This window comes from Arachis ipaensis, chromosome B6, assembly GCF_059453495.1.
Source record: "Arachis ipaensis isolate K30076 ecotype BB chromosome B6, ASM5945349v1, whole genome shotgun sequence".
Lineage (NCBI taxonomy): Eukaryota > Viridiplantae > Streptophyta > Magnoliopsida > Fabales > Fabaceae > Arachis > Arachis ipaensis.
Genome location: NC_142441.1, coordinates 124,105,547 through 124,171,073, shown reverse-complemented (window position 1 = coordinate 124,171,073; position 65,527 = coordinate 124,105,547). Strand labels below are relative to the sequence as shown.

General features: G+C 36.3%; 3 protein-coding genes and 1 pseudogene across 3 annotated transcripts; 2 read left to right on the top strand and 2 right to left on the bottom strand.

The window, feature by feature from the left end:
• Positions 1-31,021: 31,021 nt before the first annotated feature.
• On the bottom strand, positions 31,022-38,539 carry LOC107647254 (4-hydroxybenzoate polyprenyltransferase, mitochondrial-like; annotated as a pseudogene).
• A 1,039-nt stretch (positions 38,540-39,578) lies between these two features.
• Positions 39,579-43,690, top strand: LOC107604822 (large ribosomal subunit protein eL6z). The gene is made up of 7 exons (XM_088491829.1): positions 39,579-40,039; positions 40,712-40,788; positions 40,885-40,982; positions 41,922-42,371; positions 42,569-42,675; positions 43,065-43,246; positions 43,340-43,690. The coding sequence occupies exons 4-7, from the start codon at positions 42,112-42,114 to the stop codon at positions 43,493-43,495; spliced, it is 705 nt and encodes a 234-aa protein (XP_088347955.1). The 5' UTR covers positions 39,579-40,039; positions 40,712-40,788; positions 40,885-40,982; positions 41,922-42,111; the 3' UTR covers positions 43,496-43,690.
• A 530-nt stretch (positions 43,691-44,220) lies between these two features.
• LOC107604824 (shikimate kinase 1, chloroplastic) lies at positions 44,221-45,783 on the bottom strand. The gene is made up of 7 exons (XM_088491830.1): positions 45,669-45,783; positions 45,476-45,563; positions 45,226-45,308; positions 45,007-45,136; positions 44,848-44,926; positions 44,646-44,710; positions 44,221-44,507 (listed from the first exon to the last, which is right to left on the bottom strand). The coding sequence occupies exons 1-7, from the start codon at positions 45,737-45,739 to the stop codon at positions 44,457-44,459; spliced, it is 567 nt and encodes a 188-aa protein (XP_088347956.1). The 5' UTR covers positions 45,740-45,783; the 3' UTR covers positions 44,221-44,456.
• A 2,704-nt stretch (positions 45,784-48,487) lies between these two features.
• LOC107604825 (developmentally-regulated G protein 3) lies at positions 48,488-53,993 on the top strand. The gene is made up of 10 exons (XM_016306524.3): positions 48,488-48,723; positions 49,458-49,511; positions 50,227-50,400; positions 51,018-51,089; positions 51,452-51,511; positions 52,110-52,219; positions 52,448-52,747; positions 52,914-53,105; positions 53,374-53,425; positions 53,542-53,993. Exons 1-10 carry the CDS (start codon positions 48,682-48,684, stop codon positions 53,590-53,592), a joined length of 1,107 nt encoding a protein of 368 aa, XP_016162010.1. The 5' UTR covers positions 48,488-48,681; the 3' UTR covers positions 53,593-53,993.
• Positions 53,994-65,527: the final 11,534 nt, after the last annotated feature.

Sequence of the window (65,527 nt, the reverse complement as noted above, 5' to 3'; positions counted from 1 at the left end):
ATTATGTTGTCTTCGTAGGTGGGACACAACTCCAGGACCTGTCCAGATAAGAATCATGTTGCACATGGGGAAGATGCAGATGTACAAGAAGCACCTCAAGCAGGTCAGCCAGCAACAGGAGGAGTTGTGCCAGCCAGGGGCTTACAAGACATGTCAGACTCAGAGCAGGAGATGTATTGGGAGGAAACCATGGATGTAGTTGAAGAGGAGCTCACACAAGGCCATCCACACTCTGAAGCTGATGAAGAGGTAGCACATTTTTCAATAATTGCTGTTTACACTAACTTCAGATGTATTAATTAGAGTTAATTTATTGTAGGCCAACATGAACACATCCAGCTCAACTAGTCATGCTGAAACAAGGAGAGCTGCTAGATCCAACCTTGTAAGGAAAGCACCAAGATCTACCAAGAGTGCTGCAACAACTCCTAAAACTCCCTCCAACACTGCTGCGGCTGCTGCAGCATCTACTAGCACGGAAAGAATCAGGGTAAAGATGCCTATTATGAGACCCCCCTTAGCCCAATCGCATCTGAGGCTTACAGCTACAGCTCCAACAGCCCAACACCATGTTAGGCCCACAGCTCCAGGCCCACAAGCCACTCCAAGGCCCAACCCACCATTTAGGCCCTCACAAATAAGGCCCCCTGCATGGTACACAAAATTGCGATCATCAACAATGGCGCCAAAAACTTGGTGCTCTCAAACATGACTCACACTTTGTCACAACTTCGCACAACTAACCAGCAAGTGCACTGGGTCGTCCAAGTAATAAACCTTACGTGAGTAAGGATCGATCCCACAGAGATTGTCGGCTTGAAGCAAGCTATGGTCACCTTGTAAATCTCAGTCAGGTGGATTTAAATGGTTATGGTGAATTGACAATAAAAACATAATTAAAATATAAACTAGGATAGAGATACTTATGTTCATTGGTGAGAATTTTAGATAAGCGTATAGAGATGCTTTTGTTCCTCCTGAACCTCTGCTTTCCTGTTGTCTTCATCCAATCATTCCTACTCCCTTCCATGGAAAGCTGTATGTAGGGCATCACCGTTGTCAATGGCTACATCCATCCTCTCTGTGAAAATGGTCCAATGCGCTGTCACTGCATGGCTAATCATCTGTCGGTTCTCGATCATACTGGAATAGGATTTACTATCCTTTTGCGTCTGTCACTATGCCCAGCACTCGCGAGTTTGAAGCTCGTCACAGCCATCCCTTCCCAGATCCTACTCGGAATACCACAGACAAGGTTTAGACTTTCCGGATCTCGGGAATGGCCATCCATGGGTTCTAACTTATACCACGAAGACTCTAATATCTCGGACTCGGTCCCCTGTATTAGATATCTAAGAGATACTCATTCTATCTCATCTTCATGTAGAACGGAAGTGGTTATCAGGCACGCGTTCATAGGTGAGAATGGTGATGAGTGTCACATAATCATCACATTCATCATGTTCTTGGGTGCGAATGAATATCTTAGAATAGGAATAAGCTTGAATTGAATAGATAAACAATAGTACTTTGCATTAATTCATGAGGAACGGCGGAGCTCCACACCTTAATCTATGGTGTGTAGAAACTCTACCGTTGAAAATACATAAGAGCAAGGTCCAGGCATGGCCGAGAGGCCAGCCCCCATGATCTAAGAACTAAACGTCCCCAGATGTCTAATACGATAGTAAAAAGTCCTATTTATGCTAAACTAGTTACTAGGGTTTACAGAGATAAGTAAATGATGCAGAAATCTACTTATGGGGCCCACTTAGTGTGTGCTTGGGCTGAGCATTGAAGCTTTCACGTGGAGAGGTCTTTCTTGGAGTTGAACGCCAGTTTATAACCTGTTTCTGGCGTTTAACTCCACTTTGCAACCTGTTTCTGGCATTTAACTCTAGAATGCAACATGGAACTGGCGTTGAATGCCAGTTTGCATCATCTAAACTCGAGCAAAGTATAGACTATTATATATTTCTGGAAAGCCCTGGATGTCTACTTTCCAACGCAATTGAGAGAGCGCCATTTGGAGTTCTGTAACTCTAGAAAATCCACTTTGAGTGCAGGGAGGTCAGAATCCAACAACATCTACAGTCCTTCTTCAACCTCTGAATCTGATTTTTGCTCAAGTCCCTCAATTTCAGCCAGAAAATACCTGAAATCACAGAAAAATACACAAACTCATAGTAAAGTCCAGAAATGTGAATTTTATTTAAAAACTAATAAAAATATACTAAAAACTAACTAAATCGTATTAAAAACTATGCAAAAATAATGCCAAAAAGCGTATAAATTATCCGCTCATCACAGCACCTGCTACAAATGCTGCTACTGGTTTAGGAGTTCCAGACTCCACAAGGACTCCACTTGTGTCAAATGAAACCATGAATGGAGCATCTAAGGCAACCACTTCTAGGTTCTCAAAGTTCATGCCAAATCAATCAGCTTGAAGGAGACTTGGCTATATAATTAGTTCATCTTTTGGGTTATAACTTGATATTTAGTTGCCCTTTGTTGGACAATTTGAGTATTTTGGGTTGTATGTTGATATTTAATATGGTTGGTTATTGACCTTTGTTGGATAATTTGAGTATTTTGGTGTCTGGTATGAAGATTGATTAGCATGTATATAGTATTTTGGTTGGAACAGTTAGTGCTAATGCTTAATGTTATGCAGACCAGTTGTTTCGGTTTTAATCTTGTGCTTTTACCAATTTTGATTTCTTAGGTCTATTTGAACTTATTTAACATATCTGAGTTGCCTTTTTAGTTAGTTGCACTTCACTCCATTCATGCTTTTCTTAGTGATGCAATTGAATTCAAGACACAGATCCAATTCATTAACAAGTAAATAAATAGCCACAGCAATGTCAACATAAATTCTACGCAACAATAACACATTACATTCGTCAATAAACCCTGTCCTGCATGCATCCGTTGTCCTATCTAACCAAACAAATCAAACTCATACTCAAACTCAGTACAAGTCCACCCAAAATGAAACACAGAAGTAATTCAACTCTCTCCATCTGCTCTATCAACATCTTTCGATCTCTCTGTGTCATCTCACTCTCAACACTGGTAAACCTCCCTTTCAAGACTCCACATGCATTGCATACTACTGTGCCATTCTTAGAGCATTCTTCCACCCCAGCAGATTCCTCATTCGTTTCGTCCATCCATTGAAAATAACGGCACCCAGTGTTCTTCATTTTCCCAACACAAAAACCATTCATCAAGGTCAATTGTCAACGGGAGGAACAAATGAAGTAGAAAATTCATACATACCTTCCACAGAGGACACCTGAAGAACCATCTTCCTGGGTTCCTCCTCGTCTTCGACTTCAACGCGCCACCACCTGAAGACGGCAGAAGCATGTGCCATCATATGGCTTGCTCACATGTTCTTCGAGCCCTTCAGATCTACTATTTTCCATAGACTGTGTCCTTCGATTACAATTGGACATGACTGAGCTTCCACCATGCATGGCAATGGTTAGGGTTTTGCTTTCTGCTCAAATTGGGGAAAACGTTCTCGCTCAATTCTATATAAGGGAGAAAAGGGATTGAGATCCTAATACGAAGGCCACGTTGGATTTCCGTTTGCCACATCACCAAGCTCCGTTAAACGGAGAAGGGTTCTCCTCACGGTTGGTCAGTTTTGTAGCGTTTTTAAATTTTTCGAGGGTATGATTGTCGTTATCAAATATTAGGGTTATTTTTGTCAGCGTTTTACAAATTCGGAGGCATAATTGGTAATTTACTCTTAAAATAATTAAATTGTATTGAATGAGTTAAAATAATTAAATTAAAAAATATTCTCCGGAACATGCCACGTCAGCTGTATTATTAAATGCAGAAATTTAATTTTTATATAATAGAATAGATAGAATAGATAGATAGATTCTTTTCATGATATTCTTAATTTATACATACACTTGGGATAATTATTTAAGTCTATTAGATCTACTCGTAATTAGGATTTGTTATTTGTCATTTGTGATTTTGTCATGTTAACTTAAATGCCTTGGCTTAGAAATGATAATGGGTATTGCCTCCGTCTTCGTCCAAGACTCCTCTCTAAAAATTCGTCTCATATTGATTTTAATAGTTATCCATTCTAATGGATAGAGGCGAGTCGAATATCTACCCTTAGTCTTTGCTAAATTTAATTTATATAATTCTTCTCTTTTAAATAATTAATTTTTGAGTAATATTTAAAATTAGTTCTTAACAAACTTTTAGTTAAATAGTTTAATTTTTAACAAATTTTAATAATTAAATTAGTTTTTAATTTTTTTTATATTTTATTTTGTTAGAGAAATTAATACTCACGTCAAATTTTGGTATAAAATTAGATAAATCAATCTCTATTATTATTATTTAATCAAGATATAATAGTAACTTTTATTATTTTTTTTTTAAAAATGCTCAAGTTCAAAACTTATCAGAGACAATTTAAAATAGGTTACTCTTGTTAAAATGTGGTACTTTGACTCCTCTTTTTTGCATCAACTTGTTGTAATTTATGGGCTTATCGTATGAGTTTTTGTCTTGCAAACGAATATTAGATGGCTACGGATTTGATGAACAAGAATAAGAGTTGTGTGGTTGAATTTTTCATCATTCAAGTTGCATGACACAGCCCCATCGAAACACTGACTCAAATAAATATAGATGGTTTGGAGAAATGCTCTGACTTTAGCCGCCTGTGGTGGCATCATCAGGGTATATTAGTGCTTGCTTTTAGCGCAGATTTGGGAGTTTGCTCAACAACAATGACGGGCTATTTTCTTTGGGTTATCCCTAGTGCGTCAACAAGGCTATGGCTACTCAAGATTCTCATATTGTTGCACCCATTGTATCGCCTTTTCGAGCTTTAATAAAACAACATTGGATGGTAGTTCTAAAGCATATGTTTAGAGAAGGCAATAGTGATGTAAATGAGTAGTTCTTGCTCATTTTGTTTTGTCCAAATTTTTCGTTAATGAGATTTCTATTTTGTTTTCAACTGATATAAGGAGAGTCTTTTTTCCAATAACAGCATAAAAAATAGTCTTTATAATTTTTTAATTGGATCGGTTGTTTGATACAAGCGAATAATTTGCTATACAGACTAATTTGTCTTTTTTTTTTGTGACTAAATAGAAAAGAAAAAAAAAGGCAAAACCAAATTAATTGGCTAGGTTCTTATCTAAATCTATTATATGTTGAAACTCACTCCATAGTTGACTCCAATTTGAGTGGATGTCGGCGCTATAAGCAGCTGCTTTAGCCATACAATCTGCAACACTATTTGCATTTCTCTGAATTAAAAGAATAGAGACTCTCCAATTCCAATTCATAAGTATATAATTTGACAAATCTCATTCCGGAATATCCTTATCAAGTATTCTTTGGTTTACCAATAAAAGGGCTTCTAAAATGTTTCATAAATAACCTCACGAAATCTACTATGATAATCGCCATATAGCCTTTGTTTTGACAATCAGCACTCCACATGTCAATAGTTATAGCAATGCGGCTTGAATTTTTTTCCAACAATTTTAGAAGTTTTACCTCTTCAGCTTCATACATCTTCTCAACATCACTTCTCAATGTATTTCTTGTATAAAATTTGAACAAAGGTTGAGTCTCAGCCATAAACTCATGAAAACCCACTTGCTCAGCCATAAACATAGGGTCTTCGTCCCTAATAGCCCATTTTGTGAGTGCTCGTCGTGCTCCCTCTTGACTAAATGTGAAGTTTCCAACTAAAAGTGAATCCATTGGCCTTCCTGTTCCTGTAGAGCCTGATGATTGCTGCACTGTTTTTAATATTGATTGCTTTGGTCCCCTAACAGAATGAATCGGGCAAATTCTAATGTGATCATGCAAGTGCTTAGTTTCTTGCTTCGTGTCACCTCCAATCTTTCTTTCGCAATATTTACATATTGCCTTCCACTTTTCATCTATTTGCTCCCTCCTAAAATGTTTCTAAGCCTCAGAAGTTAATCCTTTTTTGTTAGGACTGTTTTGCTTGGCTAACTTGTCCTCTCTATTGTGTTTCTTCTTGTCCTTCCTCTTGTGTTCCTTGAACATGTGCTTTAATTGCTTGACCCTCATCATTTTGAGTTGGTTCTGTCTCATTATTATTTTCAATAGGAGTCGAGCTAAAGCTATACATCCTATACAGTAAGATTTAATACAGAAACACTAAATTAAAAATCAATACATAAACAATAAATTAAAACAAGCCAAAATAAATTAAACCCAACAGCTCAGAATCAACTCAGAATTATTAATAAATTAAATTATAAAATCAAAAATAAATTAACAAAAAACAAGGATATATCAAAAACATAAATAGCAAAAGAACAATTGAAGAAGACAAGACTCAAGTTAAATGAACAAAAAACCAAAACCAGCAAAACAGTATCAAGGGATATATCGTACCCTCATTGTAAGATTAATAAAAATTTATAAATAATAATAATCTGTACAATATAGCTAAGGACTGATAGATAGAATCTAACAAGAAAATTGATGAAATAATAATTAAACAAGTGGCATAGTAGAATGAAGTTTGTGATAATGATGATGAATAGCTACCACAAACAAGAAGATGATGAAGAATCATGAACTGTGCTACTGTGGTGGTGCTTCGTGTGTGGTGGAAATTAGAAAATTAACAAACTTAACAAAATTAGAAATAAATTAACAAAATTAGAACAAGCAAACTCAAATTAACAAAATTAGTAAACAAACCCAGCAACTCAGAACTACATAATCAGAGTTTTCAACTCAAATTGAATCACAAAATCAACTCAAAACAAGCCAAAATAAATTAAACCCAGCAGCTCAGAGTCAACTCAGAATTATTAATAAATTAAATTACAAAATCAGAAATAAATTAACAAAACCAGTACAAGTAAAAATAAATTAACAAAATCAATACAAGAAAAAAATTAAATTAACAAAATCAGAAATAAATTAACAAAACCAGTACAAGCAAAAATAAATTAACAAAATCAGAACAAGCAAACTCAAATTAACAAGATCAGTAAACAAACACAGCAACTCAGAACTACATAATCAGAGTTTTCAACTCAAATTAAATCACATAATCAACTGAAAACAAGCAAAATAACTACATGCAGAAAACCAAAAATTAACAAAATCCTAACTAAATCCAGCAACTTAGAATCACAGAAATTATAATTAACAAAATCAAACCCTAGCTATTTCATAATTATAAACCCTATATATCTAATTGCTTCAGATACATAGAAGGAAAGAAAATCTAACCTGAATTCAAGTTGATGGGAAGGAGGAAGAGGACTGGAAGAGGGACAATCGGTGGTTGTTGCAGCGTCAGCAGCGACGCTCTCCAGTAGATGACGAGCAGCGAAGAGATGGTGGAGCAGTGGGATGCAACGCAGTGAGTAGCGAAGAGATGGAAGCAAACACACAGACGCAGGAGTGGAGAGGGGAAGGACACCGCGCCTGAAGAGAGAGAACGATGCGGTGGCGAGTGGCGCAGGAGTGGCCAGTGGCAGGAGTGGCGACCAACGAGGATGAATGAGATAGTAGAATAGAGTAGACAGCGCAGCAAAGTGACAAGTGAACAATGACTAAATAAGATAGTAGTAGACGGCGCAACAATCTGAGAAGGGAAGAATGAGATACTGAATAATAGGGTTAGGGTTTTTAATTGGGTGAAATTACTAAAACATCCCCTATATTAGTAATAAAGTAAGGGTATTTAAGTAAGTTCAAAAATTTGGAGAATTATCGGGGATGGGGCGGGGATCCCCGCTCGGGTCCCTGCGCTTGTCTTGGGAGAATTTCGCTCCCCATCCCCATCCCCATCCCCACGGGAAAAATTTCCCATCATCAAGGCCCCATTCGGGGCGGTCCTCGTGGGGATCCCCGCTTCTTGGGGATTTTTGACACCCCTACTACTATCCCAAGCTAGAAGTAAACCTCTCCAAATCGCATACAATTCAGTGAAAAGAACACTGCATACTTTGACTTTTCCAATGCAACCTTTCAACCAACATCCATCAGAATTGTGAATTATACAACCAAAACCAGCATAGCCAAAAGGAGCAAAACAACTAGCATCACAATCCAATTTAACAGAATGAACTGGAGGTGGAACCCAATGCAAACAAAGCGAAGGAGGAGACAAAGATTGATGCATAGCAAAAATAGTGTGGAACTCCCTTACTGACCTACGAATCAAACTCACCACTTTACTAGCACTCCAAGAGTCATTTGTATTAAATAAGTCATGATTCCTGCTTCTCCAAATCCACTAGATGGTCGAAAAGAAAAGAAAAACATCTCCACTCCTTGCACCTCTGTAAAGCCAATCACGTAAATTCGAGTTATCTGAATACAGGCCTAAAAGGTTCCAAACCTCCTTGGCACTAGGGCACTCCCGAAGACAATGAAGAATGGATTTAGAACCATTCTGACACCGATAACAAGTGCTAGATATAGCTAAGCCACGACCTAAACGAAACCCTACCGTAGGAATAGCGTTATGAAGACTGAGCCAAATCAAGAACTTGTACATCTCAGGAATATGCAGTCACCATACCCACAATCAATTATCACGCTTATTCCAGTCAAACTTTCTTTTGGCTAGCTGATGTGTGAGCACCTTTCCTATCCTTTCCTAGTAAATTTGTATTCAACTTGTTGAGTTTAATCAAGAATTAATTATCTTTTAGCCACTATAGATGTTACTTTGAGTCGTGTGCAATTCTGTTTATTTTAGATAGCATTTGGCTGGATTTGATGGAGTTTCCGCAGAAAAAGAGAATAAGACGAATGATGCTGTCAACCCTGACCTCTCTACACTCAAACCTGAATAACTCGAGCTTCAGAGGTCCAATGGACATGATTCTAGTGGCGTTGGAAAGCTAACTTTCAGAGCTTTCCAACGATATATAATAGTTCACACTTCTCTCCCACCAATTCAGCCAAGGCTGCGCCTAACTTGAGATTTCTAATCTCAAGTTAGGCGCAAGACAACAACAACAACACACAACCATAGGCGTGACTCACCAAGTAAGGCACAATAAACCCCCAAGTTAGGCGTAAGGCAGAATCAAAACACGCAATTGATACTTATTCTTCAAGTAAGGCGCACAAATTCTCCAAGTAAGGCGCAGAATCATTCCAGTGAACTCAAAACCATGCGGCCAACCTCAAGTAAGGTGCAAGGTATCCTTCAAGTAAGGCGCAATGTCAAGCCAAGTTAGGCGTGCCTTCCTACGAAGCAAGTGGTCCCCATTCATTAATTGAAGATGCGCGGATTGCTATAATTAATTCTGATTTAAACTTTATTTTTATTTTAAAATAGGAAAAGATATTATTTTAGTTTTAGAAAATAGATTTTAAATTAATTAGGATTATATATAAAAGGGAAAAGAAACTTCTCTTCTATTCCATCTGATCCCAAAATTCACAGTTTACCAGAATCCTAGTTTTCACTCTAAACCATGAGCAACTAAACCTCCACTGTTAAGGTTAGGAGCTCTGTCTATTGTATGTATTGATTCTATTATTTTTCTATTTTAATTCATGCATTTATTCATATAATTCAAGAATTATTTTCGTTCTTTATTTTATGAAATTGGGTGGAACAGAAGTATGACCCTCTTTCTAATTGAGTTCTTGTATAACTTGGAAAAGCTTTTTACTTGAACAACAGCTTGAAAATATATTCTCCTAAATTTCTAATTATCTGTATTTAACGGGATACGTGACATATAATCTTCTTATATTTGGGTAATTAGGATTTCTGTGGCATAGAACTAGAATTGAACTTCACCCTCTAATTGGAATTAATTGACCAAGGAATTGGTGGTTGATGAAAGTTAGAGGAGACTAATAAGGTCCAAGAAATTAGGGTTTAGTCACATATGGTTTGCCATGAAATACATCTTGCATGATTAAAATAGTTAGTAAGTCAATCAGGAAAATAGATAACTCTGAAGCCTTAACTGTTTCTCCATATATTATTCTCAACTTATTTAGTGTCTGTCTTCTGATATTCTGAGTTTACTGTTTAATGCTTTTTGAACTCTCAACACCATTTTCTATTTGTCTAACTATGTAAATCACTTAACCATTGTTGTTTAGTCCATCAATCCTCGTGGGATCGACCCTCATTCACTTGAGGTACTACTTGGTAGGACTCGGTGCACTTGCCGGTTAGTTTGTGGTTGTAAATTCCGCACAAAGTTTTTGGCGCCGTTGCCGGAAATTGATAGTGATTAACAACTATTAGTTGTTTGATTGCTTAGATTAGGCGTTTTAGTTTTAATTTCATTTAAATTTTGCTTTACTATTTTCGAAAAAAAATAAATAAATAAATAGCACTAATATTTTTCTTAATTTCTGAAATTAAGTTTGGTGTTCCCTAGTTAGCCTATTTTAATTTTTCTTATTTAATTTGCCTAATAATTTCAAAATTTTTAGTCTTAAGTTGAATAGTAATTTTCAAAATTTAGTGTTTGTTTTATTCAATATTTTTATCTCTTTAAACAGGTTACCTCACTGGGAATTCTCTGCACTCTGACGTAGAGAGTTCCATCCTTTCTTGTCTTCTGTCTGTTTATGTGCAGGAACAGAGACAAGGAATCTCTCTTAGACTTTGATCCTGAACCTGAAAGGACTTTCAGGCGGCGTTTGCAACAAGCAAGACTTTACAAGGCTGCAGAATCCACTATGGATCCTAATAATGCTGCTAATGCCAATATGGCAAATCCGAATGGGAATAAACAACCTAGGAGAGTGCTTGGCTCTTACACTGCTCCTACTGCAGATCTTTATGGAAAAAGCATTATGGTGCCTCCTATAGTTGCAAACAACTTTGAGTTGAAGCCACAATTGGTCACCCTGGTGCAACAAAACTGCCAATATCATGGTCTTCCCCAAGAAGACCCAAATCAATTTATTTCTAATTTTTTGCAGATTTGTGATACTGTGAAGACAAATGGAGTGAACCCTGAGGTGTACAAACTCATGCTCTTCCCGTTTGCTCTGAGGAATAGAGCAAAACTATGGCTAGATTCTCAACCCAAGGAGAGTTTGGATACTTGGGACAAGGTTGTTATTGGGATTCTTACTAAATTTTTTCCACTAAAGAAGCTGATTAAGCTTAGGGTGGAGGTTCAAACTTTCAGGCAGAAGGATGGTGAGACTCTTTATGAAGCTTGGAAGAGATACAAGCTACTGACTAGGCAATGCCCTCCGGACATGTTCTCCAAATGGACCCAACTAGATATCTTTTATGAAGGCTTGGGTGAAATGTCTAAGATGTGCTTAGATAATTCTGTGGATGGTTCATTGCACATAAAGAAGACACCGGAGGAGACTATTGAGCTTATTGAGTTGGTTGCTAGCAACCAATATTTATACTCATCTAACAGGAATCCTGTAAATTCTGAGACTCCTCAGAAGAAAGGTGTTATGGAAGTAGAAGCTCTTAATACTATCCTTGCTTAGAATAAAATTTTGAGTCAGCAGATGAATTTAATTACTCAACAGTTGAGTGGAATGCAAGTTTCAGCTGTCAACACCCAGAATACACCTCAAGAGGTCCCTTACAGCATGACAGGTAATTTTATACAAAATGAAAATTATGATTATGCTCAATCTACTTCTGAACAGGTAAATTACATGGGGAGTGGTCCTAGAAACCCTAATAATGATCCATACTCTAAGACATACAATCAGGGGTGGAGAAATTACCCAAATTTTGGGTGGAGGGACCAACCTTATAGATCTCAGATTTTCAACAATGATTCTCAGGGCGGTTTCCAACAGAACAATCATAATAACCGCCAATTTCAGTCTCATCAACAACAACCACTTCAGCAGGAAAATTCTCAACCCCAACAATATTCTAATTGGGAGATGATGAAAAATTTTATGCAGAAAACCAGAACTTTAATTAGAAACTTGGAGGTGCAAATGGGCTAATTGAGCAAGCAAATACCTGAGAGGTCCTTGAATACTTTTCCTGGTGATACAGTGGTGAATCCAAGAGAGGAATGCAAGGCTATTACCTTGATAAGTGGACAATTAGCAAGTATGGAAGAACAAGTTAATGAGGAGCCAATTGAAAAAGAAGCTCCAGAGGAGAAGAAGGAAGAAGTAGAGCACACCCCTCTAAAGCGTGCGGACAACCCATTCCCAGACTCTCTTGACACTTATTCTACATTGCCAAAGGCTCCTGAGTACAAGCCTAAAATGCCATATCCTCAGAGACTTCAAAAGGGACCAAGGACAAGCAGTTTTCAAAGTTCTTGGAAGTCTTCAGAAAGTTGCAAATCGATATTCCTTTTGCTGAGGTTTTGGAGCAAATGCCTCTCTATGTCAAATTCATGAAGAAGTTATTGTCAAAGAAGAAGCCTTTAAAGGGAGATGAGACTGTGGTCCTGACTAAGGAATGTAGTACCATAATTCAGAATAACTTACTAAAGAAGATGCTAGATCCAGGGAGCTTTCAAATTCCATGCACCATTAGGAGCACAACCTTTGAGAAAGCGTTATGTGATCTGGGAGCAAGCATCAATTTAATGCCCTTGTTTGTGATGAAGAAGCTGCAAATCCAAGAGACACAACCCACAAGGATGGCATTACAGATGGCAGACAAATCTATAAAGCCTGTATACAGATTAGTGGAGAATATCTTGGTCAAAGTGTGTAAGTTCTTCCTCCCAGCAGATTTTGTGATTCTTGACACAGAGGAGGATGAGAATGCCTCCATAATTCTCGAAAGACCATTCCTAGCCACTGGAAGAGCTCTGATTGATGTGGAAGAAGGTGAATTAGTGCTTTGAGTGCATAATGAGCAACTACTCTTTCATGTCTTCAAAGATATACATTCAGCAGGTGAAGAAGAGAGGTGCATGCAGACTGAGCTTATTGATCCAAACCTTCAAGAACCCCCTGATGATGCACAGCAGAATCTGTAGCTCAAACCTCCTTTGGTGATAATCAATAAAATTCCTCCTGACATCAAACCTAAGTTTGGTGTCGGGAATGCATCATCCACCAAAGAGGAGGTTCCCAAAAGGAAGAAAGTACCCAGGGATGGAGAAACAAAAAGATTCTCACTGAAGGCTTCTCCCCAGGAATGAAGGTGGTGTTGACTAGCAATCCAGTGTTCACTTATACAGTAAACAGAATCCTCTCTCTGGAGCATATTGAGCTACTTTATGGGGACACAGGGAGAAGATTCACAGTGAGGGGTGAAGAGCTGAGCCCCTATGATCCTCCTCCTTAGAGGAGCTGACCGTCAAGCTAGTGACGGTAAAAAAGCGCTTGTCGGGAGGCAACCCGATGTTTTCGTATCCTTAGTCTATTTTCTGTAGTAGTGGTTTTATTATTTGTTTGATTTTTGTTGAGTTTTACTATTTTTCCTTTGTTTTACGTGTGCTTTGATCATGCAGAGTAATTGGAATAGAAACAGGTACCTGAAGACAGAGTTTCGAACACCCTGGAGAAGCTGAGCTTGGATTGGGTGGCGCCTAACTTCACCCTTAAAGTTAGGCGCTAGTGATGCATATAAAGTGGAATTTTTCTCAGGAGGGGTGACGCCTAACTTGAGGTTTCTCAAGTTAGGCGCCACATGAGGCATTGAGAATGCATTCCTTTCGGGAGCCTTGAAGTTAGGCGCACCAAAAGTTGAAGTTAGGCGCCAGAAGGAGCATGCCATTTGGGACAGCTCACGCCTAACTTCCCAGCAATAAAGTTAAGCGCCAGGACAGATTTCCAAGCAAAGTTAGGTGCCATTGGCACCAAATTTTCTTTGCTTGAGGACAAGCAAACTTTTAAGTTTGGTGTTGTGTCACTTCGCTTGTGGTTTTTCTGTTTATTTTAATGGCACCAAAGGGAGATGAATCATCTTCACGGAGGAGCACAACCTGAAGAATGAGACGGCCACTAGGATAACTGAGGTGGTTGAGTTCCTTTCATTCTATATTTTCTCCCATTCTTATTATGTTATGTTCCTGTTTTCTATTGTTTTGTCTTAGTTCCTGCATGATCCTTTGTTATTTCAATTCTTAACTTCTAGTTTGATTTGCTATTTTAATTCTGTTATTTTATTTTAGTTCTAAAAAGTGTCTCATGTATCGCTTACTGAGCTTGAATTCAAAAGAAAAAGAAAAAGATTTATTACATGAGAAATAGAGTTTATAACAAAGAATAGTCTTATTTACTTAAATGTGGTGGTATTATCTGTGGTTCTGAATGCATGACAGCATATCTGAATTTGAATCAAAGGATATTGATGTATAAAGAATAAGAATTTAGAGAACTATTACGAATTTTCTGAAGTTAGTGAAAGCTTAATCCTTGAAGCAAAAGAAACAGCATGAGAAAAATAAAAGCAAGGTCCAAGGCTCTGAGCATCAATAACTAGGGAGGTCAGTCATGATTAAAAGCTCAAAGAGTTGTTTCCCTAGTCATCTGCTTGTGGAGTGAATGTGTCAAGTAATCCTTGACAGAGCACTAAGAGTCGAGATCAAATGCATTTAACAGAGTATGCCAAAGGCTTTGAGCACCATTGTCTGGGAGTAACTGAAAAAAAAATTTTAGAATTTACAGAGAGTTCCCCAGTTAAGTGCTTGTGGTGTTTATGTGTCAAGTGAAGCTTGAGACAAAAGATTTAAAGTCACGGCTAGGCTCAAGGTGTAAAGCACCAAAGAAAAGAGAATAAAAAGGGAATTGCTTTGTTCAAGGATTAAACTGAAGTATATAAGAGTAGAGAATTCATAATATTATCCGGATTCTAATTCTGAATGACAATGACATCCTTCTGATTCAAAGGAGAGTGAGATGCCAAAACTATTCAGGATTGCAGTTGTAAACCCCACTATAAGAAGAGACATGAGCTTAATCAAACTTTCATTCTCATGCAAATTCACATCCTAAGCCTATATTAGTTTGGTTGCTTGAGGACAAGCAACAATTCAAGTTTGGTGTTGTGATGCGTGAGCATCTTTCCTATCTTTTCCTAGTAAATTTACATTCAACTTGTTGAGTTTAATCAAGAATTAATTATCTTTTAGCCACTATGGATGTTACTTTAAGTCGTGTGCAATTCTGTTTATTTTAGGTATCATTTGGTTGGATTTGATGGAGTTTCCGCAGAAAAAGAGAAGAAGGTGAATGATGCTGTCAACCCTGACCTCTCTGTACTCAAACCTGAATAACTCGAGCTACAGAGGTCCAATGGACGTGATTCCAATGGAGTTGGAAAGATAACTTTCAGAGCTTTCCAACGATATATAATAATCCACACTTCTCTCCCACCAATTCAGCCAAGGCTGCTCCTAACTTGAGATTTCTCAAGTTAGGCGCAAGACAACAACAACAACACGCAACCATAGGCGTGACTCACCAAGCAAGGCGCAATGAACCCCCAAGTTAGGTGTAAGGCAGAATCACAACACGCAATTGATACTTATTCTTCAAGTAAGGCACACGAATTCTCCAAGTAAGGCGCAGAATCTTTCCAGTGAACTCAAAACCAAGGTTCTGAAAACCGAACCGATCATCGAACCGCTCTAGCTATTGGTTCACTGGTTCATAGGTTCAACCGATTTAACTGTGGTTGAACCGAAAAAACCATTTTATAATAAAATAATAAATAAAATATAAATAAACACATTAAAATATAATTATAGTCTAATATAAACCTTAAAATATTATCCAAATTAAAGTACTACATAAATCAGAATGTTATGATCTTATTCAAGTACAAACTCAAAAGTCAAATAACAAAATAAGACAACCAAACATAAAATGCCAACATCCAAACTTATCATCAATCATCAAAATCCACTATAAATCACAATGTTATTGATACTAATGCTGCATGCCATTAATTCTGGATGGAGTCATAAATTAAGGAATGGAATAATATATATCATCCAGCTTTCAGTTTGCTTATTGATTCCATAATATATATCTGTTCACTAGTTTTGTAATTTATCATCCACAAAAGGGAAATTACAATCTAGTGAATCCACAAAGACCTCAAACTTGTCAAGTTTCAAAAATTTAACAACAGCAATTCAATCTCCAGCAGCACATCACTAGGCAAAGAAATCACAAAATCCTACATAACTGAAATAAAAAATCATGAAGACAGTCAACATTTAAGCATAATTAAATCGTAAAACAGTAAAACAAATACAAACACACACAAAACAGCAGCAATTTCAGTTTTCAACAGCACATCACTATGCAAAGAAATCACAAAACACAACATCAGCACAACAACAGCAGAGCAGAATATATGCTGAATTAACTAACTTAACAATCTAAGCACAATTAAGCCCAAAGCATAGTTTTAATTGACTTAATTAAACACAAAAATGCTCAGCAATGAACAACAGAGAGCCAAAAAAGTATAGCACGGCAGCGAAGAAGACACAAACCAGGGTACAACACAGCATAGCAATAGTGAGCAAAGCCATTCAATAATCAATATAATTTGATAATTTATGAACTAAAAAAACAAACACGAACAGCAGGCACTAGTAGTGAGCTATGTGATACAAGTATTCCTTTAGGCAATGAGTACAATCAAGAAACTTTAACAAAATTTAACAGCAGAAAAAAATAAAAGCATGTACAAACCAGTATCAATTTATCATCAATCAGTAGGAGGATTGGCGTTGGGGGAATAGAAGGGCCTTCGAGCACCACGAAATAGGAGGATTGAAGAACGATCACGACGAACCAGGCGGCGACAGTGCGACCAACGGGGGCGCGATGGAGGCTAGGGTTTGTGTTTTGGGGAGAAATAATGAGAGTATGTATGAGACTGAGGAATCAGGAATGGGGCTCGAGACAGGGGCAAGGGCTTCAGGTCACTCAGGACGACCTGCGCGACGGCAAAGAGTGGTGGCGGTGGCTGCGATTTCCACGGCTGACTTCGATGGAAAGGGCTGCGCGAATCTCCAAGCTGGCTCCATGAACTTGCGACGGTGAGTGACTTCGATGGAGGTGTTGTGACGGCGGCGGTGGCTCGAGGTAGAGACTGCATGCGTGGCTACTGAGTGCGAGAGGCGAGAGTGGATGGCTGTAGGATGGAGGCTCGAGAGTGGAGGGCTGCAGGGGAGTGAACTGAAGAGTGAGGAGACCGAAGACTGAAGGCTAGGGTTGGTTTCTGGATCAAAACGCAGCATTTTTGACAAAATTTAAAAAACTGGCCCGGTCACGGTTCGGTTTGACCGACCGGTTCCCGGCCGGTTCGGCGATTTAATTTCGGTTCTTAAATTTGGCGATTTTGCCTTCTGTCCGAATCGTATTTGTTAACGGTTTGACCGGTTCGATCGGCCGGTTCGAATCGGTTTTCAGAACATTGCTCAAAACCATGCGGCCAACCTCAAGTAAGGCGCAAAGTATCCTTCAAGTAAGGCGCAATGTCAAGCCAAGTTAGGTGTGCCTTCCTACGAAGCAAGTAGTCCCCATTCATCAATTGAAGACGCATGGATTGCTTTAATTAATTCTGATTTAAACTTTATTTTATTTTAAAATAGGAAAAGATACTATTTTAGTTTTAGAAAATAGATTTTAAATTAATTAGGATTAGATATAAAATGGAAAAGCAACTTCTCTTCTATTCCATCTGATCCCAAAATTTACAGTTTACCAGAATCCTAGTTTTCACTCTGTCTATTGTATGGATTGATTCTATTATTTTTCTATTTTAATTCATGCATTGATTCATATGATTCATATGTTTTCGTTCTTTATTTTATGAAATTAGGTGGAACGGAAGTATGACCCTCTTTCTAATTGAGTTCTTGTATAACTTGGAAAAGCTCTTTACTTGAACAACAGCTTGAAAACATATTCTCCTAAATTTCTAATTATTTGAATTTAACGGGATACGTGACATATAATCCTCTTATATTTGGGTAATTAGAATTTCTGTGGCATAGAACTAGAATTGAACTTTACCCTCTAATTGGAATTAATTGACCAAGGAATTGGTGGTTGATGAGAGTTAGAGGAGACTAATAAGGTCTAAGAAATTAGGGTTTAGTCACATATGGTTTGCCATGAAATACATCTTGCATGATTAAAATAGTTAGTAAGAAAAGTCAATCAGGAAAATAGATAACTCTGAAGCTTTAACTGTTTCTCCATATATTATTCTCAACTTATTTAGTGCATGTCTTTTGATATTCTGAGTTTACTGTTTAATGCTTTTTGAACTCTCAACACCATTTTCTGTTTGTCTAACTATGTAAATCACTTAACCATTGTTGCTTAGTCCATCAATCCTCGTGGGATCGACCCTTATTCACTTGAGGTACTACTTGGTACGACCCAGTGCACTTGCCGGTTAGTTTGTGGTTGTAAATTTCGCACCACTAGCCAATTGTATCCACTTCTAGATGAGTAGAGTCTAGAAGATGTCATACCTCATGACCAACCGAACTCTCTCCAGCATTTAAATTCGGATTATAAGCATTCAAACGCTGTTTGACATCTTCTGGAATGTTAGAGAAAACATCATGGAGATTCCATTGACCATCTTTCCAAACATCTCTAATAGTTAAATCAGAGTTAGATATATGTACAAAAGGGACATCTTGAGCAATTGGGCCCTTAATACTCCAATTGTCAAACTAAAAAGATTGATCAAGTGACCCAAGGCACCAAGAGAAGGAATCCTTAAGAGCACCAAAAGCATTTGAGATACTCTTCCAAATATGAGAAGCATTGCAAGGGACAGGGCCATCTAAAACTCCCTCATTCCTCAGATTCTTCACCCTCAATAGGGCAACCCAAGGCTTGTCCTGACAATGAAAAAGTTTCCAAATCAATTTATCAAGTAAATATATATTAACACACACAGGATCTCTAACACCCAGACCACCAAAATTCTTTAGAGAGACCACGGTCCTCCAATTAACAAGAGAAAGACCTCTGCCATCAACTTGACCCTTCCAAAAGAACTATCTTATCATAGAAGACAATTTATCGTAAACCCAATTTGGAAAAAAAGATACATGAATATGATAGACAGGAATGGATGCTGCAACAAAATTGATCAAGCAAAGTCTCCCTTCTTTATTTAGAAGTCTTCCTTTCCAATTAGCTCATTTTTCTCCCACCTTTTCAATCACCAAATGAAAAAAAGTCCTACTGGTACGGGAATGATTAAGGTTAACTCCAAGATATCTTCCTAAGTCCAAAGCAAAACGTATTGAAGAAACACTAGTAAAAATATCTCTTCTACGAACAGTCACATTTTTAGAACAAAAAGCTTTAGACTTTTCAAGATTTACTTTTATGTCTGCAAAAAATGTTGAGAGAATACATGACCATTTGGACCTTACTATTTGTAGTCTAACAGAAAAGTAAGAGATCATCTGCAAACATCAAATGAGAAAATTTTGGGAGACCCCTAGTGACAGAAACTGGTTTCCACACACCCTCAACCATCTTATGAGATATCTAGCAAAAAAGTCTTTCCATACAAAGCATAAATAAATAAGGAGACATTGGATCACCTTGTCTAAGTCCCCTTCTAGGAGCAAAACTATCCAATCTATTCCCATTCCACATAATAGAAAGAGATGATGCACGAACACAATTCATAATCAAATTAACAGTGATGATAGGAAAACCAAAAGCAATGAAAGTACTCTCCAAAAACCTCCAATCCACCCTATCATAAACTTTTTCAAGATCAATTTTAAAAGCAAGAGTACCTTTCTTGGATTTTGTGTGCTTCATGAAATTCAGAATTTCTTGGGCCACAATAATATTATCAGGAGCACCACGACCCGGAATAAAACCTCCTTGTAAAGGACTAACAATATCTGGAAGAAAGGGCCAAAGTCGATTAGTCAATACTTTGGTGATAATTTTATAAACAACATTACACAAGCTAATAGGCTTGAAATTCTTCAAAAAGATAAGGTTATCAATTTTAGGAATAAGCACAATCAGAGTTTCCATGATGCTAGAATTTAAGTACTCTCCTAAAAAAGCTCTCCGGACAATATTCCAAATCTCATTGTCTACTATCTCCCAATATTCTTTTAAAAAATAAGCTTGAATGCCATCTAGACTAGGAGCCTTAAAAGGGCTCATACTGAATACTACTGACTTGACTTCCGCAAAAGAACAGGGTCAATTAACTTAGCACAAGTCTCAGTGCTTAGAGTGGGCATCGAAACATCTCCTAAACAATTAACCTTAACCTCTTCTGTTGTACCAAAGAGATTCTTGTAAAAAAAGAGGGCTTCTTCCTGGAGAATATCTAGATTAGTAGACCAAGACCCATATCTAACATATAATCCATGTACTCTATTATGGTTTCTACGCACCAAAATCTGAAGATGAAAGAATTTAGTATTTTTATCCCCATACTTGACCCATTGCCTCTAGATTTTTGGTACCAAAAAAATTCCTCTTGCAATAAAAGCCTATTGTAATCTTCCCTCAATTCAGCTTCTTTAATTCTCAGAGACAACACATCAGTAACCTCCAAACGCCGTTGAATCTGATCAATCTGATATTCCAGCTTACTTTTTCGCACAAAAATATTTCCAAAAACCTTTGAGTTAAAGTCCAAAGAAACCTGTTGAACCATATTAAACCTTTCAGTAACATCTCCAAACCCTTGATTTCAAGCCTTACTAATAACATGTTTATAAGAAAGGTGTGTTGCCCACGCAACCTGGAACCTAAAAGGACAAGAATCTTTCACTCTGGGGCCACCATGACAACGAACTAAAATAGGACAATTATCAGAATGAAGCCTGCTAAGAATTTCACAATAACCCTCAGGAAACATTGTCATCCACGCCTCATTAACTAGTGCTCTATCTAACTTTTTAGCCAAATCCCTGCCAGCCTGAACAGTTCTATACCAAATATATCTCCTACTAGACACTTTAAGACCAAAGAATTCACAGTCATCTAGAGTAGTAGCTAATAGACTAGCTCTGTGAGAAGAAAAATAAGCACCCGTACTCTCATCTGGCGCCACAATCTCATTAAAATCACCAACGGCCAGCTATGGTCCATTATGGTCTGAATTAATAGAATGCAAATGATCCTAAAACATACTTCTTTTTTCGAATTGAGGACTCCCATACACTGCACTACAAAGCCAAACTAAGTTACCCATACTCACTTTCACTGTAATACATTGGTCAGTTTGGTTAGTAACCACACAAGAAGCATTAGTAATAAAAGAGAGAAACCAAATGCCACCCCTGTGTCCTACTACTTTCTCAACACCAACACAATGAAAACCCAAATTATCCCAAAAATTCTTCATATTATTAAACACAGTATGAGTCTCAAAGAGAAAGAAGAAAGATGGTTTATATATTCTCACCAAATTTTTACAATGCACACGAGCCATCTTGTTAGACGCACCCCTCACATTCTAGGCTATGATATTGAAACTATCCATAAAAAAACAGCAAAAAGGGAGCTCCAATAACAAACCCGAGACTTAACATGGTGTCCCTGTCTTCGATGATCCTGCCTTTAATAGACTCTCAAATTGCAACACAATTTTCTCCGTCAAAACTTGCGCCACACCCGCCGCCGATGCTCCATCCTTATCTGCCGGCAACTTCTGCGAAGAGTTTGGGCGAAGACGCTTCCGCACAGTGCCATTTGTTGTCTCACCTTACTGTTGATGATCTACATTGTGACGGGTCTCCGAAGAAGCCACACTAACCGATTTTCCAATATTAATACCCCTTCTTAATTTTACTTTGGATTCGATAGCTTGTGTTGTACGTTGATGATTAGGCCTTGTCCAAGTATTGGTAGCATTGTTAGGAGTCTTCTTTGCTTTTGGTTGGACCTGATAGGTGCTAGGAGAAGGCTTTTGACCCATTTTATACTTTCCTTTCCTAATCACTTGAGTCCAACCTTCCAAATCCTCATGTTGAGCACGGTCTACATGAACAGCATTCAAATCACTCTCCACCAAATCCGGAACAGCAACAGTTACGGTCTCACCTCCAAGATTCTAGCCAAAATGGAAACTTGTCGTTTTCACATGCACCGGATTTTTTGAATTTAACCTTTCTGGCTGCTTTGCTACATCGTGGACCCCCTTGGCATTATTTCCTCCTCCCGCGTTGCTGTCAGTCTTGCACACCTTCATATCATGACCAAACTTGAGATAGGAGCCACAAATAAGGTGAAAACTTTCATATTCAACCTCATATTCAACCTCATATTTAACACCTTCAACAAGAATCTTCTTAGTCACGGGCAATCCTAAATATATCTGAACACAGGCACGAGCATATCATCCTCTTTCAGCTGATTTTGTTGCCAAATCAACCTTAACAGGGATGCCAACTGCAGCCGCAACACGGAGCATTGCATCTTCTTGGTAGCACTAAATTCGTAATCCAGTAATTCTAATACACACTAAAGTTGCTCTAAAACAGTTTTCACTTGATCTGAACTCTTGATCCCAAGACTTCACTGCCACATAATTTCCCTCAATCATCCATAGACCTCCTAAGAGAACCTTTTCTCGCTCCTCAGCCACATCAAACTTCACAGGGAAATAGTCAAACCCCACGTCCAACAAATCAAAACCTCCCTTAATCCGCCATACCATTCGGAGTTTATGAGACAATCCAGTGTAGCTATAATGTTTACCTAGCACCTTAATCACTATAGCATCCTTATAAAGTTCTGCCAAACAATTCTTAGCTTCTTTGGTAAACGTTATACTCGGTAGTAAGAGATCTCCTTGCTTCTCAGATACTACTGCAATGTTATCTCCTGACAAAGTTTCAACGAGTGAAAAAGCTTTAGCAATCTTAGAACTCACAACTTTGTCCCTGAAAGAAACCTTCAAAGGCTTAAAAATCCATCCCGAAATATGATCCTCCTTTTTCCCTGATGCAAGCCCTCCCCCACTCTCCCCCTTATCTCTTCCACCGACATTATCGGCTGCCTCGCCGTGTTTCACCCTCAAAGTCTCTTCCCCACTCACTCCACCGCTCATCTTCGATTTTTAAAATTGTACAAAGTACGAAGTACGCACTCTCACTAAACCCTGTTTCCTTTTACTAATTTATCTAATTCAATAGAAAATAATTAAGTGATTAAAATTTACATGTATACGTGTAATCAAGTACAGTCAACTTGGTATAAGTCTAACAAAAAAACACATGCATGCGTGGCCGCTTTTTCTTTTTCACATTTTTCAATACAAAAATTTATACTGGCATAGAAGATTTTATACATAACACAAATTTATCAATATATCATAGAAATTTTTACACATAGCATATACATTTTTATCCATAGAATAAAAATTTTTAGAGTAAAAGACAAATAGGTCCTTAACCTTTTAAAACGCTGAAATTTTTGTCTCTCAAGATTGAAAAACACATTTTGATCCCCCACCATGTAAATTCCGTGACAATTATGTCCTTCCGTGGAATTGGTGCTCAAAACGGTAATGGAGATTGTTGAGGTGGACGGGTGGAGAGTGATGTGTCTGTTACGGTTGCTGAAGTGGATGGGAAACAGATTGTTGGAGGACAAATTGGTCCTTAATGGCCAAAACGACGCCGTATGCTAGATTGAGCTTAACAACCCTCTTCAAACCTTAACAACACCTCAAGTCCCAAAAAGAAAACATTTTTTTTCACCATTGATGGCACTGCGATACTCTTCTTCAACCTTTTCAACCACGCTAACACTCTCTTCACTGAGAACCAAACCCCCATAACCTTTTCCTCTTTTCTCCTTCACAAAGCTCCCATTTTTAACCGAACCAAACTCCATTTCCATCACATGGAGAACCAGAACAACCCTCTCTCTAACAATTCCACGTGTTGCTGCGCCACCAACAAAGGTTGAAACCGAAGAAAGCAACGAAATTGATGAAGGTGCCGATGAAGAGAGCTTGTCCACGAAGTTCACATGGAAGGATCACTAGTACCCAGTTTCTCTGGTGGAGGATCTGAACCCTCGGTACCCAACGCCCTTTCAGCTTCTGGGTCGTGAGATCGTGGTTTGGTTCGATAATTCTAAGTCCCAGTGGGTTGCTTTTGACGATAAGTGCCCCCATCGTCTCGCTCATTTATCTGTAAAAATACTCTCTTTGTTCTTATTCTATTTTATTGTATTGGCTGAATATTAAAAAAAATCAAATATTTTCAAGTAGTAAGTAGTTTAAGCACTTTCACTTATGTGGCAATACATAACTTAAGGATTGTATAAGATATTTTTAAACCTGTGATCTCACCATCCATAATTGAAGTCTGAGGCTGGGTTTGGTAAAACTTTTTGAAGATGTGCTTCTGCTTTTTAAAAGCACATGTACCTCATTTTGTGCTTGGTAAATTAAAAAGTCCAAGTGCTTGCGGCTTTTAAAAGTTAGGGGTGCTTTTGAAAGCACCTAAGAGGGAGTTTTTTAAAGTTGGCTTGTGCTTATCAAAATTAAAAAAAATCTAATATAATAAATATTCAAAATTATCATTATTAATTATTAACACCAGATTTCATTTATTTTCCCACACATATTTTCCACCATTATATTGCCATTGAAATAGTCATATATTTCTAATTTCTCAACCTAACCTTCATAAATTCTAACACAATCTTCATATATTTTTTATTTTTCAATCTAATCTTCACAATTTTAACACAAATACATCTCTATCATGTATTAGGCATTAACTTCTATATATTTATATTATTTTGTGCGTTGTTTTTGTATTTTTTAGTAGATGTTTATTTTTCTCTGTTCTTTAAAACGTGAAGGAGACCTGATTTATGAAAACCAATCATAAAATTTTCGTACACCAACTTCATGAACATTAGTCAAAATTATAATAACAACATATATATACATATGTAAATATAGATATATAATTTTACTTGAGATATGTGTCCCAGTTTATGTGATTTGTAAAAGTGAGTCAATATATAGTAATGGATGTATCAGTACTAACATTGGATTACATACAAGTTTTATTATTAACTAATGATAACTCTATTTATATTAATATAGAGAGTAAATCAAATAAATATTTAAATTATTGGTCTCTAAAATTTGAAAAAAAAATTATTCTTCGTTATAAATATGTTTATTATAATTTTTTTAATTTTTAAAAACTGTTTTACCAAACACAATTGCAATGCTTGTGCTTATTAAAAGCTGTTTTTAACGTGATTTTACCAAACACAAGTGCTGCGGCTTTTAAAAAGCTGTCTTTTAAAAGACAGCTTTTATAAGCTACTTTCAAAAAATAAAAGTTTTACCAAACCAAGCCTGAGTAATATATAAGCTTATGTGCATATGCTGTTTTTGGGAGAAGGATTTGGGTTTCATGTTTCTTATTTATTTGTTTGTTTATTTACTGACTTGAAGATTGAAATTGGATTGCAAGACAAGGAGAATGTTTGAGGAAAAGGGGTGTTTTCAATTTTTGGGGATTAAAATTGGGTGTTTTTGGTTTTTGGATTTTGACACGGCGTCGTTTTTGGGTGTTATGGCCATTAAGGACCAAATTGTCTTCCAATAATTTGCTCCCCATCCACTTCAACAACTGTAACGGACACATCACTCTCTACCCATCCACCTCAACAATCTCCGTTATCGTTTCGAGCACCAATTTTACGGAAGGACATAATTATCACGAAATTTACATGGTGAGGGATCGAAATGTATTTTTCAATCTTGAGGGACGAAAATATCCGCATTTTAAAAGGTCAAGGACCTATTTGTCTTTTATTCAAATTTTTATACGTAGCACATAAATTTTTGTTATAAATATATTTTGTTGAATGGGTGAGTCAATTATAGTTTTTTAAGATTTTTGTGTGCTTGGCATAAAAAACTGTGAGGTGCACCAAATTTTTATGTTGTATGTATTTTGTTAGTTGGGTGCTAATATTTTTGACGTATAGTCCTTAAAAAATTACTATGCCACATATCAAAATTCATGGGTTGTGCATATTTTTGTTAGTTGGGTGTCAGTATTATGGACATTGTTAGTTGGGTGTCAGTATTATAGACATACAATCCTTTAAAAAGTTGTGCTGTGCACCAACATTTTAGTGCTATATTTTAGTGCTATGCATCAAAATTTATGTGCACTAAACCTCTAACTTTTTGAACATATATAAGAAATTAAAAGAAAAAGATGAAGACGACAATAATGACAACGATGTTGTTGAAGAAGATCAAGAGAAGGAGAAGAACAAGAATAAGAAAAGAAGACGATGGCAATGACAATATTGTTGAAGAAGAAGCGTGCAGAAGAGGAAGCATAATGACGAAGAAGTGATGACGACGTCATTGAAAAAAGATGCACGCATATTTGACTTAGTTGAAACTTGGCCAATAAAACATTTGACAATGACGATGACAACATTGTTATGAGAGCATGTTTATATACCGAAACAATAAAACTAGATATTACAAATCAAAACTCAAACTCAAACTCGAGATAGATCAACTATTAGAAGGAGGGATTTATCTAAACCGGATCGATCATCAAATCGTTCTAGTTACTGATTTATTAGTCTAACTGGTTTAATTGTGGTTCAACCAAAAAATTATTTTATAATAAAATAATAAATAAATTATAAACACAACCCTAAAAAGAAAATGCAATGCAATCAAAAGTCCATTTGGAAAGTAACAATATATATATATATATATACTTTTGAATTATAAAAAGTTATATTACATGTGCTTGATATCATTTTTAAAAAATGCATTTAACTTCTCAAAAAATTAACTGAGAACTTTTGAAGAAGTAGAAAAATATGATTTTTTTCTTAGAAGTTATTTTATCATTTCCATTAAAATAAAAGAGATCATTATGCTACCTTCATTCTTGACTGTGAAAAATATTTCCAGATTTTGCTGGAAATATTGACCATATTCCATCTGCAAGAAATATTGGCCTTCCACTACCATTTTTATGTAATGTTTCATTTGTTGAAATTACTGACCCTCTACCATTATTTATGTTTCTTCCAGGAATTTTTTTTTCATCATCTACCATTCTATTTTTATTATTAAATTTGTACATAACATTGTGTATGGTATAAAATCTCACTGATTAAATTATGTAAAATTAACATTTAATATTGAAAGGTATTTGTTATCATCATTCTCTATGTAAAAAAAATTGTATTTTTTGAGTCATTTATCCAAATGCTATAATTTTAAAATAAGTACTTTTATAATTAAAAATCCAAACACAAAATAACTTATTTATAAGCTGCTATTAATAAAAATCCTTATATTTAAAGTCCTTTTTCAAAAGAGTTTATTTAAGAAGTTTTTTCAAACTGGGCCAAGAAGAGGATGTTGTTTATATCAACTTTTCTCTCATCATGGTTGCATCACTTTTATCTACTCTTTAGCTGATATATCATGTAAAACTTGCAAATTTTCCTAATAATATAACCATTCCTTACAAGTAGAAAAGTTGCTACAACTATTTTTGTTATAACACACTTCAGAATACAGTTTAGCAGTCATCTCTTACGTTTTCCATTTGAACATAAGTCCCATGTTCAAGTAGCATTAAATCAGAGCCATGCAGCCATAACCAAGAGCCCTTTAATCTGGAAATTTAGAATTGATTTCCATGAATACATCACTTGCATCATGAATGGCAAGTATTATGGAACCAACTCTGAAGAAACTACTAGCATAATCATAAGTTATTAACATCTATATTTTGATTATCTAACACTCAAACCAACAGAACTCAATTTATGTTAGCATAAAAAATTAACAAGCTTTAACAAAAATTAACAAGATTTAACTAAGATTAACAAAATTTTCAACACAATTTTAACAAAGCCATCACAAAATGATAGACTTCCACTGCAGATGGTAGTGCAAGTCCTGTACTGCGAGCAACTACAGTTGAAGAATGCAGTGTCAGGGAGTTCAAGAGATGGCCTACTGTCACAGAGAATAAGCAGTGGCATTCCAATTACTGCCATGTCCCTAAGAGATAACTATGCTTCTCTGCGAGGAGAGAACCGGGAGCTGAACCTAGAGATTTCGAGGATGAGGATGAGGCTAAGTGAGTTAGAAAAGGAGCAGATGTTTATGAAACAAGGCATGATTGATAAAGGAGGAAATGGAAGAACATTCTTGACCTCCCTCTCCAAAGGGATAGGGAGAATTGGAATTCTCAGCAGTCAAGGTGGCGGAAACCACCAAAAAGTCGAGTAGGAAGTCTAGGGGTTCAGAGGGAAAAACTGGTAGGAGTAGGAAATATTTTGCATAGATATTCTTCTTCTGCATAGTTGGCCTTTTACAGCAACATGTGTTCGAACCTTTCAGTTCAGGTGATCACAAAGTGTAAATAAGTTGGTCACAAATTTTTCTCTGCCTTTCATAATCAGTCTTGGCAGTTGAACTTGAATGTCCCAACATTTTCTCTTCTTCTCCTCATTCTCACTAATAGTGTGTTTGTGAGTTGAGATTTTGAAGAGAAAGAGAGATAGAGGAACTTGATATAACTCCATTCTATCCTTCAAACCATTTCCTTCCCTTCCTTTCCCTCAACAGACAACCACACCTGAAGAGTATGTTTAGTTGTAAGTAAAAATGGGGTGAAATTTTCAAGGATGAAGTCCATGTGCAATTTCACATATCAAATTCATCCATGAAAATTTCTACTCCAGTTTTACCTGCAATCAAATATATCCTAAGTATGATTTCAGCTACTAAACTAGTGTCCTACAAAGATAAATCACCAACAGGAAGCTTCATAATCCACCAAATTAAAAATGCAAGATGCTTAGAATGATCTGATCTTAGGATCATAGACTTACTCCTTAGATTGGATGAAACAACAATGCATCATGTACAGCCAAATATTCAACATTGGCACACCGTTGGTTTAAGATTTCAAACTACTAAAATTGCAACATGAATACCAAGCAACCATGTACCTTCTAATGGCATTCAACCTTGTCTCTCGTCTGTTGAATTTTTGGTTTTTCGATGACTAATTTTTCCTTCATGAAAAAAGCCCTGCTAACACAATAATAATAATTAGAAGTTATTTACCTTGTAACGATAAGGTAATTGATAAAATTGTGAAAGAATAAGAAAAGAAAAGAATGCGAAATTTTATTGATTATTGATTGATTGAATTGTACTGAAGTGTATTGTAAACTATGAAGGTAAAACTAAATATATATAGAGCATTGTCCTATGAAAGATAAAAGCAAATAAAGATAAGATAAGAACAATTAAAGATAAGATAAAGATAAGATAATAAAGACTAAAATTAAAATTGAATTTTTGTATTCTGTTGGGCTGAATTTGTGGGCCACGATACTTCTTTATTGTTGTCATGGGCTAAAGTAGAAGAGTAGTTTAATACGCCCCCGCAAGCTGGTGGATGGAAGATGTCAATAATCCACAGCTTGGATAAGTTCCGATGAAATTGTTGAGAAAAGCGCGTCTGACGTGGTGACGCGGAGAAAGATGCGTGCGGCAGAGCTTGAGCTGCCTACTGCAAAAATATAAAAGGAGATGCTGTGCTTGAGCAGCGATCTTTAAACAATTGCGTGCGGCGGAGCTTTGAGCTGCCGACAACAAAAATACATAAAAGGAGATGCTGTGCTTGAGCAGCGATCTTTAACCAATTGCGTGCGGCGGAGCTTGAGCTGCCGACGGCAAAAATACATAAAAGGAGATGCTGTGCTTGAGCAGCGATCTTTAAACAATTGCGTGCGGCGGAGCTTGAGCTGCCGACGGCAAAAATACATAAAAGGAGATGCTGTGCTTGAGGGAGAGAGAGCAAGCAGCGATCTTCATAAAAAAAAAAAGAATGAAAAAATAAAAAATAAAAAAATAAAAAAATAAAAAATAAGCGTGTAAAACGCAACAAGATTGATCTTTAGAGGGCGCCTATGGCGCAATAAGAGTGGTCTTCAAATGGCGCGTAGAGCGCAATAAGAGTGCAGATGAAACTGCTAGAACAGATGCAGATTGAACTGCTAGAACAGATGCAGATTGAACTGCTGAAACAGAATACTGACGAAACTCCCGGAAGAAGTTGCTGATGAAATGCTAAGAAGGCGCAGACGGAATTGTTGGTAAAGAACCGGGATAATCAAAAGTGTGGTAGAATTTTCACTTGGATGCATGTAACTAAATCTACGATTATTTATTGTGGGAGGAAGTTGAAAAAAAAAGCATGGTGATTTCTCACCGAAGAGATGATAACTTATATATCCTCCTCAAGGAGGATACCATGGCTCTGATACCATGATAAAATTGTGAAAGAATAAGAAAAGAAAAGAATGCGAAATTTTATTGATTGTTGATTGATTGAATTGTACTGAAGTGTATTGTAAACTATGAAGGTAAAACTAAATATATATAGAGCATTGTCCTATGAAAGATAAAAGCAAATAAAGATAAGATAAGAACAATTAAAGATAAGATAAAGATAAGATAATAAAGACTAAAATTAAAATTGAATTTTTGTATTCTGTTGGGCTGAATTTGTGGGCCACGATACTTCTTTATTGTTGTCATGGGCTAAAGTAGAAGAGTAGTTTAATAGTAATCAAGTACTTCAACTAGTTAACCATTGATCAACTGTCATTAAGCATTTCCCTTCGAGTCCAATATAAGTGTTAGCTATTCCAATTCAACCATTTCCCAACATTCAGTCGCAAAAAAAAAAAAAAAAAAAATCCCAACATTACTTGGCTAATATTGGATTTGTTGAAAAGTAATGATGATAGTGTATTGGAGGAAAGCTGCTCCATTCCTTGGGCACACTCCAGATAGTTCTTCAGAATCACAACACTTGGTTCAAAAGAAATAATAAAACAAACATTAACTTTTTCTTGGAGGCAAAAATTGTTATATGTGGTAAGGAAGTAAAATCATACAGTATCCTAAGGCGATGACTGATGACTCATGACAATTGGTATAACTCATGCAAATTTGGTAAGTTATTCCAAGATAAAAGAATAAACTACTCAACCAGACAAATTACCCCTATGATACAAGTTTTCCAGCTAGGATTCCACCAAATATGATAGCTCCGAACCACTTGTTTGAATTAAATCTGGATGCAAGCAAAAGGTACAAAAGTCAGTTCATTAAGTTCAACATTGAGAGGTTAGAAGTGTAGAACTAAACGTTTTATGGTAAACTAATGAACAGGTGGATGCATCATAAGTTTCTGAAACCATCAATATAACATTGGAAGAGTAATCAATAGAGAAATTGAACAATCACTGAATTTTGGGGGATTTCTATCTGTTGAGGTCTGAGGACATATAAATATATCATCAAGTGCTTGCAGTAAAGCCATATGAATTATTAGTCTTTGGAAAGTGAAAATGAAATTTAATACATGGATTTATGCAACAATCCCTTTTCTGGGTGAACTTTAAACAAAAACTTCCAAAACATACTTGCAATTGCAATCAGCACGTGATGAGAGGTCAACTGTCCATATTTGCCAGCCTAGTTGTCCAGATGCAGCTGCCAGAAATGCATAATATGGCCAGCCTGCTCCACAAATATGAATCAGAAGGTTGAACAGGAAAACAACCATTGAAATCCAAATATAGTTCTAAAAACTCGAAACAGAGAGAACATAAAATGGGTCATAACTCATAAAACATACCAATTTCAGCATTATAGCCACTGAGGGCAAGACCACCAAGGCATGCAATGCCAAACCCAGTAATCCACTCCTTTGTAAAATCACCAAAGTGCAAAGCAGTTGACTTAACTCCCACTTTCAGGTCATCTTCTTTATCCTGAATGCAAGGTTATCAATATACGCATAGACCAAGAACTTTGTTTACAATGCTTTAATTATATAATTTGTATTGGAAGGTAGCAAGTAGTCTATCATTGTATGGTTTGTTTCATAACACACTGAACTATTGGAGTCAAGATAATCACCCCACACCGGGATATATCATGCAGCAATTAAATAGCAGGACAGAGGAGAAAAACCTTCAGGAAGTAATGTTGATTTTACCTGGTGAGCATAGATTGTATCATAAACAAGTGTCCAAAAAACTCCAGAGGCATAAAGTGGCAGCACTATTCTTGGATCTAGACTTCGTCTAATTGCTGCCCATCCTAACAAAGCGCCCTAAGTAAAGGTCAACCCGCCTGGGGCTAACAAAAAATTTACGAGTGCCATAAAAAGCATAATGAGATTGTATGTCAAAGATAACAATAAAATCTTTCAGAAGAGACTAAAATTGAAGAAATTAATTACCCAAAATGTAAACCTCTTCATGAGGGGATAAGAAAAGACAAGCAACAAGGATGAGGCACCCAGAACACGGCTGCAAAAAGTTCACAAATCACAACATTCAACATTTTGACAATACTCAAATTTTCACACTTGATGTAGTCATGTAGATGTAATAATGATCACAGGCTCAGCTATTCAAAGTTAACACTAACCTATAATAATTCAGTTGCAGAAGAATCCCAAGACCCAAAGTTAACTGAATACCAAGAAAACAAAGTCCCTGAAATGGTGTCAAAAGACCACTTGCCATAGGCCTTGACTTTGTTCGTTCTACCTGCATCATACAATTATGTATAGTAAAAAAGTAAAAAATGCTTAATGGGTTCTGAAAAATGCCCAAGGTAGGTATGAAAATCAAATAAAATCTCATGTTCAATTGAAGTGTTTGAATGTATTGTATTATCAAATGTACAGGGAATCAGCCTCTTTATAGAGGAATTACAGAAATAGAAATAACTAGAAAATAGGAAAGAAAGGAAAAATACTAGCCTAAAATAAAGGAAAGATTTCTAATCATAAAATCCCTAAAATTAAGCTAAACCCAAAAAGGAAAAGATTTATAATTAATTCTATTTACATAAAAGATTCAGGAAAGAAATTAAGAATCTGATTTTGATTTGATTTAGTCAACACTCCCCCTCAAGCTGGCTTGAAGATATCATTCATTGACAGCTTGCTTATTATGCTATCAAAAGTCTTCTTGGGTAATCCTTTAGTTAGAATATCTGCTAATTGTTCCGTGGTTGGAACATATGAAATGCAAATCTGTCCTCTCTCAATCTTTTCCCTGATAAAATGCTTGTCAACTTCAACATGTTTAGTTCTATCATGCAACACTGGATTATGAGAAATGGAAATTGCAGATTTGTTGTCACAATACAACCTCATTGGTGGAGAAATGGAAACTTTTAGTTCTTGTAGGATTTTCTCTACCCATATTGCTTCACATATTCCATGAGCCACTGCTCTAAACTCAGCTTCTGCACTACTTTGTGCCACAACACTCTGTTTTTTACTCCTCCAACTGACCAGGTTTCCGCCAACAAAAGTACAATACCCAGATGTTGACCTTCTATCCATGACATTCCCAGCCCAATCTGCATCTGTATAAGCTTCTACTTGAAGATGTCCATGCATTTTATAGAGTAACCCTTTCCCAGGCGACCCTTTTAAGTACCTTAGGATTCTAAAGACAGCATCCATGTGTTCTTGACCAGGTGAATGCATAAACTGGCTTACCATGCTCACAGCAAAGGCTATATCTGGGCGTGTATGGGATAAATAGATTAGCCTCCCTACCAACCGCTGATATCTCCCTTTGTCCATTACATTTTCTGGTTCAGCTGGCTTCAATTTTAAGTTAGGCTCTATAGGTGTTTCAGCAGCTTTACAACCAAGTAATCCCGTCTCTTTTAAAAGATCTAGGATGTACTTTCGTTGGTTCATAAAAATGCCTTCCTTAGACCTTGCAAATTCAATTCCAAGGAAGTATTTTAATGAGCCAAGTTCTTTGATTTCAAATGCTTTGGCAAGCTTCTCCTTCAAGTCTTTTAGCTCCAAAAAATCATCACCTGTCAGAATAATGTCATCCACATATACAATTAAGATGGCAGTTTTATTAGCTGCTGAATGCTTATATAAAAGTGTATGGTCAGCTTGGCTTTGAGTATAACCAAGTCCCTTCACCACCATTCCAAGTCGTTCAAACCAAGCTCTTGGGGATTGTTTCAATCCATAGAGAGATTTCTTTAGTTTGCACACTTTATTCCTCTCTAGTTCAGCTTCAAATCCAGGTGGAAGTTTCATGAACACCTCTTCCTCTAGTTCCCCATTCAGGAAAGCATTCTTTATATCCAATTGGTGTAAAGGCCAATTGTAATTCGCAGCAAGGGATAAGAGAATCCGCACAGAACTGAGTTTGGCAACTGGAGCAAAAGTCTCTCGATAGTCTACTCCATAGGTTTGTGTATATCCCCTAGCTACTAACCTAGCCTTATACCTCTCTATGCTTCCATCAGCATTGCACTTGATGGTAAAAACCCACCTGCAACCAACCAATTTTGTATTCTGTGGCAGATCGACAATCTCCCAAGTTTCATTTTTCTTGAGTGCATGCCACTCTTCCATCACTGCTAATTTTCAGTTGGGATCATCTAGTGCTTCCTCTATGTTCCTAGACTCAAACAGATTTATAATTTTAGAAGTAAAAGCTCGATGTTTTTTAGAGAGATTTTGGTAAGAGACATAATTGGAAATAGGATGGTTGGTGCTGGTTTTAAGTATCTTTTTGGTGCAGGTTCTGGTTTCTTTCTTAAGGGCTATTGGCAAATTATTATTAGAAGTGACAATTTCAGATTTACCTGGAAGTTCCTGAAGTACTACAGTTGGGCCGTCTTCCGGGTTTTCAGATTGGGTTGGTACAGAGATGATGGGCTGGTCTCTAGTCTTCTTGGGATATTTCCGAACATAACACCGAAGCTCCTTTTCTTGTGGTATTTCTTTTCCTGTTTGGATTCCAACTAATTCTGGCACAATTTCAGAATTGATTTTCACATCTTGTTTTGCAATTGTTTCAGAATTTACTTGATTAGTGAAAGTTGTATCCTCAATATGTAAGATAGGAGTGGGTAAAGGTTCATGCAAAAAAATTTCTTCCCTTAGACTCTCCCCCTGAAGAGAATTTTTTTGAAAAAATGTTTCATGTTCCAAAAAAGTAACATCCATACTTACATGAATTTTCTTGGTGTGTGGATTGAAACATTTATAACCCTTTTGACTTGGGGAATAGCCAATAAAAATGCATTTTTCTGCCCTTGGATCAAGTTTACTTCGATATGAAGGTGTATGTAAAAACACAGTGCAACCAAATACTTTTAAAGGTAAGTCAGAATGCAACCTGTTTGCTGGAAAATTCTTTTTGAAAGTATCCAACGGTGTGCAGTAATTTAACACACGTGTGGGCATTCGATTTATGAGATAGGCTGCTGTTAGAACAGCATCTCCCCATAAATACTTTGGAACATTACCCTCAAACATAATGGCACGTGCTACTTCAAGAAGGTGTTTATTCTTCCTTTCAGCAATGCCATTTTGTTGGGGTGTATTGGGGCATGTAGATTGATGTTGAATACCTTTCTTTTGAAGAAATTCACCAAGATTTTTATTAAAGTATTCAGTGCCATTATCACTTCTTAATATTGAAATTTTTGTGTCAAATTGTGTTTCTACCATTGTTGAAAAATACTGAAAAATTTTAGAAACCTCAGATTTTTCATGCATGAGATAGATCCAACATAGTCGTGTGTGGTCATCAATAAAAGTTACAAACCATTTTTTTCCAAATTGAGTTGTTATTTTTGATGGACCCCATACATCACTATGAATCAAGTGGAAGGGTTTAGATGCATGATAAGGTTGAGAGTAATAAGGAGCTCTATGGCTCTTTGAACGAATACAACTTTCACATTTAAGTAAGGAAGAATCAATATTTTTAAACAAACTTGGAAACAAGTGTTTGAGATATGGAAAACTAGGGTGTCCTAGTCTATTGTGCCAGAGAATTATTTGGTCCTTTATAGGCATAGAACTTATACCACTAAATCCTTGAGCTATTTTATCCTCCGAAATATCCTCAAAGTGATAAAGCCCATCCATCATCTTAGCACTGCCAATCACCTTCCCCGAAGTCCGGTCCTGAAAAATACCATGAGTGTCAAAGAATGTCACAGCACAATTGGAATCCTTGCAGATTTTACTAATAGAGAGAAGATTACAAGAAAGCTTTGGTACATGTAGGACATTTCTTAGGTCAATGTTTTTGGACAGTTTAATTGTACCTTTTCCAGCAATAGATGAAAAACTACCATCAGCAACTCTAATTTTTTCATTTTCAAAGCAAGGAGAATAAGTTTTAAATAAAGGGGAGAGGCTGGTCATATGGTCAGATGCACCTGAATCAACAATCCATGGTGCATTCAAGTTTGAGGTGCAGTTAAGGGACATAGGAATACTAAAATTACCTGTTTGAGCCAAAGAACCACTAGGAGTACTAGACACAGAATTGGAATTTAACAACCTTATGAGCTGCTCAACCTATTCCTTACTCAATGATGATTTTTCAGCCTCATGAGCAGTTGGAGTAGGAGTGGTGTTCTCCTTCTGTTCAGGATTAATGACTGAGGAACTGTCAGCCATAGCTATAAATCAGAGGTACAGTGCAGAGATTCTGCTCTAATACCAAATTGAAGTGTTTGAATGTATTGTATTATCAAATGTATAGGGAATCAGCCTCTTTATAGAGGAATTACAGAAATAGAAATAACTAGAAAATAGGAAAGAAAGGAAAAATACTAGCCTAAAATAAAGGAAAGATTTCTAATCATAAAATCCCTAAAATTAAGCTAAACCCAAAAAGGAAAAGATTTATAATTAATTCTATTTACATAAAAGATTCAGGAAAGAAATTAAGAATTTGATTTTGATTTGATTTAGTCAACATGTTCAATACTCATTAAAACAAAATAAGAAATGTGATGTCATAGGAATAAAATCGAAGGGATGTTTCATGCAAGTAAATTGATAGATTTATATTTTGAATCATATTAGAAATAGGGCAGGGACGATGAAAATGAACCAGAAAAAGTAAAAAGAAAAACCTTCAAATGCAAGATACATGAACTTACAGGCCATGTGAAGTACCAAGGCACTAGACTTGGCATGACTAAGCTTTCAAATTATTTTTTTTAACTTAAATCAAATGTATAATATAAGTTAAACATTCACACTATGCTAATAACATGTACTTGTGAAAAATTAATTTACAACATGAAATAACGATTTCAGTATCTCTCAATACATAAAAATATAAAAGAAAACTATTTACCTTTGTATCAATGTCACGATCAAGGAGATCATTAATAGTACACCCAGCACCCCTCAAAAGCAAAGCCCCACATCCAAACAATGCCAACATTTTAAAATCAGGCAGCTGTCCTGGAGTTGCAGCCAACGTAATTGACCTAAGCATCGAAATTAGAAACATAAAATAAATAAGTTATTAAATAAAATAAAACAAGAATGAATTTAGAAAGTGGAATGCATAAAAGAGAGAGAAACAACTTCCAGGCATGATGTAATATAGAAAAGGCAACACCTCTCGCTGGTCCGCACAAAAAAATATATTTTCAATTCATATTGTTAAGGTTGTAAGTGAAGCACTTTACAGAAAATACTAAGACAAGGTAAAACAAAATAAAATGTATTATGTTTGAAGATATACACAAAGTTCTATGATCCATGCCATAAAGATTCGTAGTTGACTGCATAACACAACCCTTGGGTACATCCATACATATGTATGCAAATGCAGTAGGAAAGATTCAAGGGGTGCAGCTTGGACTGGTTTTAGGACAGAAATAACGAACAAGAAAGGCAAGGTTTTTCTTGTGGATATGTATGGTACGGATGGTGCTTAACTACTTATAGTACTAACGATAAACAAATAACAATTTTAACTTATCTAATCTTGTGGACTTAAATAAGAAGATAAAGAATATTAATTTAGACTCAATAACCAGGTTACCATAAATTAACTTGTACGAACAAAATTACAAATCGATAGAATGATCATTTCTTTTAAAATTTCTTCATTCATTACTATTTCAAAGAGTGTAACATATATTTCCAATTAGCAATCAATTTCATATAATAAAATTACTGGACTGTCCTTGTTTGTAGACAAGGCATTTACCCATAGGCCAAGTAAATAGAACACTTACCACATACAAGGCCATAGAAGCAACCATGTCCCAATGGGCTTATCTAGGCGAGCAAGCTGTGCATAGGGCTGAACCTGCCTAGGCAAGTACAAATCGATCCAAGAGATATTTGCTTTACTCACATTGCCACTTTGATTCTTATTTCCCTTTGACCCCTCTTTTAAACTTGAAGGTGATGTAGAGATGTGCTGAACAAGCTGAAAATTTGAGAGAGATCGAACAGTTTTAAAATACTCAAATTTAGAATCCTGATGGTGGGATTGCCCAAATGGACAGAGTGAAGGATAGAAGTTGTGGTTTATGCTTATAGATGGTTCAGTGGAGATTAAAGGATTGAAGATGGAAGGGGAATGATATTATGGAGAGGCCTGAAGAAGGGAAAGAATATTTGAGAAACCTACGTGAAGCACGATAGATCAAAGTTGACGCCATTTTTTCGCAAAAGCAAACAAGTTAAGGGGAAGATAGTCTCTTTGTTGCTACTCGTTTCAAAGGCTTGTAAGCATTCTGTTGGAGGAGGAGCAACAAAAATTCAGTGTTATATTAAACTTTTAGACCCACATCTTGACTGGATATTAAGTAAAAAAAGCTTATCCAACTCTTCCATATCACTCTTCATGTAGGGGTGAGCCTTCATTCAGAAATCATTTAACTTACAAAATCCTGAAAACAAAAACAATAGAGCTTCAAGAACATTTTCAAATTCTTCAATAATAATAGAATGCACCAAACTAAACTAATTACCACTAGAAGGATTCAAAAATTTTAACATGACATTTTAATAATTTCTTCATCAACAAAATTATAGAGTACCACATGGAGTCATTTGCTTCAAAATAAGATAACATTCAAACATAAGAATGTAAGTTGGGCCTAAATAACCAAATGATGGGAAAACATTACGTTTCAGTTACTAAAACACTGTCTAATATGCAAGTTAATGTTCATGTGATGTTTGATGCATCTCTAGGATATCAATATTATAAGTGGAAAAAATTGATCTTCCCAAAATAAACTATGTTTGGTGTTAAAGAAAATGTAAATGAAGAAAAGGGGCAATCTAAGGGTATGGTTGTTTGTGGAAACATATTCTATTTCCATTCTCTATACTCAATTCTAAATAATCATTTCATTTCTTCAGTTCTTGAAAACATGTTTCTTTTGTTTGTTTCCATTTCTATCTCCTTTTTTCCTCATACAAAAGAACACATGACAGAGCCAGAGCATGAAATGAAAGAGAGTACAGAGATCAAAGACCTACATTTTCTTTTATATATATAACCAATAAGCTCGCAGTAATTCAAATATATTTAATTAGTAATTTTATATATATATATATATATCAACAAATAAAATAAAATAGAAAAGCAGCATATTTTCTAGTACTCATTAAGAACTTTGATCAAACATGTGGCACGCATCACTAACAGTGTAGCTACAAATTGAAACACGGTATCCTATCTAACAAATGGAGAAACAAAACGCGCTTCTCCATCTCCTTCCTTATTCCTTCGAGCAGAACACGCCCTGCCTCAACCCGGGAAAAACCCTAGCCGCCACCACCGCCGCAGGGAGGAGCCGTGTTTGCCGCCGTCCGTCGCAGTCAGGGGCTTGTCTCCTCGAGTCTTCGTGCGTCACAGTCAGGGGAGTTCTCCAAGTTTTCGACCTGTTCGCAGTCACCAGTCGCAGGCGCACCGCTTCTTCCTCCAGCTCGGCGGCCGTCGTGTTGTCGCCGTTGTTTGTCGCCATCTGTCGCAGTCAGGGATTTGTCTGAAATGTTTGTTTTACGGTTTTAAATGGCAAAGTGATGCGAAAAGTGGGCGTGGAGGTTGTGGGGTTGGGAGCCCTAAAGTTCACTGGATTCCTTAGAGAACAATGCAACAGAATAACATGAGTTTTGAAACAATGTACATTGTTCGAATGCTGAAACAGGTACTAAACTACTAAAACCATTCCTTTTTGTTTTTGCTTGAATTTTAGAAGAAAGGGCAATGTAATGTATTCCTATTTATGATTCCATAAGACCAAGGTTAAATTAACAATTCAGGTGGACTTGAGTTTTGTTTTGTGAGTAATTAAATGCACGAAACAGGAATAGGATTGCTAATTTCTTTTGTGTCTTTCATTGTTCTTTTCCCCTTGTTGTGCTGCTGTTGTTGTTATGCTGCTGTTTTGTTATGGCACTGTGATTTTGCGATCACTGATCAGTGTTTTGAATTTGGAATTTCTGATTAGTGACTTGTTAAGCTGCTGTTCTTGTTATGCTGCTGTTTTGTTATGGCAGTGTGTGATCACTGATCAGTGTTTTGAATTTGGAATTTGTGATTAATAACTTGTTAAGCTGCTGTTGTTGTTATGGCACTGTTGTTGTTATGCTGCTGTTTTGTAATGGTTGTTACTGAATGCTAAAAATGGAAATCAAATCAAATGTTGGTTGTTGCTGAATGAGTAAGGTAGCTACCTTCCAATGCCATATATAAATAAACTGATGAATGATGATGATGGTAGTGGAAGGAGAGTCAAAGTGTATAGGTAGTTGGCTTTATATGTGCTTGATTGCAAGACAATTATCTGAAGCTTTCTATTGATTGCTTCTAAATATAGGTCACTTGTTGCCAACTTAGCAGCTGCTAATTGCTACAAGTCTGAGCATTTGAAAAGACCAGAAAATTGGGCATTAGGTACCCAGTTTATTTGTTTGGACCCCTTTATATCTCTATATCTGAATAGTCCTGATGACTGACATTTGTTATTGTTCATGTTTTGTGTGTAAACAGTTGAAAAAGCCAAGTATTACTACATTGCTGGCTTTTTCCTAACTTTATCTCCAGATTCCATTCAATTAGTTGCTGAACATGCTGTTGCAAATAACAAGGTATGATATGGATAGAATGTGGTATTTCCTTTTGATTAATGATATAAGCCTCTGAATGTTGTGCTTAAAAAATTAGTTTAACGGTGGTCACTCGTTTACCTGATTGATTTAATTATAATTAAATAAAAATATAAAATTATAAAAAAAATTAAAATAAAAAATTAAAATACATGTTTTCACAGACATATTAATAACAATCAAGTATTAATTTATAGATATAAATCACATAACTAATGATGCAAACATATATAATAAACTAGTAATTAATATAAAATATTTTCTTAATTTAAATGAACAAAAGAACAAAATATAGCATAATAAGTAAATTAATGTTTAACAAACTAATCAAAAACATACTTCAACTAATTTAGAAATAAATCCATAAATATGATTATATAAATAGTCTAATATTGTCTGTGTTTGTTAATACTCAATATTAAATCAACTCTTAATATTACAAGTAAATTCTAAGAATAAGACTATGAGTCTCTACCCAGAAAATAATCTCAAGTAATGATTTTCAGCAACAAATCCAACTCAGAAAGAGGAAAAGAAAAGAGACAAAAAGAAAATAATGAATGGTATATAAGATATGGTATAGGAAGAAATTAATAATACTACGTGTACATCAAAATCAACCACTAATATAAAATATATATTAGAATATAAATTTAAATTAAAAATAAATTAAACTATATATATTTATACATAAATATATTAATGGCTGAAATTAATGACTGATTTTAATATACAAATAATATTTTTAGAAAAAAATTGATCTACACCATAGAATAAATAAAAATTTTCACAATTTACTCCGGATTTGAATTTTTTTGAACAACAGGGTTTTTTGATCCGGTTTTTTTTTTTTTTTTTTTTTGGTCAAGTGATCCGGTTGAAGTATAATATAACTACATTAGTTTTTTATTTTTGGACAAGAATTTGGGCCGAGCTACGATGCAAACAAGACAATAAAAACAAGTTGGGCCTAGTTATTGGGTTTATGTGTCTACAAGGGTAAGGCACAGCGCAATATATAGCCTAAGATAATTGATAATAGCAAAGGAAGTAGAATTAGGGTTTTGTGGGAGGAGAAGTAAGCGTTGCAGTGGAGTGAAGAACGAGAGCAATGGCGCCGAAGCAGAGAGCAGCAAGGAAGGTTGGCAGGAACCCTGAACTGGTGCGGGGGATCGGGAAGTACTCTCGGTCTCAGATGTACCACAAGAGGGGTTTGTGGGCCATAAAGGCTAAGAACGGTGGCAAGTTCCCCGTCCATGAACCCAAGCCTAAGCCCCAGGCCCTTGCTCAAAAGCCTCCTAAGTTCTATCCTGCTGAAGATGTCAAGACTCCTCTTGTCAACAAGCACAAACCCAAACCCACCAAACTCAGGTCTGTTCTTTTTTTCTAATTTTCGATGTCAAATGTGATAAACAAAATTCTTGATCTGAAATGAGAATTTAGATTGGGATGGTGGCATTCTTGGCTATTTAATTTTACTATTTTTGTACATTGATTGACCTATCTTAGGGTTAGATTATTGATCCAATTGATCTTATATGTTTCATTTTTTTTTGTCACGTTTTCAGGGCTAGCATTACTCCTGGGACAGTGCTGATTCTTCTTGCTGGAAGATTCAAGGGGAAGAGAGTTGTGTTCCTCAAGCAGCTTCCTTCTGGGCTGCTTCTTGTTTCTGGTAACTCTTGCTCATTATCCTCAATGAAGTTTCTGTTTATGTTATTGTCTCGGACTTGTAGTGAAAAATAGTGTTTTAAATCATATTGAACATTGGCTTTTTGTTTATTCCGATTTTGCTTGATGAGCTTTCTTTTTTTTTTTTGATATGTGGATGATGCTTCATTTCTCCCCTATGTCACTTAATTGAATGCGGGATTATAAGTGCTATCACGTTAGTTCTTGAATTAAGTTGTCCATTGCAGTTTCAAGCTTTGGATTTCAACGCATAGACAATATTTTCTCTTTTAATATTGCTTTCCATTGTGTTGTGTATAACTTGTGTCCGAATAAGCTAGCGGATTAATGAAGTTTTTCTCTCCTCTGGTCTTATGTATCTTGTTTCCTCAGGACCCTTCAAGATTAATGGAGTTCCGTTGAGACGTGTGAATCAGTCGTATGTTATTGCCACATCAACCAAAGTAGATGTGTCTGCTTGTAACGTGGAGAAATTCGATGACAAATACTTTTCAAAGGAAGTCCAGAAAAAGAAAAAGAAGGGAGAAGGCGAGTTCTTTGAGTCCGAGAAAGAGGTTAGTTTGTATAAATTTCTTGTTTTATTTGTCTTTCTGGCATTTGCAGTTTTTATCAGCATTTGCTTATGTGCTATCTTGCTTCAAATGTAGGAGAAGAAGACCCTCCCTCAAGACAAGAAGGATGACCAGAAGACTGTTGATTCTGCTTTGATAAAAGCCATAGAGAGTGTTCCAGACTTGAAGTTTTACCTTGGTGCTAGGTTTTCTTTGAAGCAAGGCCAGAAGCCTCATGAATTAGTCTTCTAGAGGAAGGCAGAGTCTTAGAATTTTTTTTTGATATTCTGTTTTGTGTTAAGACTTGGATCTAATTGTTGTCTTTTGATAATAGACATTTGCGGATGTGTTTTTTATGTTGTTGTTACTTATCAACAGATTGGTCCAGTGATTTTGTCTTCAATTTTGCATTTGTGGGAATTCATTTGATGATTTTTAGGCTTCAAAGTTGGCATAGTAAAAGGAAGCATAGAAGATCTTCTCATTGGTTTTGAAAATTATTCTTTTTCATTTTATTGTCTACCCTAGGACCGTCTTACTTTAAGCATTGGTGCACTCTGCATATTTGTTCTAGCATCTTCTTCCTTTCTTCCCTTAACTATTAGACAGTAATCCAAAGTTCCAAACATTTCTTAGAAAGTAATTGCTAATCCAAATTCTCAAACAAGAGGAATTATATATTAATATTACCTAAAAGGTTTTAAAAGAGAGTTTTGGTATGCTTAGTATGGATAATTAGTTAAGTAGATTATTATTGTTCAAGCTTATGAACTAGTAATAAATTTGTTCATCTCTGGAGAGTGCAGTTAAACATAAGCGCATATGGACAAGATAATGTTAATTGAACCAGTGTATGCCAAGTAGAAAAGAATGAATTTAGGGTCACTTTACCACAGATAATGTTAATTGAACACCAGTGTATGCCAAGTAGAAAAGAATGAATTTAGGGTCACTTTACCACGAGCTGATATAACCATATCATATCACAATGCACGTGCTTTGCGCCTGTTTATAATGGAACAAAAAATCAAAACTGTATATACTGAATACTTGCTGCTTCCAGTTCCTCTCAAATTATGTAACACTAATCGTGCATGAACATTAAATATGTGCCATGTTGGTGCCGCATTACATCAATTCTTTCCAAACACAAAGGAAAAGCATATTCTCCTGCACTAAATGAGGTTTGAAGAGAAATTATAACCAGCTTGAGCTAGCAATATCCATCTTCACTCTTTAGAAAGCCTAGGATTTGTTCCAGAGCCTGAGAAATACACAGCCTCAAGTCAGATAAGTGAAAGCGTTCCAATGGTAATTCTACTAATGTTTTCAATTGTATGTAATCAAGAGCAAACAATTAAGTTTAGGAATCAGAAGGTAATAAGGCAGAAAGTGACATGACCTCAATTGCAATAGCAGTTGGAGTCAAATCTGATACATCTTTTTGGCCCAGTTTTGCTGCTATATCTGCAAAATAACACAATAATCATATACAGATTTTCTAGGAAGCATACCATGAGATAGTTATGTTACTCTAGTGCTATATTTCCACATATTTAAGTAAGGTACTAGAGAAGAAGAAATAATATTATTGAGAACCATACTTTCTAAGGAGACCTTGGCATTGGCATTTGCATATGCTTGGCTTCGTTCTTCAAAAAGAGAAGACAAACGCATGAAAGTCTGCAAATTAAATCCAAAGTGTAAAATCAATATTGATCCCAATTGCTCCACTTTGTGATCAAATTCATATTGATTACTACCTTAGTGTATGCATCTCCTACTTCAGAATGTAGAAGTGGGCGAGAATTAGTTCCTACAGCTGTTATTCTCTGAGCCAATGCTTCTACAGGTACATCCAACCATATGCTAACCCCTTTGTGCATATATTTCCTAGCAATTCCACATATAATTAAGTATAAGTGAAGACTCAATAATCTCCATAAGAGTTCATCGTTAACATGAAGATTAAATTGGTATACCAATTAATAGGCCTCACAACAGCACCTCCGCCCGTGGATATAACATGTCTATGCGTCATTGACAACTTCCGCAACACCTCAGTCTGCAACCGTGAAAATAACCACAGAAAATGAATGGCTATATTGTGATAATAATAATAAAACAACAAAAGAATCACATAAACATTGATATGATACAATAACAAGTGTCCTTATTACACAAAGGTAAGGAGATTTATATCGCATAAACTGAAGATATTTTTGAACTGACCTCTTTATCACGGAAAAAAGTCTCTCCATAGTGCTTGAATATATCAGCTACTGAAGTTCCATCAACCTCCTCCTCAATCAATGTATCGCTGGTCCCATGAAAAAAGATTGCTACAGAAAATGTTGAGGCGGAACTATATACATATATTGTTCCCTTGAAATAATTTCTGATCTTAATTACAGTCAGTACCAACCTATCAAAAAACGAATAACAAAGCACTTGTGACAGAATCTTCCCTACAGTTGTCTTTCCAGATCCCATCATTCCTGCAATCTCAGAACCCTTCGATTTCTGTTCAATTTCTGGGAACTTCGATTTCTGTTCAATTTCTTGAGTCTTCAATTTAGTGTTTTATACTTTTGCTGCTCTGTAATTGTTAATTTATTACTCTATTTTAATTTGTTACTTTGTAATTGTTAATTTATTATTCTGTTTTGTTAATGCTGAAAAGTGGAAATTCACTCTATTTTGCAATATTGTTAAATGGCTAAATGCTGTAAGTAGAAATGTTGTAGGCGGAATTGCTGATATGGTCTTGTGTTGTGGTTAGGAATATGATGTTAATTTTCATTGTGTTTGGCTTTTGATTTAGGTTATGAACATGGTTAATTTTCAATTTTCCATGCTGTTAATTTTCATTGTTAATGTTCATTGTGTTGTGGGCTTGTGGTTGTTTTTAATTTCATATCTGTTTTATTAATTTCAGTTATGGAAAATAGTATTAATCAAGAAGCAATTTTTATTAATTTCAGCTATATCGGGATTTAATATTTAGATAGAGTAATTCTCCACATACAATAGATTTTCCATACAAGTCATACAAGTCATTTATAAACACACCGTTTCACGTTTTTTTTGTGTGCCTCTTTTTCTTCTTCTTTCTCCGTGCTTTCTCTTCTTCTTCCTCTTCCTCTTCTTCTTCTTTCTCCGTGTCTCTTTTTCTTCTCTTCCTCCCTCTTTTTTTATTGAAATTTCTTCTCCTCTTTTCGTTTTCTCTTTCTCCTTCATCAAAATCACCAGAAAAAACGAAGAAACATTATTCAAGGTACGTTTCTTGCCTTCTCTTTCTCCTTCTTCTTCGTCTTCTTGCTGCATGTTCTTCTTCCTCTTCCTATTCTTCTTCTTCATTTACGTGCTTTTCTCTTTGTTTTCTTTCTTCGTTATTCTCGATTTCCATTATTTTTTGACATCAAGCTCTGAAATCGTTTTTAAAGAAGAAGAAGCAGCAGAAGATGAGGAGGAAAAAGAGAAAGAGTTCTGAATTATGCATAAGGTGTACTTCAATGAATTTTGGGTGTATTTCTTAAATCCTTTGGGTGTATTGATTTCAAGAAGAAATATACTGTCTCTCCCTATATTGGGTGTATTTCTTAAATCCTTTGGGTGTATTTCTGTAATCGTTTGGGTGTATTTTTGTAATCGTTCGGGTGTATTTCTGAAGTTCCACCATCTTCAAAACAATTTCAAAGCTTGATTTCAGAAACCATGAAAATAAAAAAAAAACAGAAGGAGATCGAAGGCAAAGAGAGAACACTTTTCCATACAAATCATACAAGTCATTTATATTCACGCCATTTTCACGCTTCTTAAAAAGGAAACGAAGATGAAACACGCGAAGATGGTTCAGTAACGCGCGTGTTAGGCCCAACTTGTAAGACTTGTAAACAAAAATGACTTGTATGTGTAGCACTCCTCATTTAGATATGCTTTTATTACTACTTAACTTTTGAGTTTGAATTTTGATAAGATCATATGTATTTGGTTGATGATATTTTATGTAGTATTTTAAATTTCGAAGATATTTTAAGATTTATATTAGACTATAATTATATTTTAGGATGTGTATTTATAATTTATTTATTATTCTATTCTAAAACGATTTTTTCGGTTGAACCACCAGTTGGACCGATTAGATCAATGAACTAGTGACTAGAGTACTTTGATGACCGGTCCAGTTTTCTAAACCTTGAAAAAAATAAGAGGAAAGAAAAATGATAAAAAGAAAATGAGAGAAAAGAAAAATTTTTGTGTGGATCCCACCAAAAATTTTTTTCATCCATTCCAAGCAAGAAAACAAAAAGAGAAAGATTATTTTATTTGTATTTACAATTATTATCTATAGTTATATTATTATTAATAATTGTCAATATAAATTTAATTTTAATAATTTTAATATATTATTATAATAGAGATTTAAATTTAAACATTATATCTGTATTAGATAAAATTATAATATTTTAAATATTTATAAAATATAATAAAATATAAATAAATAAAAATATTTATATTTTACTTAATTATAAGGGTATTAATATAATTTTATACCATTATGATTTTTTTCTCACTTTTCTTTTCATCTAAACAAAAGAAAATTTTCTCTTTATTTTCTTTCCATTCATTTTCTCTTCAACCAAACAACACACAAATAATTTTATTTTTCTTTTTATTTTTTTTCTCATTTTTTTCCTCTTATTTTCTTTCCTATATCCAAACAAAGCCTAAAAATTTTTCATCCATTAAGAGAATAAGAGGCACCATGATTTACCACTTCAACTAATTATTTGGATGCAATGAAATATTTCTTTCTGTCGCATGGCGGCAAGTATGAGTTTTTTTTTTTTTGGTCAAATTATACCCTAAAACATACACATTCCTTTCCCTCTCTTCCATAAATTTCGGATTTAGATTCTAAATTTTGAATTTTACTTAAAAAAAAAAAAAGTGATCTTTTATCATTTATTTTATAAATAAAACCAAAAAAAATATAAAAAAAAACTATTCAATAATAAAAAATTACACTTTACTTTTTAAAATTAAAATTCAAAATTTAGAGATTCATAAATTTCATATATCAACATTTTAGTCATAAGGCAAACATAGTTGCCACTGGACCAGGAAAAAGTCTAGCCCAACCAACATTTTCGCTATGAATTGGGCTGTACCTTCCTATGGGCTTCCCAACCCATATTGGGAACGGCGCATATATTTTCTGATTGAAGGACAGAGTAGTTTATGTTAAAAAAAAAAAAAAAAGAGAGAGCAGAGTAGTCTTGTCTACCCTAGGACCGTCTTACTTTAAGCATTGGTGCACTCTGCAAACACGACACATCACAACGCAAAAGAGTAACCATTAATCATCCCTGTATACTTGAAGAGGATTCATCTGAAACTATTTTCTTCTCTTCCTCTGAGCTCATCCTTCAACAATGGCGACCGTGATGCAGAAAATAAAGGATATCGAAGATGAGGTACCCTATGCTTTGTCTCTAATGCTTCCTTCCTTCCTTCCATTGTATTCTCAACGGAACTTGGTTGCACGCCTCGATTCGTAAACATTTTTGGACTACAAACTAATCCATAAGTTGTTTTCCTCTGCAGTAGTAGGGTTACTAGCGTTTGATTACGAATTACGAAATTTTAAAGCCATATCCTAGGATCCAGTTTTAAGGTGTTATTAATACAAATGATTTATACTTAATATGATTTCTTAAGAAGCTCTATGCATTTCTGGAGTTGGAATAGAAGCTGTGCTTAATTGTGATTAATGTTCCTTAATCGGAATTATTCTCGCCAGAAACTCCTAAATTCTATTTTCATTGGAGTTCATATTTCAGTACATATTGCAACTTCGTCTGATTAGTGATTACATTCAATAATATTTAAGCATCAAGTAAGATGGGATTGTAATAAATTCCTTGTTACTCAGAATAAGTGAAGTTTTTATGTTTAGGCTAAAACTAAAACAACTAATACTGCAGATACCTCTTAAGTCGTAATTCTGGTTGAATATGTATAGATTGAGTTTGAGAGATTGACAGCTACGATAAGGTTTCATATTATTTCTGTGCATGTGCTTTGTTTCCTTTACTCCCTGCATATGGTAATCAAGAACTGAGGAACTGTATTGATTGTTCAAAGCAGCAGCTGTATTTCCATTGTAGTTATTATTTCAAGTATGATCATTGTCATTTTTATGCTGCAGATGGCAAGAACGCAAAAGAACAAGGCTACTGCTCATCATTTGGGCTTGCTGAAGGTAAACATGTTTCTGCATTGTGTGCTTCATCGTTAGATGGGATATGGGAAAGAACGTGATCAATTTCATCCAAGCACTGGAATGATGGGGTCATGTTAAATGAGTTGGTAGATGGGATATGGGACAGAAAGTGATCAATTTCATCCAAGCACTGGAATGATTGGGTCATGTTGAATGAGTTGGTAGAATTTTGTAGGAGTAATTGCTCTAGAGATTGCATTTGGACGTGCTTCTGGTTCATGACTCATGACTCAAACCCTTTCCCTGAAATTCAATTGGAAGTTGTATTATTAGGCTAAGCTCATTCTGCTCTTGGAATAGGCCTTCTTGTTTCCACTTTCTAGCTGTTGCTGGATACAAGATTCCTACTGATTTACATATTGATTTATTTATAATTTTGGGTGCATGTAGCTCGTACACGTATTCCGATTTGGATAAAACATTAAAATATAAGTTGAGAATATTTGAATTGTTTTTTCATCAGCCTTGGGCTCCTATTGTTAACTTGGATACTTTGTTTGAAAGTTTTCTGATATATGATATTGAAGGCTACATGGGTGTTTTCACTTCTGCTTCGATTTGGAATCAACCACCAATAAGATTATTTTTTATTAGAATTATTTTCCTTGTTATCTTTTACTTTTGTATTTCTGTGATTCTATTCTTGCTGCTAGTTAATTTAATATTGTTAAGCATATGGCCACTCTGGTACTAGGCTAAACTGGCAAAGCTGCGGAGGGAACTCCTTACTCCTTCATCAAAAGGTGCTGGAGGTGCTGGTGAAGGTTTTGATGTTACTAAAAGTGGTGATTCAAGAGTTGGTCTTGTGGGTTTCCCTTCAGTTGGCAAATCTACTCTACTGAATAAATTGACTGGGACATTCTCAGAGGTAGGAATGTATTTCTATGAGTCTTATATACTGCCATCTTCACTATTTAATTTATTCATATCGCAGTGTTTCACTTCTATGAGTTCTACCATGTTTTTGAAATATTGCAAGTGATGTTTCCTTTTCTCTTTCTGAAAAATAAAATAAAATTGAATGGGATAGGTGCATGTCATATCTAGGGTAAGGTTGTTGGCCTATGATATTGAGATCAAGGTTTTTTATCTGGAATCAACCCCTCTGCTTACAGGGTAAGGCTGAGTACATCTACCCTTAGGAGATCTTAATCCGCGGGGACCTTCTGCAGTGGCCCACCATTTATATCTCGAGTTCATTCTATTTTTTTTTAATCATCTGATCTGATTAATTATAAAATGGTATAAATGAGCTGTTACTTATTTTAACTTCTACATTTTGCTATCATTCACGATGTTTGTCAACTATTCTTTGCTTTGGACACTATAATAGTGGTCATTGGCGTCTATTCACGTGTCAACCAGATGCTCCCTTTTTTATTTTAAAAGATAGCGGGCAGCATTACAATTATGAATTATCTAATATGCTTAATAGCTTATGTGAAAGAGTTTCCTGAAGACTTTTACTTGTTTTGGTTTGTGTAGGTTGCTTCCTATGAGTTTACAACCTTAACTTGCATCCCTGGCGTGATAACGTATCGTGGAGCTAAAATTCAGGTGCCACAATATTAGAAAGCTTAATGTTGATGATGTTTTCATCTTTGCTCTTGGTGAAAAATCCCTCATAAGAGGGTTTTCTACTGTTATTGATATCATATGAATGCAACTAGGTTGCGGAGCCATAGTAAATAAAACCATATTTCTTTCTCTTAGGTTTCACTTATAATACTTATCAAGGTCAAGATATTCTGCTTGTGGCTTTAAAACTTGTGTTACTTAAAGCAAAATCTAGTTGCACTTGCACCTCTTGATTAATTAAGATTCCGTATCATGATTGATTTTGTCTGCTTGCAACTTTATCATCCTACATTTTACTATTTTGATAAATTGTGATGTACTTATTTAATTACATGTGACAGTTGCTGGATCTCCCTGGAATTATTGAGGGTGCTAAAGATGGAAAGGGTAGAGGAAGACAGGTAAAATAAAATTGTTCTAATCGCAATTTTAAGTAGATTTTAGTATAATATATGTCAACAAAATTTCAATGTTGATTAGCCAAATCACGTCTTTTGTAAGTAATTAACTATGTAATCAAAGGTCCTTGTGAAACTTGTAAAAAATTTTCCGTTGATCTTCTGCTGAATGCTGTGGTGATATCAATGGAAAACATTTCAGTGTCTAGAGAAACTGTGGTTTTATATTTGGTCATATGGCAGAATTGTTTTTCAAAGGTTCTTGATTCTTAATGGCAGTATTTAGAGAACTGTGTATAATTGTAAGCTATGTTTTTGTCTTTTTCTCCACTGGCAGAAACTGTCTTCAGAACCATACATGATTGTTACATATTTAGGAAGATTGATTCAGATTTCGCAAACTTCATTCCATCAAGTTTCTGCACGAGCATTGAATCTTGTATTTTAAAATATTTAATACTTAGTTGTTGTTCAACTAATATAAGTATATTCATATAGATTTGCAATTAATAACTATGATCCACCATGCAACTTGGCACATTCACACTTCGGGAAGTGGCAAAGACACATTTTTATTTTATATATTGCTTGGCAAATGCAGGTTATCAGTACTGCAAGGACTTGCAATTGTATTTTAATTGTTCTCGATGCCATAAAGCCAATAACTCATAAGCGGCTTATAGAAAAAGAGCTGGAGGGATTTGGTATAAGGTAACCAATTGTATTTGAATTGCTCGTGTCATGTATGCAAGTTTCCACTTGTCTTACCCCCCCTCCCCCTCCCTCTCCCTCTCCCTCTCCCTCTCCCTCTCTTTCTCTCTCTCTCTCTCTCTCTCTCTCTCTCTCTCTCTCTCTCTCAAAATAAATAAATAAAAAATGCGGGAAGAAGCTTCTTTACTTTGTTTCTCTTTGATTAACTTGTTTACTGATTGACTGTAGGTTAAATAAAGAGCCACCAAATCTGACTTTTAGGAAGAAAGATAAAGGTGGAATCAACCTCACTTCAACGGTTACCAACACACATTTGGATCTTGACACTGTGAAGGCTATATGTAGTGAGTACAAAATTCACAATGCAGATATTACTCTCAGATATGATGCTACTGCCGATGACCTTATAGATGTTATCGAGGGAAGTAGAGTATACATGCCTTGCATCTATGTTGTGAACAAGATTGATCAGATCACACTTGAGGAATTAGAGATATTGGATAAGCTACCTCATTACTGCCCAATCAGGTAATTCTTCATTCAGATCATTGGTCTTGTATACTAAATATCTCAAACCTTTTTCCCCTAGGAAGCATTTTATTTTTAATGATCGTTATTTGTTCCATTTCCATAGTTGCCTTAACTTATAGATCATTATTTATAAAAGTTATATGTTTTTCTGACTATTCTTTAGTGCACACCTGGAGTGGAACCTCGATGGTCTTCTGGAGAAAATTTGGGAATATCTCAATTTAACTCGTATTTATACTAAACCTAAAGGGATGAATCCTGACTACGAGGACCCGGTAATATTGTCATCTAAAAGAAGAACAGTTGAGGACTTCTGCAATCGCATTCACAAGGATATGCTTAAACAGTTTAAGTAGTGAGCATCCTTTCCCAATCTTGAAGCTTTATTTATTCATGAAGTCTTGTGACTTTTCCATGTATGCGTTAAAAGCTACTACATGTTCTGAATCATGGTCACCTAAATTTGCATCATAAAACAGAACAATGAACATGCCTCCTCTCCCCATCACCACACTCCCATTCCGATCCCCTTGCCTCCATTTTTTTTTTCTTTTTCTTTTTTCCTCCTCCCTCGCCTGTATCTTTCATTCACCCAATGCTTATATGTTTGCTGAATGATGCAGTGCTCTGGTCTGGGGTTCAAGTGCGAAGCATAAGCCTCAAAGAGTTGGCAAGGTAACCTACTCAATTTACTCCACTTATTTGCTCCCCCCGCAAAAGTTGTATTTCTACTTTTGTTCTTCCTTATTAGTAAATGTTAATACTAAGTGTAATACGCTGTTACATACCAGGAGCATGAACTTGAAGATGAAGACGTGGTTCAGATTATCAAGAAGGTATAAGAAGTTATAAGTGTTGTTGCAAGATCTTCAAGATGATATCTTATAGAAACATAACAGGGGCATGAGTTGGAACTGAGACTTACAAGCAGTGATTGAAGATCTCTTCGTGATTTCCCCGTGGTTAAATCACACTCAAATTACTTTACTTTTTCAGTTGGGAGTTGAGTATTTTCAGTCCGGAGATGTAATTAAAAAACTCTAGTTTGTGATGTCTCTTTTTAACTATGCCGATACAAATGGTGGATATTTGGGGCTGCTCTTGTAACATGTTAATTGTTTAGATAGATGATTCAGGTGGATATGTTGGTATGTTTTTTGCTGGACATTCTGAACAAGATACAGACAAACTTTATCCATGTCAAATAGTACGACTGATATTGATATAGCTTTTGGAAAGAAAACTGAGAAAGTTTATGAGGCCAGCATTTTTGTTAAAATTTGGTCAGTATTTAACCATCTAAAGAAAAATAATTAATCTTATACTATTAAATCTCATCTCACACTATTAAAAATATTGATGATGGCTAATTGATGGTTAAACATTACAAATTCTGCTAGTCTTTAGCACTCCTCAAGAAAATTAGTACTTTAGCTCGTAATAATATTAACGGATTATAACTTTTTAAAAAATTACGTCAATTTAGTCTGGCTTTGGGATTTTTTTTTTAAATAAATAAAATAAATATTTTATTTACCGAAATAGATAATTTGTAGCATTTTTATCAAAATGTATTTTTTATCTTATTTCGTTTAATACTGCAGTGTAAATGAGATACGAAAATAATTATAATGTGTATAGTGTAAATGAGATATTTAAAATAACATGTAATTCTTTGTATTCGTTACCGAACATTTTACTATTTCTTCTCTACTTTTTTCTTTCGAAAACAAACCAAAATGTTTAGTAGCAGTAGATATTTGGTTGTGTATCCCAACTATCATATAAGAAACAGTCATAATGAGGTGATATTTGAGTGTAAGAAATTTATTCTGTTACGTATTCGGTGAGCTGAAGAGTCTATATTGAGTAATCTCGTTGGTAGTGGAAGAAGAAATCAGAAGGGTGGGGTATAGGATGCTAGTATCGATAAAAAACAGAGCTTTTCGGTTTTGTCTGTTTTGTCTCCATGATGACGAGCATGTGCACCTAATATTTAACATGGCGGAAGAAGTGATTGAACTTTCTGGTAATGTCGGCGGCGGTGAATTTGAGTAGTCGGACTTTGTGCAGGATGACCCACCTTTCACACCTCCACAAATACATGTGGCTAATCCAGTGGAAGACATGGACGTTGATGGTGAGGACTTATACAATGAGTATGTTGCAGATAGTAACGAGAGCGGTTCTTCTAAAGATGATGACGAGGAGGAGTTTGTAGTAAAATCCAGAGACTCCAGTCGAGCTATCATGTCGGTATCTTCTGCTGCACCGCACTCAATTTCGGCCTTGTCATCTGTCCCAGTCACTATCATACATTAGATCTGGACACAATACAAGAGAAAAATTTATTTTTTAAATTAATTTAAATTATAAATCAACTAATTTAAAAAATAATTACATGCATCTACATTGTAAATTCATTTAAATAAAAATATTTACTTAAGTAATGAAAAATTAAATTATTAAACTGTCTGTTTAATTTAATTTAAATAAAAATATCTAAATAAAAAAATTCGTAACCAAATTATTAAACGTGTATATAAATTTAATGTAAATAAAATTAATTAGTTAAATAATTAATAACAATATTCATTTCCCATCTCATTCATAAGTTAGATTATATAAAAACATTTACTTAAATAACTAACAACAAATACATCATTAACTTAATAATTTAATTTAAGTCTTAACAAATTTAAATTAAAAAATCAATTACTTAAATGTTGACTACATAGAAACATTCACATCTTACATAATTAAGTTTACGAAAAATTTTTAATAACTGATAAACTACTATTTTGTGGTTTATCTTGTGCTAAATAGAGTGGATTTTATCAATCTTTTATACTTATTCATATGAAATGCATGGTTTTATATTTTTCTTCCTAAATTGATGCCATGATTGACAACATGCTTCTTTGGCCTTAAATTCACTATTTTTAATCCTCTCTTATTCCCATTCGATGCCGTGATATGTGTGTTAAGTGTTTTCAGAGATTACAGGGCAGGAATGGCTTAGAGGATGGAAAAGAAGCATGCAAAAAAGGAAGGAACACAAGGAATTAAAGATTTGTTAGGCGAGCAGCGACGCGCACGCGTGAAGCACGCGCACGCGTGACTAAGAGAATGCACATCGACGCGTACGCGTGGGTTACGCGTACGCGTGACAGGCCGTCACGTGCTACATATCAGAATTCGCCGAGGGCAATTTCTGGGCCCCTTTTTGACCCAGATTCAGGCCCGAAAGTCCAGAATAGATGCAGGGGTGTAGCTGAGACTTAGACACACTTTCATTCTCACTTAGTTTTAGTTTTAGTTTTGAATTCTAGAGAGAAAACATTACCTCTTCTAGGGTTCTAGCATTTTTCATAGTTTTCGCTTTTGGATTGGATTTAGAGAGAGCTGCTACTACCTTCACTTGAAATTGTCACCATTTAGTTTGCTTTTCTATTACCTTACTCTTTTATTTTTCATTAGTTGTTCCAATTCATGTTCGGATTTTCTTAATTTTGAATTTATTAATGCAATGAACCATTTTTATATTTAATCCTATTAGTCAGTTTAATTTTCTTCAAGTCATTTCTCAATACAAATTTTAGTTTTATTAATTTAGTTTTAATTACCATGTCTCTTTTCTATTCCCTTTATATGTTTGTGAAAATGGCATTCATGTTAATAGAGTAGAGCTTTTAACTTGGTTTTGGAGTTAATTAATTGGAATCCCTTGAGTTGGAAAACTCAAGTAATTTGAACTTTGAAATTGTTATCTAACTCCATTTTCACTAACTCTAGTCCTTTCTCAGGGAGGGGCTAGGACTTCTGAATCAGAGTTAATGTACCCAATTAACCTTCTTTTGCAACTGCAAGAGGATAACTAATTGGAAGCAACAACTTTTACTATGTTACTTGGAAATTCCAACAAGGATAGAAACTCTAATTAATTTTCTCCTAGCCAAGGTCTTTAATTTCAATTACATAACACTTCCAGTTATTATTTCTTGCTTTAATTTTCAGTTATTTATTTTTCTAATTTCAACATTAAAAATTTTTCAGAAAAATTCCTGATCAATAATTCGCACCTTGTTTCAACTCGTTGGGAAACAACCTGGGAATTCTACTCCCAGTATTTTATCCTGAATTGTGACATCCTTTTTAAATTGATAAGTGGAATTTTCGCTGGTTAAGAACTGTACTCGCGACGCTATTTTTATTATAAATTCTTAATCGGCAATTTTCTGCCCGTCAATTTTTGGCGCCATCGCCGGGGAGTTGCAACAGTGTGCTAAATTATTGATTGGTGTAAATAATATTATTTTATTTACATAATTGCATTTTTCTTTTTATATTTTATTACCATGAGCTATATGTTTCTTTCATTGAATGACATGATCATTACCGGATCCGAGCTTAGCCGCATTTGATCCTGAGATCGAAAGAACTATCTCACGTATTAGGCGAGCTCGGCGTCGGTTATTCTCCGAGGGTGGTGAAGGGGTTTTACCCAATTCACCAGCCTTGTCTGAGGATGGGTCTAACGAGTCATTCGAGGAAGAAACTAATTTCTCTTTGGTTAATTTTATTGACGCATCTTCTGTTGATTTGAGTGCAGGTACTATGGCAGAGCCTAGGAAAATCACGCTGAAGGAAGCGAGAGCTCCAGATTTTACACTGCAACCATATCAAGCGCGTCATCCGAACTTGGGTGCAGACTTCGAATTAAAGACTGCTCTGATCAATCTACTGCCCAAGTTCTATGGCTTACCTGCTCAAGAGCCTATCAAGCACCTCAGAGATTTTCAGACAGCTTGCTTAACTACTAGATGGCATGGTGCTGATGAGACTACCGTCTGGCTATACGCCTTCCCATTTTCTCTTGAGGGAAAGGCAAAGGAGTGGTTCTACACTCAACCAGAAGTTGTAGTTACTAATTGGGATTTGCTCAGAAGGGAATTCCTGGACAAGTTCTTTCCAGTAGAGGTTACAGATAGATTGAGGAAAGAGATTTCCTATATCATTCAAGGTGAATCAAAGACCCTCTACGAGTATTAGGAGCACTTCAGGAATCTCCTAGACTCATGTCCCCACCACAAGATTGAACAGTTGGTGTTGATAAGCTATTTCAGCCAAGACATGAAGCCTGGAGACAAGAGCTTATTAAATGCTGCGAGTAATGGCTTTCTGACGAAGTACAAGACGGCGACAGAAGCGTGGCAACTGATCACCGATCTAGTTGAGTCTACGCGAAATGCAGATCAAAGGAATCATCACCCCAGGGCTATGGCAGAAGCTTCCTCTAGTGGTGAGACCGCTGCCCTCACCAAGACTTTGGGAGAGATGACCAGTATACTAAAGCAGCTCCAGCTGAATCAACAACAACCTCCGCCTCCGCCACAGCAGCAGTGTCAACAAATAGTCCCTCAGAGAGTGTGTGGAATATGCGCTTGCTATTCTCACTACACTGATGAATGTCCTCAACTCCAACAAGAAGACAACACCTTGGCGGTTACCCATAACTTCTATGACCGTCCGAATCAAGGGTACTCCCAACAAGGCGGTAATTTTAACCAAGGTGGTCACTACAATCAAGGTTGGAGAGATAATTCCAACCAAGGATGGCGGGATAATTACAACCAAGGAGGCAGAGACAATGGTGGAAATCAAAGGTGGAATAACAATAACTATCAGCAGAACCGGAATCAACAGAATCCTCCATACAGAGCACCTCACTAAAGACAAGCCCAAGCACCTCAATTCAACCACAAGCCCCTCAAATCACCTACCCTTCCCCTTCCTCTAACCAAGATGAAACACTCCGTTCCATCCTTCAAGGACAAAAAGAGCTTTAGAATTTACTTACCTCTAGCCTTACCGGCCTTACCTCTACTCTACAAGCTCTTATATCCCGAATGGAACCACCATCTACCCCCAACAACCAACCTTCAAGTTCTAGTGCTCTTCCCTCTCAACCTTTACCCAACCCCAAGGGTCGAATCAACGCCATCACTTTGAGGTCCGGAACTACACTACAAGAAAGGAGTCCAGAGGAGCCGAGCTCAAAAGAAGATGTTCAAGTTGAAGATGCTGTTGAGGTAGAAGAGGTAGAGAAAGAAAATAAGGTACAAGATATGGTTGAAGACAAAGCTGCTCAACCAAGGAATGGAGTGCCTAAGAAAGATAGTGCTGTGCAAGACGCCACCCCCATCCCTTTCCCACACCTTGCTAGGAGGACTAAGAAGCAAGTTGAGTCATGCGTGAGCATCTTTCCTATCTTTTCCTAGTAAATTTACATCTAATTTGTTGATTTTAATAAAGAATTAATTATCTTTTAGCCAATATGGATGCTACTTTGAGTCTTTTGCAACTTTGTTTGTTTTAGGTAGCATTCGGCTGGATTTGATGGAGTTTCTACAGCACAAGAACCAAAGGAGATGGCAGCGAGGAGCGACACGTACGCGTGACTGACGCGTGCGCGTGATTTGGAGCTTTCCATGGCGATGCATGCGTGTGACTGACGCGTACGCGTGATTTGAAGATTTGCTCAGCGACGCGTATGCGTGATTGACGCGTGCGCGTGACACGCGAAGAAGAACATCGACGCGTACACGTGACTGACGCGTACGTGTGACATGCGCCACGTGCAGGAAATGCAGAAAAACACTGGGGGCAATTTCTGGGCTGTTTTGACTCAGTTTTCTGCCCAGAAGACACAGATTAGAAGCTGCAGAATGGACAAAACGAGTGGTCTCCACCCATCAACTGAAGACTTGTTAATTAATTCTAATTTAAATTCAAATATTATTTTTAGGAAAAGATATTATTTTAGTTTTAGAAGATAGATTTTAAATTAATTAGGATTTGATATAAAAGGGGATTCCAACAGGGGGGTTCCAGAACAACATTATTCCCATTTACAATTTACAATCCTTATTTTCACTCTGAACCATGAGCAACTAAACATCCACTGTTAAGGTTAGGAGCTCTGTCTATTGTATGGATTGATTTTATTGTTTTTTTATTTTAATTCATGTCTTGGTTTATATTTAAGAATTGTTTTCGTTCTTTATCTTATGAATTTGGGTAGAACGGAAGTATGACCCTCTTTCTATTTGAGTTCTTGTATAACTTGAAAAAGCTCTTTACTTGAACAACAGCTTGAAAACATATTCTCCTAAATTTTAATTATCTGGATTTAATGGGATACGTGACATATAATCCTTTTATATTTGGGTAATTAGAGTTTTTGTGGCATATAAACTGGAATTTGATCATCACCCCCTAATTGGAATTAATTGACCAAGGAATTGGCTGTTGATGAATTTTAGAGGAGACTAGAAAGGTCTAAGGAATTAGGGTCTAGTCACATATAGTTTGCCATAAATTAAATCCAACATGATTAAAATAGTTAATAAGAAGTCAATCCGGAAAATAGATAACTCTGAAACCTTAACTGCCTTCTCCATATTTTATTTCCAACTCATTTACTTTACTATTTTAATTTCTGTACGATTGTTTAATGCTCTTTGAATATTCAAACACTCTTTTCTGTTTGTCTAACTAAGCCAATAAATCAATCATTGTTGCTTGATCCATCAATCCTCATGGGATCGACCCTCACTCACCTGAGGTATTACTTGGTACGACCCGGTGCACTTGCTGGTTAGTTTGTGGGTTAATAATTTCCGCACCATTGAGCTGAACCCCAAAATGGTAGAAATCTTCAAAAAGGTTGAGGTAACTATTTTCCTTTTTGATGCTATTCAACAAGTACCTAAATATGCTAAGTTTCTAAAAGATCTGTGCATGCATAAGGATAAAATTAATGATTTAGAAACTATTCCCGTAGGTAGCTCTATTTCTGCTTTAATGGGTTCTATACCGGAAAAATGTGGGGATCCGAGTCCATGCATGGTTACTTGCATTATAGGGGGTGTACAATTTATTGACTGCATGTGTGATTTAGGTGCATGTGTTAGTATTATGTCATTATCTGTATATGATGCCTTGAGGCTCCCACCCTTGAAAAGGTCGGCAACACGTTTTGTTTTGGCAGATAAAAGCATAATCTCAGTGGTTGGCATCGCGGAGGACGTCCTGGTGAGCATCAAGGGGCTGACATTTCCTATTGATTTCTATATTCTAGAGATTCCCCCTAGTGACTCCGGAAGACCTTCGTCCATCTTGCTCGGAAGGCAATTTCTGAAGACTTCGAGGTTCAAGCTAGATGCCTTCTCAGGAACCTATTCCTTCGAGATAGATGGCAGAGCATTGAGCTTCAACCTTGATGAAGCCATGAAGCACCCACTGGAAGATCACTCCATCTTCCAGTGCGACATTATTGATGAGATTGTAGCTGAAGTTCACCAAGAGACAGTGGAAGAAGAAACCACGGAGAAAGGTGTAAGTGTGGGAAGCCCACTGAGTGTATTGAAGACGCCTTGCCACCTGCAGTGGTTCCAGATGATCAAGTGCCCAACCATGAGCTAAAAATGGATTTGAAGCCTCTTCCACCCCACCTCAAGTACGCTTATCTTGAGGACAATCAGAAGCTCCCGGTTATTATTGCGAGGGAACTCACTTCCCAACAAGAGGAGCAGCTGCTTAGTGTGCTGAGAAAACACAAGAAAGCAATTGGGTGGAGCTTGGTGGATATAGTAGGTATAAGCCCTGAGGTCTGTGAGCACCGGATATTTCTAGAGGAGGGAGCAAGGCCTATCCATCAACCTCAAAGGCGGCTGAATCCAACCATTCTAGAAGTGGTGAAGAAGGAAGTGACCAGACTGCTAGAAGCTAACATCATCTATCTAATCTCAGATAGTGAATGGGTCAGCCCTGTACAGGTGGTTCCAAAGAAGTCTGGCATTACCACAGTGAAGAATGAACATGGGAAACTCATGGCCACCAGAGTACAGAATTCCTGGAGGGTGAGCATTGACTACAGGCGTCTGAACCAGGCCACTCATAAGGATCACTATCCGCTGCCTTTCATCGATCAAATGCTTGATCGCCTGTCAGGTAAATCGCACTATTGTTTTCTAGATGATTATACAGGATATTTTCAAATTTATATAGCTCCTGAAGATCAGGAGAAAACAACTTTTACATGCCCCTTTGGAACGTACGTATCTAAGAGAATGCCTTTTGGCTTATGTAATGCACCGGCTATGTTTCAAAGATGCATGATGAGTATTTTCTCAGATTTTTTGGAGACTTGTATGGAAGTTTTTATGGAAGACTTTAGTGTCCATGGTGATTCATTTGACCTTTGCTTGGGTAGTTTAGCTAGAGTATTAGAACGGTATACTAGTTCAAACCTTGTACTTAATTTTGAAAAATGTCATTTTATGGTGAAACAAGGTATTGTTCTAGGCCATGTTGTTTCTAATATTGGTATATCTGTAGATCCAGCAAAGGTAGATATTATTTCTGGTTTACCTTATCCCTCCTCTGTGAGGGAAGTCTGCTCGTTTCTTGGTCATGTAGGTTTCTACCGAAGATTTATCAAGGACTTCAGTAAGGTAGCGTTGCCTTTATTCCGGTTGCTACAGAAGGATGTAGAGTTCGAGTTGAGTGAAGATTGCATGGAGGCGTTTGATAAGCTGAAGGTTGCTTTGACCCAAGCTCCTATTGTGAGAGGGCCTGACTGGAGTAGGCCATTCAAGATCATGTGCGACGCATCAAACTATGCGGTAGGAGCGGCGCTGGCTCAGTGCAAAGGTAAGGACCCTTATATTATTGCTTATGCCTCTAAGACTTTAGACGGTGCTCAGTCTAATTATACTACCACTGAAAAAGAGCTATTGGCTATTGTTTTTGCTCTGGATAAATTCAAAGCTTATTTACTTGGAACTAAGGTGGTAGTATATTCAGACCATGCAGCCTTAAAGTATTTGTTAGCTAAGAAAGAGTCCAAACCAAGGTTAATCCGTTGGATATTGCTGCTGCAAGAATTTGATTTAGAAATAAGAGATATGAGTGGTTCTCAAAACTTAGTGGCAGACCACTTGAGTCGCCTTGAACATATTAAAAATGATTCCACTCCTATCAATGATGCGTTTCCACTTGACAGCTTGCAAGCAATATCTGAGGTGGTTCTTTGGTATGCACCTGTAGCTAATTATTTGGTTAGTCGTACCTTCCCTCCTAATTTTACTAAGCATCAAAAGGACAAGCTTAAAAGCGAGTCCAAATATTATATATGGGATGATCCATATTTATGGAGATGTGGTGCTGACAAGATAATTAGAAGGTGTGTGCCACAATCAGAATTCCAGTCAATTTTAGAGGCCTGCCACTCTTCTGAGAGTGGTGGACACTTTGGTCCTCAGAGAACTGCTAGAAAAATTTTAGACTGTGGATTCTGGTGGCCCACACTTTTTAGGGATGCTAGCAATTTTTGTGACTCTTGCTCCCAATGCCAAAGGTTTGGGAATATATCCAAGAGGGATGAGATGCCCCAACAACTTATGTTGTTCTATGAAATTTTTTATGTTTGGGGTATTGACTTCATGGGTCCATTTCCAAATTCCAATGGTTTCTTATACATTTTGTTAGCTGTCGATTATGTTTCTAAATAGGTGGAAGTAATTCTTACCCATACTGATGATGCTAACGTTGTTGTCTCCTTTGTTCGAAATAATATTATCTGTCGCTTTGGATCACCGCGAGCAATCGTGAGTGATCAAGGCACTCACTTTTGTAACATGAGAATGACAGGTCTGCTAAAGAAACAAGGCATCATTCACAAGGTGGCGACAGCTTACCATCCCCAGATAAATGGGCAAGCCGAGGTGTCAAACAGGGAGATCAAGTGCATATTAGAGAAGATTGTGAAGCCTCACAGGAAGGACTGGAGTGCTCGACTGGTAGATGCGCTTTGGGCTTATAGGACTGCATACAAGACACCTATCAGAATGAGTCCATTCCGCCTCATCTACGGGAAAGCTTGTCACCTTCCAGTGGAGGTGGAACACAAGGCATACTGGGCGGTGAAGGAAGGCAACTTCGGATTGGGGGGAGCCGGCATTGAAAGGAAGCTGCAACTACAGGAATTAGAGTGCCTTCGATTGGAAGCGTATGAGAACTCAAGGCTCTACAAGGAAAAGGTGAAGGCAGTGCATAACAGGAATATCAAGAGGAGAGAGTTTAGAGCTGGGGATCTGGTCCTCCTCTATAACTCAAGGCTAAGACTCATGCCAGAAAAGTTGAGATCAAGGTGGGAAGGACTCTACAGGGTGGAAAAGGTTGAGCCTTATGGAGTCTTCCACCTGAGCCATCCTTCAAGCCCCAACTTCTTCAAGGTCAATGGCCACCGGTTGAAGCTATATTATAGTGAGAAGATGAAGAGCAACAAGGAGCTGGAGATCTTCCTATTGAAGGATCCGGCACAAGCAGAGAACTAAGCTCATCGACCGTCCAACTTAAGGACGTTAAAGAAAAGTGCTAGGTGAGAGACAACCCACCATGGTATGATCCTCCCTTTTTATTAGTTTCATTTCATTCGTATAAGTATTATTTCTCAGTTCTGCATATTTACTTCTATTTTTATAAAAAAAAAAAAGAAAAGAGCGCACCCACGCGTGAGCGTCGATGACGTGTACGCATCGTATGCAGGTGCACGAAAAGAAGAAAATAGGCAGAGAGTTACGCTGGAGTTGCGTAGGAACGGTGCCTCACGCATGAGCCAATCCACGCGTATGTGTGGGTGACGCGTGCTCGTGGGGAGAAAAACGGCGTCAATGAGTGTCTTGGCCGAGAGTTGTGCTGCCTGGGTGCTGGCACTGTGCGTTTAGCACAACCAGTAGTCATGCGTATGCGTGACCAACGCTTACGTGTCACCTGTAACTTCCACAACCCACGCGTACGCGTCACATACACGTACGCGTGGATGTGCAACACGACGTAATTGGGTAATTGAACAGAGAGTTGTGCAGGAGTGAGGCTGGATACGCGCGTTTAGCACGGATCCTGGTCACGCGTATGCGTGACTGACGCTTACGCGTCCCTCACCTTTAAGCTCACCCATGCGTACGCGTGGGCGACGCGTGCGTGTCGTATGCACCACCTCACTTATTCAATGTGCAGCCCTGTTCTCCGTTCTCTAAACCTCTTTTTCTTTTCTTTTCTTTTCGAATCCTAATTCTTTCTTCTTCTTCTTCTTACTCTCTTCTTCATTCTTCTTCTTCTCTCTTTCTTAATTTCTTCTTCCTTCATTCTTACTACTCTTCTCTCATTCTCACTCTCAATTACTTCCCTATTTTCTTCTTCTTCTTCTTCTTCTTCTTCTTCTTCTTCTTCTTCTTCTTCTTAAGGTTCTTTTTCTTTCCCTCTTCTACTCTCTATTTTTGCATTCTTATATTGGTGTTAGAGATTTATTTCGGTGATTCCTTTGCTATGTCTTTGCTTGTGGATATTAGGAGGAGTGATTTGACAATTGACATTTTATTCTAGGTCTCATACATACTTGGATTAATTACCTTACTTTCAACTTTTAAAAGTGCATACCAAGTGTTTGTGAAAAAACTCTTATGGCATTGTGATTTCTTTTTTATTTTATTCTTATACTTTAATGCTTCTTTTTCACAAAACCTTGCAATCCATTGTGTATTGAGTATATTAGTCATTAATTGTCAACATAAAAGTGCTCATTATTTTGTTACATGTGACAATTATTTTTGCTATTGATGCTTGAGCTTTGCTTCTCATGCTTGTTACTTGCATGCTTTTAATCCTTTTGCATCTAGTTGTTATGATATGCCTTCATGATGTTACTTGATG

Bases quoted from the DNA above. Each gene is read 5' to 3' on its own strand.
- LOC107604822 (XM_088491829.1), top strand. From the start codon at position 42,112: ATGGCGCCGAAGCAGAGAGCAGCAAGGAAGGTTGGCAGGAACCCTGAA. The intron at 42,372-42,568 runs GTCTGTTCTTTT...TCACGTTTTCAG, and splicing joins CCCAAACCCACCAAACTCAG to GGCTAGCATTACTCCTGGGA. The intron at 43,247-43,339 runs GTTAGTTTGTAT...CTTCAAATGTAG, and splicing joins TCTTTGAGTCCGAGAAAGAG to GAGAAGAAGACCCTCCCTCA.
- LOC107604824 (XM_088491830.1), bottom strand. From the start codon at position 45,739: ATGATGGGATCTGGAAAGACAACTGTAGGGAAGATTCTGTCACAAGTG. The intron at 45,564-45,668 runs GTTGGTACTGAC...TCATGGGACCAG, and splicing joins TGTTATTCGTTTTTTGATAG to CGATACATTGATTGAGGAGG. The intron at 45,137-45,225 runs GTATACCAATTT...TGGAATTGCTAG, and splicing joins GTTGTGAGGCCTATTAATTG to GAAATATATGCACAAAGGGG.
- LOC107604825 (XM_016306524.3), top strand. From the start codon at position 48,682: ATGGCGACCGTGATGCAGAAAATAAAGGATATCGAAGATGAG. The intron at 50,401-51,017 runs GTAGGAATGTAT...TGGTTTGTGTAG, and splicing joins TGACTGGGACATTCTCAGAG to GTTGCTTCCTATGAGTTTAC. The intron at 51,512-52,109 runs GTAAAATAAAAT...TGGCAAATGCAG, and splicing joins GAAAGGGTAGAGGAAGACAG to GTTATCAGTACTGCAAGGAC.